Below are 72,089 nucleotides of genomic sequence, written 5' to 3'. Positions count from 1 at the left end.
AACCCTAATTCTCAACAATGAAAGTCTCTGAGAAAAATGAAGGCTGTCCTCCAAAATGAACAGAGTTGACTAAACACCTGGTTTACCAGAAATGGAACATTACAAGCTTTACGGAGGTTGATTATCTGGAGGCCTGCTGTATTGGGCTTCAGATCATCGATCAGCTGCTCATGTTTGCTCACTCTTTGAGCCGTCCCCATCACTCTTTGTTTCCAACTCAACAGTGAGCATATTGCAGCAGAAAGCAACCTATGACACAAAGAGCTTTTTATATATAGCAGCTTAAAACATGTGGCTTATTGTCTGACTTTCAAATGTGCTTTTTATGTCAGTGTGAGGAATACTAGAGAATGTTGCCTGACAGACAGTGAGACTTCAGCTACGGGGCACAGAGAGGAGCTGATACAAGTTCTCATGTTTATCGTTTTAAACATGTATGTGTTCACAGCTTTAATTGGCAGAAATGTTGCAGCAACTGTGACCAAGACTTGGTAGTACTCAAGTCCTGGACTCGTGACTCAACTTGGACTTGTGCATTGATGGACTTGAACTAAGACTTGTGACTGTCCTGGTCGTATGTTTAAAAGTTCATTTAAAAAAAAAAAAGGGCAATAACGGCAACAACAAAAAAATGGCGGGCATATTGTGGTGATAGTATGAAATTAAAGACATCGTGACTGATAACTTTGTCCATATAACTGACACAACTTCACAAATAGGTTCACTTCAAAAATAGATGCATCTGATAGGAGCTCCAATCAACACTCATTCAAAGCAAGCATCAGCATCTCAGAGCAGTATGCTAAATAATATACATACATGGTGAAGGGCTTCCTACAATGAAGTTAGAAGAACACAGCGTTAATGCTAGGCTCTAACTCCAGAGTCTCAAAATCTGTCAAATCCATGTTTTCTGTATGATGGGAGGACGTTTGCCACACACACCGGAACTCACTCATATGATGCTTTTATGAATTTAATAAATAAAATAACCTGGCTTTCTAAGAGTTTGCAATGCTGTGATCAAAACTTCTTACAGACCTACCTAAATATCAACAATTATGCAAGACAAGATTTACAAAACAAAGATACAATTTGATTTTAAAAAAAAACTATATATTGCTTGTTTACACTATCTCAATAAATCGGAACATATAAATCTAAAACTAAGGTCTTGCCAATTGACAGCCCCGATATCAATTCTGAATAATAAAACAGCTCCATTAAATATTTTCCGTACTTCGGATCCACAGGTACCAGCTGCACCCTCATCTCCGTCCGCCAGGGGCCACCCAGCCCTGCGGGGCCCACAGAGCCTGCATACCCTCACACATTTCACACCAACGCGGTTCCAGGGCCGGTTCGGAGCTAGACCACCGGGAATATTGTCCGACCGGCCCACTTCGGTATCGGCCCACCGGGAATATTCCCGGTATTCCCAATGGCCAGTCCGCCTCTGGCTGCTTGTGTGACAATCAGACAGTGAATACTTTACAGCGGCAGCTGCCGTGTGAGCTAACCCGGAGCTAACGGGAGAATAAACTCCCGTGGAAGAGCAGCACTGCAGCGGTCGGTAAATGCTTCTGAAACACATTAATAAACAATGAACCACGGCACTCTGGAGAAAAGTATAAGGTTGGAGAAGTCGTTATTTAATCTGGCTTCGTGTGATTAAAAGCAACACGATCATCGACCCGACGCAGTCCCCCGTTGTTGTTGTTGTTGTAGTGAGCGCCGTAACACCGTTGGGGAGAAAATCAGCGACGTAAACGGTGACATCATGACGCAGCAGCGGCAGCACCAGTCGGGCTCTGGGCGGTGTGAACAAAACGGGGCTGAAGAGAAAAACCGGTTCCGAACCAGAAAAGTTCTAGCATGGAGCTAGAACGGGAATCGCGTTGATGTGAAAGCCTTATCAGGGGTTTGTTCTCCATGTCTCACCTACTGCGCTTAAAAATGACATGTTTGGGATTTGTTACAATGGAAGCTCATTGAAGATTGGCAAGTCAGGAGCTTCAATGTTATGTCAATATTTTACTGTGGTATTGAATTTCAATATTTTTAATGCAGTTATTGTATCAAGTAAACAGATGTTAATGTTCTGTTCCAAGACACAAAACACTTTGATATATAAAATATAATTATAGAATTAAAAAAATGAGTTAAATGTCATCATGCTGAACATTAGTCGGCATGTAGCGAGGTGACACAAGTTCTTTTTTTATAGCCTGACGTTTCACTTCTTGCAATTGATTTCACACTGCAAAAATCATAAAAGTTGTGTTTATTTGTGAAGATTGGCTTGCAAACAAACAAAAGTATATTATGTAAGTAACCTTTTGAGTATAATCAAAGATCCAATGGCTTTTTGTTGAGGGGACCAGTGTGATGCTAACTTCCGGGGTTGTCCTTCAAAAACACGTCACCCTGCAGCAATACAGCCTCGCCTTCAAACACAAACAGGAACTTGCTGTGAAAACCACTCCAGGGCCTTCCTCTTAATTATCAAGTGTTATCTCAGACATCAGTTATGGCGCATTTCCACTGCAGGGCCTCGCACGGCTTAGTACGGTATAGTTAGGTCTTGGTAGGCCAGTCTCACTTTATGCTGCGTTTCCAATACAGTTTAGTAGCTGGGGCAGTAACTATAGTAACGCAGTGTAGGCGGAGCCGTGATGTCATCTTCAATGCGAACCACAAAACCAACATCAGCCGTTAGCTGTTAGCACTCAGAGCTCACAGCTCCTCATATCTGTTCAGAAGCTAGACAAAAGTTAAACAAGTACAAACTACAGACTGTGTCATGGCGAATACAGTCGCTGCTTTATTTATGTCTGTATAGGCCAGTGGTATTCAACTAAAATTCAACGAGGTAAAGTTAAAGAAAATCTCCCCATGCAAAGGTCCGGAACATCAAAATGTCTAAGTTGCTTTATGAATTAGTGTGATATATATTGAAGTAGCTGTAGCTTTATCAACGTCTGCATGTAATCAACAACTGACTGCCAATCAAATAAAGAAAGTTGTTTAAATTCAGTGCGAGAATTGAGCTGGAGCTTGTCCTGCCAGGAGTTTAAATCTGGGCTGAAATGGTGTCAGGGCCATTCTCATACGCATATGCAGGTGCTCATTGGTTAGCCTCGGTTAGCCTGCACTGGAACTATATTTAGTTTTAATGTTGATTCTGGTGGACTGATCATATTGGGCTCTGAGACTGCTTATTTTTTGTGACCTCAGTTCTGACTTGAGGGAATGTTTGGTCAAACACTTTGTGTTTTGTCTGATAGTGGCGTTTTGGCACTTTTAATGAGCGCCACGGTCTCTGAACAAATGAGACACACTGGCTCTGTGCTCCCAGCGGGCAGGATGAAAATGAAGAGTCCACTCAGGGTTAAAAGCTCTGTTCTCACTGTCCACTTTCCTCTTCTTGGAGAGCGCCATGTGTCATTATTTGTCTCTCCCTGCCGTTAACACGCCTGTTCACTCTCCTCTCCGCTTCTCTCCCTGTATCGCTAATTATTCTCTTCACTCACTTTCCTCTCCGCTTCTCTCTGCCGCTCTCTCGTCTCTTCTTCTGTGTTTCTCTCCCTGTATCGCTCTCTCCTTCTGTGTTTCTCTCCCTGTATCACTCACTCGTCTCTTCTTCTGTGTTTCTCTCCCTGTATCGCTCTCTCCTCTCTTCTTCTGTGTTTCTCTCCCTGTATCACTCACTCGTCTCTTCTTCTGTGTTTCTCTCCCTGTATCACTCACTCGTCTCTTCTTCTGTGTTTCTCTCCCTGTATCACTCACTCGTCTCTTCTTCTGTGTTTCTCTCCCTGTATCGCTCTCTCCTCTCTTCTTCTGTGTTTCTCTCCCTGTATCTCTCTCTCATCTCTTCTTCTGTGTTTCTCTCCCTGTATCTCTCTCTCCTCTCTTCTTCTGTGTTTCTCTCCCTGTATCACTCACTCGTCTCTTTCGCCCCCTGTCGGCGGCGGTTAAAATAGAATAGCCTCGTCAAAATTGAAATCCCCTATTAATGTATTGATTATAGGTCCGGGTCCGTATAGGTCGTTGTCTGGGTCCGGATCCGGACCGCAGTCCGCCTGTTGCCGACCCCTGGTATAGGCCGTTGTTGTGAGTGTGGACAGTCAGAGCATATACTGCGTTAGCTTAGCTGATCTCCATTCAGAAAACAAGCATTTTAAAAGGTTTTTCGCCTGCCGTCTGTCTGCAGACTTGTCAAAGCATTAATTCATGGTTTTTACTAACCGGTATCAGTATGTTGTTACTTCGGCATCATTTAGAAACGTGTATTACAATTAAATCACGGTCAAATATGTTCATTTTGTTGTAGTTATAGCCCCCTTGCCAGCGATTCTCTCTGACCATTCAGCAGTCGAGAGTGTTCACTAGTTTAGCATATTCAGCCCGGTTGTTGGCCCGATAAGAACCTTGATTTTGGAGGGCCAGAAAAAAGTTGAAAAAGTAGCCCTGAGCCGGAACTACCCCTAGTGGAAAAGCAAAAAAAAACGGGCCGGGTTTGGCACGGCGCGTGCTACGCGCTGCAGTGGAAATGCGCCATAATATGCTCTCAGGGCAGACGGGGGCCGGGACCTACAGATCACCACTAATTGGCTCTCTGCTGGAGAACAGAAACGAAGACGTCAGTTGTCAGAGAGCGGAATGTCACAGAGGGGAAATCAGCTTTTTATAGTCATCTCATTCTCAACATGCCACTTCCCAACCTCACGCCTTCAGATTCAACAAGGATTCCAATTATTAGGATGAAAAACTGTGATTCATAATACAAGCACTAAAAAATGTGTCACAGTATAGCATAGTCAAACTGTTTGACGAGTGGAAGTCTTTGTTATTTTATGTGAGTTACGCCTAAGGTTCAAGGACAATTTTACCTGAACATGGATTGGAGTCTGCCCCAACAGCTAGAGATGTCCCGATCCGATCACGTGATCGGGGATCGGAGCCGATCACGTGATTTTCAAAAGATCGGAATCGGGAGAAAAAAAAAATCGGGGATCGGGATTTTTTTTATAAAATATTTTTATTATTTAATGTTACAAAACTAAAATGACCATGTTCACGTCTTAAAGTCATCCTGAGGCTTTAGTTTTGGTTTAAAATGACACAACATCATGTATGTGTTGCTTCTTTTGGGCTTGTTTTCAGACCTGGTTGCTTATTTCTCTCAAATCTGGCAACAGAGTGGGCGCAGTGTCTAATAGTAGCAGTAAGCTAACGAGAGGCTACGTTCAGCTGGTGACTCGGGACAGAGAAAATGTCAGGAGTTTGGAAGTATTATAACATTGAAAGCGAAGGCAGTGTAACAGCCAGATGCAATGTTTGCAAGAAGGAGGTTCCGCGTGGTGGAAAGAATAGAGCTACGTTCAACACGACCAATCTAATACGCCACCTGAGAAACAAACAGCAACACGACGAGTACACAGCGGCCACTCAGGGAACGGCACTGAAACAACCGACACTTTCAGAGACTTTTAAAAGGAAAGAGAAACTGCCCCAGAACAGTGAAAAGGCCAAAACAATAACAGCCAAGATAGCTGAATTCATCGCGTTGGATGACCAGCCGTTATCCGTTACCTTTTTTTCTCTTAATGCATTGCATAAAGATCGGGAAAAATCGGTATCGGCAGATTGTCAAAATCAAATGATCGGAATCGGATCGGGAGCAAAAAAAGACATCCCTACCAACAACACTGTAGGGCTGTACCCGAATATCCGAATATCCAAATATTCGTTCGTTGGAGTACTATACACAAAAATTGGGTTATATACATTAACAAATAACTAGAAAACAACAATACTGTAGAATAACAAAATGAATGCCGTGAATAAAACCGAAATACACGTGTTGAAGCGGTTCGCTGCTGATTACTATGCACCCCTTTCCTAGTAAAAATAAAATAGTACTGCCATCATATTCAATTTCAATAGAGGTTTATATAAACTTTAGAAGGTTTTCATGGTGATACAATTGTACATTATTTTTGGAGATGGCCAGGTAAATTGTCTGACTTCGCTAAATAACTGAATGGAACAAGAGCTCAAAGAAAACGGTTTTACAGACACATTCAGAAGTTTCTGGTTCACGCTGACATCTGCTTGCCATGTCAGAGGGTCAAGGCTGAAACTTCTCAGGGGGTATAGTCTACGTTCTGAACAATGTCTGTTATTTCTGTCCTTTTTGTACAGAAGAGGTGCGAATGACATGGTTTACTGAATACACAGTGTCACTCATCACACAGCTGTCACAGGTTAATGTACAATTGTCGCTGTAAGTCTGCTGTTTTGTTCCATAGTCATCCTCCGAACAGTGGTGAATGATATGACATCATAACCAAATCAACTACCCATCAGATTCAGTCCTTTGCTCCTGTCCACAGACCTAGATATAAGACTTCATATCAACAAATGGACTTTCCTTCAATAAAAGAGAAGCCACTTCACTAAAGCCGGGAGCATCTGACCTGAATTCAACCCTGGCTGTGAAGGACAAAGACAAACTGTCCTCCTGACAGGCTCAGCCCAGGTTGGACCGCAGCATGAACCGGATCCACAGCCTGTTCAGTGAGGTTAAGAAACAGCAACCATGTAGAGAAATTGATGTTATCATGACTGAACACAAACGTTCTAGAAAACAGTGCAACACTTACAAATATCATTACAAGCACGTGACACTTGATCAAAGGTTAGGTAAACATGACAGAACCTGGCCAAGCACAGAGTCCACTTCAGAATGTGACCATGTGGGTTCTAAATTCAGGAGTGGGTTTTGAGGTTTCTCACTCAAACATGACACCACTCACTGCTGTTCATTAAGAGTGATAAGCACTGAGGGGGAACAGAGTGATGCTGTTATTGCACCGGTCATTATTCCTCACTAAACAGCAACAGAGAGATGTGAAGTGCAGATTAGAGCTAAGGTTACAGCATGTATGATCCGGATCGACAGGCAGGGCTCGTGTAAACAGTGTTACTGATCATCTGAAAGCCAAAACATCAGATTTACACCGATGACAACATGGTGCTCCACAACAAATAAAACACAGTTATTGACAACACAACATACTATATGTTTACACCTCGATGTCAGCAGACAGTGTTGTGAAATGAAGAACTGAAAGGCAGCGGGAAAGAAATAGGGAGAAGTTCATCTCCACAGCCAGCAGCTCGTCGAGCTAGAAACTAGCTTAGCTTTGCAAAGCAACAGTGTCACTAGACTGTCGCTAATGCTAGCACAACTATCGACAGCTTTCAGTCCAACCTACTTTAATGAACCAACCAGTGACCCGGGCCTTCTATCCCCTCTGTAGTGCTAGTGTGTTGCCCAGTCGACAAGATAGCACAAACCCTCTCCCGTAAACACTGGATAACTGGGACCTGTAATAACAGCTAGCTGCCGAGGCTACGACAGCTATCTTCTCATTCCGCAGATATACAGTGTCAGAAATACGAAACCTGTCAGTGGTTTCGGACTCACCGGTATTCTTTCTCAACAGACATCAATCCGAATAAAGGAACGAGGGATAGCGAGCTTCAATGTTTAGAGTCAAAAAGTGAACTTCAGCACATCGCTGCTCAGTACGCCATCTTGGATCTGCTGGATACTTGGACTCAACCAAATGTGGCATACAGGGGGAGGATTCCAAATGCAACCCCCCAAAGTGATGTATCTAAAGTTTGTTTTAACATACCAAGATCAGAAGAAAGACATGATCCTCTCTGTCATCCGGGAGCGATTGGAGGATTTTCAGTGGTAATATTGACATCCTTCTTCTCTTACCGCATATTACTGATGGATAACCCCTGGAGCCAGTGTCCACAGTGCAGTGTTCCCAACGTACAGATGTGCTCTGCGTGATGTGTCCCTGAACATGTGAACATGTGTACCTGCCTCTGTTCAGAGCTTTCTGTGAGAGCAGCTCATGTCTGAATGCATCAAATAAATGTTCAAAATCAATGTTTGAATTTAATATAGGTACATAATTGTTTCGGTACCACTTTACAAGAAGACTACCCTTATAAAGCATTCATAAAGGTTTATAATTAGGTTATGAATTAGGTTGTAAACACTTTATTAATCATTAACAACCATTTATAACATAGTTTTCATTCATTAACACAGGCTCACTATTTGGCAAGATGACTAAGCCTTATATTGGCTACTTAGCGAGAATCAACTCAGTGAACAACATGATACCAAGGATGCTGGCTGATGAAGAAGACGAAGTAAGCTAAGTAGCCAATATAAGGCTTACAGATACATGTGGGCTCATTATTTGGCAAGCAACCGGTCACAGTTGCCCTGTTTATCTCATGTCTTATCTTAAAAGCGTATTAATGATTTATAAAGTGTTCACAACCTAATTAATTACAAACTATTCGTAGACCCTTTATAAGGGTAGTCTTATTGTAAAGTGGTACCATTGTTTCTTAGTCAATATTAAAAAATAGATTGTGTTCAACAATTGTAATTTATGTATATTTTCTAGAAATCAGTTGGTTTGATTGAATACATTTTAAGATCTTCAAATATATTTATAATAAAGAATACAAGGAATTCCCAATGACTATTTTCAAAGTGAATTTGCTTCAAAGCGTTGCAGGACTGTGTGTGTCCTAGCACTGACCTGAGGGTGCTGAAGGCTTCTTGGTTGATGGTTTGTACTTGAGGACTGACTGAGGACAGATGTAGCCTACTGTCCCTCTATGTCAGGGACGTGTTATCTTCTGGTGATCCCGAGTTTTCAGCTTTCTACCCTATATATACAGTCTATGGTTCTACCTGACACATTCTCCATTTTTGCAACCCCCCCCCCCCCCGTCTCTCTCTCTCTCCTTCTCCTCATTGACTGAGGCTGGGTCCTCTCCCCTGACCATGTACATGTCTGCTCTCCATATTAGTCTATACTTAGTCTTTTGGGACCAAAGGTCTACATATTTCACCAACCCATAAGGACCCACCGTGACACGGGTGTCACATTAACTTTACATGTTCTGGAAAGTTCCTTATACAGCTTTAGCCTTAATTTTATCTCATGAAGTCCCTAAGTGACACACCAGTCTGGTGGGTCATGGTCATCCAGATTTTGTGTTCCCATAACAACATGTCCAAGATGTCCATGTGCCAGACTAACACGTGACCGAACTAGCTACATTTCAAAAGCTTTTTTGTTGTTGCTAAAGGTAAAATTCAAGCCTTTTAAGAATTAAAATGCATAACATGTGCTTTATTACATTTAACCTGTTGTGGAAACATTTCTTGATCAAATTGAAATGAAACAAATGAGACAAAAATCGCTGTGACACTGATGTCACATCGGGACTTTAACCCTAAACTTTCAAAGTAAACCCAAAGTGACATATGCACAATTAGAAATATGATTATGATCTGCTCAGTTAATTTAGCTGATTCAATTATATTGAGTTATGTTCTTATTCTTCAATTCAAAGAATGTTCAAACTAATTTAAGCCAATAAATCATCCTCATTAATGAAGTTATATATAGCCTAAGAGTTATTTTACCATTAAAGCCCAATGTGACATATGTCACATTTCAGATCTTTGACACTAGGGGGGGTTACTTGTGAGAAATGTGTTCTAGGTGGTCTATTTAGTCTAAATGATGTTCCCCTTAATTTTCCCAAAAGTAGAAATGGGTCCGGGTTCTTATGGGTTATTAAATTGAATGCCAATATCATGGAATGCACTCAGAGGTGGGAGAAGTACTTAGATCTTGTACTTGTTCTTAATATAGTTCGCCATCTGTGTACTTTTTTTTTTTAGATGTTTTGTTTTACAGTTTATGTATGTACCATGACATCAAGTCAAATTCCTCGTACGTGTGTACCTGGCAGTAAACCCGTTAATCAAGTAAAAGTAGAAAAGTATGAGCATCAAAATATAGTGAAAGTAGCGACAGTAAAAGTATTCATTGTGCAGATTGGTCCATTTCAGAATAATATATATGATATGTTTTATAATGATTGATCATGAAAGTGTTCTCAAAGCTGGTAAAGGTGCAGCTAGTTTGAATGACTTTGTATACTGCAGGGTAGCTGGTGGATTTACTCCAGGTGGAACTAAAGTCTGATTCAACACTTGGTTATATTTCACATCATTCATCCACATCTGTGAAGTAACTAAAAGGTATTAAATACATGTAGTGGAGTAAAAGTACACCAGCATTTACTTCTGAATTGTATTGAGTATAAGGTAGCATACATTTGAAATACTCAAGTAAAGTACAAGCATTTTAATATTGTGTTTAAGTACAGTGCTTGAGTAAATGTACTTCGTTACTTCCCACCGCTGAGAGATTGGGAGTAACTTGGATCATGATCATCTGCTGACAGGCTGATCCTCATTTCATTGCGGTAATGATTTATTCTTGGTTCTAATCACCAAGCTGACAGGAGAAAACTGAATGATGGAGAAGCTTTAAAAAAAACCTTCATGTTGTGCCAAATGTATGCCACAATTTACATGTATCTTTAGTCCTGCTGGCCTGTGCAATGTTATCAAGATAAACACGACAGCTGTATTGTGCTGAACTCACATGTCTGTCATGGGAAGCATTTGCAGTGGATTTGCGTGAGGCTTAGACTGCTGTGGTTCTTTACTTTAATGAACTGTAAGCACAGAAAGTCAAAGTTAATTTGGTAAGTAGCTAACTGTGTCTGTAGAGCCCACCATACTGAGGCGTGTGAAGACCTGGCTGTCCCTCCCTGGGCATGGACACTGATGTAGAGCACACAATCCAACTGCCTCCTACAAGCACAATACATTCTCGGTGTGTATTAAAGCAGGAACATGGCGTCCATGACCTGCATCGATCCAAATTTGCTTCAGACAATTTCAGACCAATTTATGGTGGGAGGCTGTGGCTCAGTGAGTAGTGTGCTGGACTTCGAATCAGGGGGTAGCAAGTTCGAGTCCCACTGCAGTCGTTGTGTCCCTGTGGGGATTGTCCACAGTACTGAATGTATGTAAGTCGCTTTGGATAAAAGCGTCTATCTAATGTAATGGTGCCTGATCCTGGCTCTAGCACCCATCAGGCCCTGCAGTGGGACCCATGGGAGAGCTGTTGTCAAAGTGGGATTAGTATGTTTTACAGAGACCGGATCTGTGATGGGCTGTGGTTATTATTCTACAGTGGCTTTGTGCAAGCATCAGGTGAGTGGAAAAAAATACACCTGTAAACCAATACTCTGATTTGTAAAATATAAATGGATGTTCAGAAATAACCCATATATTGCATACAGAAGGTACATCTACTTAGTTCTGCTCGAGCATTTGTGAAAAAAGTAATTGCAGGAACAATCAGCAGGACACACCTGACCTAACATGACCCTATGGCTGGTGCTGTACTGAAAACATCATGGATAGAAAGGTAGATCACTAAATAAGTGACCTACATGGCTGCTGGGGGACAGGAGGACAGTGAGGTCCAGACTGACGAGGACCCTCCTGTGGCAGCTGCTGGTTCTACAGGCAACCTGAGGACCACAATGACCTTTGGACCTCTGTAAGAAAATCAACGAGAACTCCAACTGAATCCGACACATCAGTCACAGCACGTTAGTGTTTTTGAATTATCTTTATTAAGTAAACTCTACACTTTTAGTATTGCTTTTTTATTTTAATTAATTATTTTCACTCTAAATTAGAACCTTTTTGCAATCAGCACATATAGAACTTTTCAATCAAGCTACACTTTTTGAGGAATACAAAAATATCACAGTACATTTTCTACTAAGTCACCTTCACCTGTGAGGTCCAGAGCCAATCAGAGAGCGGCTTCAGAAGCACAGCAGCTGCCTGGACAGAGATGCAGCACCATGTCTGTGAGCTCATCATGAAGAAAGGGGTACGGATCTGTGGGCGAGCACTCACTCTCTTGCATTGCACATCAACCATGGCTGTGTCTCACTGCAGGGGCCACTGTCTCTGCAGGCGTGATCGTCCCGTGTGTGAGAAGTTTTACCTGTGCTGAATACATTTGGTAGAAGTCCATCAAATGAGACACAGCCACTGTTGTGTGTGACAGCCCCAGGTGCTTCACACTGGAAACATACAATCCAAATACCAAGATCTGTACTCTAATAAAACCAACACATTGTCTTTGAAGACACACAGCAGAAATAGGACACTTGTTGCAGTGCTAAACTCAATCCTGTTTGAGAGAAGGTTTACTGACGTGTCTGTACGAGTTGGTTTCACAAGAAGGGAACCTTGGACACGAGGACAAACTGTTAAGACTAACTAATGTAATGGAGCAGTGAAAAGCTGCTCCCCATGAAGCTTCAATGCAAAGCACCTGAGATATGTTGCACTTGAACTGCTCAGTGGATGCTGGGAAGAAGGGCTGGGTACGGACCTTCAATACTCGGAGTTCTCACTGATGTATGTTCCATTAGGATGAAAAACGGCAGGCATCCAATGCGTGTTTACTTCTCATGTTAATCATATTTTTTATCAATTGCTTAATCCTAAAGGTTTACTATTGTTGCAGTTGTTGTGTTAAGTCAGTGAGTGAATTTAACAAATGTGGCTTATTCTGTTAAATGCCAAGAAATTCTTATGAGAAATCAGATTTATATTAAGCAAAAAGGTATTGTAAAAGTCAAATGAGTCATTAGCCTTAAGGAGATTAAAAGTGATACCCAGCCCTCCTGACAAGAGACATGCTGGATGTTGTGGGCCCTGCTTGGCCCTCAGATGTGAGGCAGCCTCTGGTTGAGGTCTGGAGCTGGTTCTCGTCACTCCTCAGACGGGCTGAAATTTAAATATGGATTCAACACAACAAAAACAGCACCTTAACATTCTGTCATTCTCTTCCTGTTCCTCTCTGAATACATGTCATATTCTATATAAAGTATCAAAAAGATTAAACTAAATACAGAAAAATCCTCACCCAAACTCACAATATAATTTCTCATATTAAACTTTTTCTTGCAAATCCTTCTTTTCGCCCACACTGCAGAGATGCAGATCCATAGTGAGGAGCTGTATGTGTTGAGGCCACAGCACCAACCACTGTGGACAGGAATGTTGCAGCATAAAAATGAGCCTCCCTACAGGACACTCCAAAGAGAGGAGGGTGAGAGGCCTCCGTCAATGTCTTCAGTTAAGGGGAAATGGAAGAGTCGAGTAAGATGAAGAAAGGAAGGAGTACACTTTAATTCCACAGTTACACAAACATGAACCATGATGAAACGGGGGTGAGGAGTCAGTCAGGAGCAGAGGAGAGCAGGAGGGTGAGTCGACACCTCCTCTGAGCTCCGAGCACACATAAAAAAGGAAGTGTCTGAGGGTGGGGCGCGGGAGCTGATTGTACTGCCTGTGTGCAGAGCCAGTCTGAGTCCACGTCCAGAGAGAAGGAACCACAGAGCGGGGAGCGCGCTCGGTGCAGTGGCAGTAGCTGTGCTGGAGGCTGAGGGGGCCCAGGACCCTCTCTCAGGGGGAGAAGGTGGCCATCTCCAGGGAGATGCGTTGCCACAGCTCCTTGGTCTGCTTGCCTCTCTTCAGGTTCTGCAGCACATCGTTGAACTGCATCATGCCTACAGGCGTCAGGCAGAACGCACTACGAGCGCTGCGGATGATGTTCACAAAGTCATCGTAGTCTGCAGGCGTCAGGTGGATGAGCCGGTGGTGGATGTACTGCAGAGAGAGGCAGGGACAGGTTCTCATTCGTTCTAATGAGAGCATACATGTATAAAGAGAACTGGACACAGCATCGAGGCGGGACACAGCCCTGACCAGCATCTCGTCTTCTTAAATCCACATATTATCTACAATCAGTGTTACAAACTTTAAATGATGACATGTATGCAACATTTACTTTTTCATGTCTTTTATACGTTAATGTGTCCCCTCTGTGGAAAGAGACTCAGAACGTTTGAGGAAAAAAGATGATCCACCTATATTAAAACCTGTCTGAATGAACTGACACTGACACTCATCAGATTTTGTTTTTCTGGGTTATGCAACCATCAGCCACTCACCAACCAACATAAGCAGCATTGTGTGCACAGAGGGGGAATGGCAGCTCATTAGCATTTCAAACTACAAACACAGAATCAGCCCTTTTGAAACAGGGCTGAAACAGAGGGGTTTATGGGATGCTGCAATGATCTGTTTGGTGTTTCAGCCAATCAGAGACATGTTCTGTATATATCTGAGACCTGTGATATACTGTTGGAAAAGAGCATAATAGGGGACCACCATCATGAAGTTAATACTCCAGTTGAATATGAGTTACAGGGAGGATCCCTCAGTCACTGCTAATAGATCTAGGGCTGTCCTAACAGTTTTTGTTTTTAGGGCTGACAATGTCAACGCGTTAACTTTGCGATTTATCTGGAAACCTTAATGCATTACCGCAGTGAAAAGGCAAAGAAAGTGAAAGCACTGACTAGAGACCACTGGACATTAGAAGCATCACTACACGCTGTAACAGAGGCGCAATACTGAAGCATGTGCTAGACGCCTTCTGCTCGCAATATGATGCAGGGGTTCATACACTTTTTCACCACTTCTCAATTACCTTGATCTAATTTTCCATGACCAAAAAAAAATGACCACTGAAAATGGTTTATTTTAACATGGAACAGGAAAATAAGGTCTGCATATGAAACATGTTGTGCCTATCTAAAACAAATCAAATAGTAGGCTTACTAGCTTCTACACGCTAAAGCAACTGTAGTCAGGGATGCAAACTCATCAGGTATGAAAAAGGTGACAAGGATCCGATATATCCAAAATATATAAAAGCATTTATTTTAATTGTGCAGTCAGTTTATAATTTTGGCAGCACTGTTGAGCATTTTGAAAATGTATTTACATGCCTCTGTGCAAGGCTTAGTCTTTCTATCTGTATAGCCACTGGTGTAAAGTAACTCAGTTCATAAACTCAACAAGTACTACACTGAACAAAAATATAAACGCAACACTTTTGTTTTTGCTCCCATTTTTCATGAGATGAACTCAAAGATCTAAAACATTTTCTATATACACAAAATAACCATTTCTCTCAAATATTGTTCACAAATCTGAAAAAATCTGTGATAGTGAGCACTTCTCCTTTGCCGAGATAATCCATCCCACCTCACAGGTGTGGCATATCAAGATGCTGATTAGACAGCATGATTATTAGGGCTGTCCCGAATACCATTTTTCGGGCTCCGGATATTCGGTAGTAATCAGCAGCGAATATTCGGTGCGGAGAGATTATTATTATTATTTAAATAATTTTTTTTTTTTTCATAACACGCTCCGAGACACCTGACAACACGCTGTTAAGCAGAAGCGCAGAAAGAGCATACTATTACGATGTATATTTATTTATTGTCTCAGTACTCGCATACATTCAAACTAAATGTGTCCTCTGCATTTAACCCAGTGCAGCGCCCGGGGACCAAATCTGGTTCCAAATTCCGTCTATAACGTTTTACAACCTGAAGATACAAAACACATATTTCTGTTATAACAACAATACTTTTAATAACATAGCCGTAACAGTAGGCCTAACAGTGTAACACTTGTTACCGATACAGTAAACAGTATTTAAATAAATGAAGAACGAAAAATAAATGAACGAACTGTATGCCAATAATTGCCTTAGCCCCAGATGTTCCCACACTGCTCCTATTATTTTCACTATTCGGATCAAATTGAAAAACTAATACAAAAAACAATTCGGTTGCTTGCTTGCAACTATTTTCCAAGCAAAGTAAGTTACTGTTTAAACGGCGGATAAAGCAGCTTCATCATGGCAACTTGACAACAGCTAAGCTAAGCTAGGCTAGTACTTACAGCATCCAGGTGACTTTTCAGAGTTGTTGTGCCACCGGCCAGTTTCTTGTCGCATATTTGGCACACTGCCTTCTTCTTACCGTCGTCCAATTTAAAATGGTCCCACACAGCTGAAGTCTTCGGCATTTTGTGTTCAGGTGTGTGAAACGAGGTGAAGCGAGGTGAAGCGTGCCGTTTGCGTTCGTGACTGTGAGTGAACGCGATGTCAGGAGCACAGGCTGAGATTGTATATATTTCCGCATTTTAACAGTGCAATTCAAAAGTATAAATATAGTATAAGAATATGGCAATTCGCCTTTATTGATGACATTTAGGCAAAACAAATTATTTTTTTGAAAAAAACAAAAAAAAACGAATATCCGAATAATGAATTTGAAACTCGAATAGTTAGCCAACGAACGAATGTTCCAGATACTGACTGGTTTTCGGACCCCTCCAGAACCCCCCAATAAAGCAAAAATGCACGTTTCAGAGTGGCCTTTTATTGTGGCCAGCCTAACGGCCCGTACACACAGCAGCTTTTTGCGATTTGTCCACCGCTTCCAGCCCATTATTGACTTTGAATGGGGATGACGTCACTTTCCCTCGCTTGTCGCCGAACTGTATTGTGGGGGGGCGAGGTGAAGATTTCCAGGATTTTCAGGATTTCAAAGTTGAGCAATGTTCAACTTTTGAAGCTGAGCTGGAAGCGTCAGCCAATCAAATCCCGTTTATGCAAATCTGACAGTTCAAGCGCTAGCCAATCAAACCGCGTGCAAGCTGGGAGAGCCAGACCGCAGTTCATTCTATATTCCTAACAAAAATGGAGGAGAAGTTAGTTATTGCGGTAGCAAATCACCCGGTTCTTTATGACCAGTCCCTATTTACTTACCGGGATACAAACCGGAGGAACCAGGCATGGAGGGAGGTGGCAGAGGCAGTGGGTGAAACTGGTAGGTTTTCGCTTGTTTGGGGAGTTTATATCCAGTTTACTTCGTTGCTAGTTTACTTCGTTGCTAGCAAGCATAGACAGTATCATTAGCCAGCATGGAATGTAGCATAAAATAGCACCATAGACATTCATCTCATAAATGTTCAAAATGTTAAAAGAAATAGTGGAGAAGAACCGGGGTTTTTTGCTTTGTATGTCGGGGGCGGGAGATTCATGTGATTGGTTGTTGGTCGCGAAATCCCCAAGCTTTCAGACACGCCCAGCTCCAAGATTTTCAAGATTTTTGAAAAGCTGCTGTGTGGACGTACCGTGAGGCACACCTGTGCAATAATCATGCTGTCTAATCAGCATCTTGATATGCCACACCTGTGAGGTGGGATGGATTATCTCGGCAAAGGAGAAGTGCTCACTATTACAGATTTTTTCAGATTTGTGAACAATATTTGAGAGAAATGGTTATTTTGTGTATATAGAAAATGTGTTAGATCTTTGAGTTCATCTCATGAAAAATGGGAACAAAAACAAAAGTGTTGCATTTATATTTTTGTTCAGTGTATAAGTGGGTACAATTTTGAGATACTTGTACTTTATTTAAGTATTTCAATGTTTTGCTACTTTGTACTTTTACTCCTCGACAATTCAGAGGTAAAAGGTGTAGCCTACTTCTACTCCACTACAGTTCAGAGGTACATGGTGTACTTTTACTCCCCTACATGTATTTAATCCCTTTAGTTACTTCACAGATATGGATGAATGTGAAATATAATCAAGTGTTGAATCAGACTTTAGTTCCACCTGGAGTAAATCCACCAGCTACCCTGCAGTATACAAAGTCATTCAAACTAGCTGCACCTTTACCAGCTTTGAGAACACTTTCATGATCAATCATTATAAAACATATCATATATATTATTCTGAAATGGACCAATCTGCACAACAACTACTTTTACTGTCGCTACTTTCACTATATTTTGATGAGAATACTTTTATACTTTTACTTGAGGAACATTTTGAATGCAGGACTTTTACTGAAACAGAGTATTCCTACACTCTGGTACTTCTACTTTGACTCAAATACAAGATCTGAGTACTTCTACATTTATTAAGTACAAGATCTGAGTACTTTTACTAAAGTACAAGATCTGAGTACTTCTACTTTTACTCTAGCACAATATCTATACTTATACCACCTCTGTTTATAGCCTATGAAAAAAACTATTAGAATACGAAGGCTAAAGCTAACGTTAGCAGATAGTGACAATGTATGCTAGCTAGCTAGCTCAACGATTGCTTAAATAATATTGCGACAGAAAAAATAATATTGCGACAGAAAAACGTTTCAGTTCACATCACGCTCTGCCGCTCTGCTCTGAACACCAGCGGCTCAGTCTGTGCCACAGTGACTCCGCACAGTTAACGAACAGATAGATAATGTAGCTGACCCTCATCCCGGAGCAGCAGAGTTCAGCCGACAGGCAGGAAGACTCGAGCACACAGCTCGCGCTTCATATATTAAAAAATAACACCATGCGCGTCATGATGGCACATAACAGCTCGCGACCGCAGATTATTTCGGCGATTAGATAAAAAGTAAATTATATTTGACGCAACTTTAGTTACATTTCCAATACTTTGGGAAAAATATTGTTTTCCATAACTTTTCCAGGGCCTGGAATTTGCATTTTGAATTTCCATGACTTTTCCAGGTTTTCAATGACCGTACGAACCCTGACGATGGCTCTGCAACAAGTACCAAGAGCACAGGTGTAGCTCACATTATACAGAGAGGAATCACAGCAGCCCTCTGTGACAGCAGTGCTGTCCATGCTTAAGCATTGTGTCGGGAAATTGTGGGATATGTTCCCCTAAATTAGAAGTTAATACTAGTACTTTAAACTTGTGATTATTCATTATTACTCACAGAATATTATTGTGATAAACACAATTCTCAAACGTGTGAACTGATTCAACTTGTGAATACATGAAATACAATGAAAGTGTGTCTCTTGATGTCTTCTGTCACACACACCAGTAATCCAGGACACATGGGAGGAGTAGGTTCTGGACAGCCAGTTTGGTGAAACAAAGTTGTGGAGGCCAAGAGCATACAGGCCAATCTCAAAGGCACACAGGTGCAGGTTTCTGTGGGGCCCCTGGTGGCCCCCGCTGGCTGACGGGATTACTCACAGAATATTATTGTGATAAACACAATTCATTTTTTTAAATTGACATCATTAATTATTTTATTTTGAATTCAAAGCCTCTATTGAGGCATTTTCAATTTAAGTTTGAATGTCAGAATTTTTAAGGCAGAAATTAAATCTTCAAAATGATTCCTCAGATTACATGGGTTTGTTGTTTTCTAGACATCTTTTTAAGTGAGATGCTGAAACAGAATATTTGATTAGGATAAAAACATTTGGTGTATTGTTTTTTCAATGTTTGCTGATGCGTGTACCTGCAGGTAGGCCTGTTGGCAGCGCTGCACCAGCTGGTGGAAGGCGGGTGTTCGGAGGTGTGCGTGGATGTGGGCGGGGTTGAGTCTCTGCAGAGCCTCCATGATGATTTCCTGCAGGACGAACGGACTGAGGACTCCTTTTGCTGCTCCCACACAGAACTGGTACACATAGTTGACTCCTGACAGGACGACAGGAAGACAGAAGACAGACAGAGAAGCATTAAAGTGATACTGTTTTAACAATGTGTGTATGGGCACAGCACTGTGTCCCGTCTACAGTGGTGTGTAAACATTGGTTTATTGTGACTGGTAGGCATTACAGCTCTTCTTAACTTCATACTGCAGCAGTTCGTAGTTTGTCTGCGAGGCAGACGGAGATGTTCCAATAGTCTTACTTGTGTGTGCTACCGAGCGGACAACTAACACAAAACATTCCCCATCAACCTGTCCCTCCCTTATGGCGCGTTTCCACTGCAGGCCTCGCTCGGTTTGGTTAGGCCTCATTAGGCCCGGCTCACTTTAATGCTGCGCTTCCATTACAGTTTAGGAACTGGGGCAGTTACTATAGTAACGCAGTGTAGGCGGAGCCGTGACGTCATCTTCAATGAGCGCTCCAGAAAAACAACACAGCCATTAGCTCTTAGCACTCAGAGCTCACAGCTCTTCATATCTGTTCAGAAACTAGACAAAAGTTAAACAAGTACAAACCACAGACTGCCTGTGTCATGGCGAATACAGTCGCTGCTTTATTTATGTCTGTATAGGCCGTTGTTGTGAGTGTGGACGGTCGGAGCATATATAACGTTAGCTTAACCAAGCTCCATTCAGAAAACAAGCATTTTAAAAGGGTTTTTCGCCTTTTTTTTTTTTTTTTCTGTCTGCAGACTTGTCAAAGCATTAATTCATGGTTTTTACTAACCTGTATCAGTATGTTGTTACTTCGGCATCATTTTGAAACGTGTATTACAATTAAATCACGGTCAAATATGTTCATCTTGTTGTAGTTGTAGCCCCCTTGCCAGCAATTCTCTCTCTAGTTTAGCATACTCAGCCCGACTCAGCCTGGTTGTTCCTGGCCCTAGAACCACGATTTTATGGGGCCAGAAAAACTGTGAATTAGGATCCGCTAGCCGGTACTAGGCCAAGTGGAAACGCAACCAAAAACGGGCCCCGCACGGCTTGGCACGCTTAAAGCGAGCTACCCGCTGCAGTGGAAACACGCCATTTGTGTCCAATAATGCAGTGATTTTCAACCACTGTGCAGCAGCATTGTTGAGCGTCTGTGCCTGCACTGTCAGGGCAGTATTCAATAACTCTCCTATGCCAGTGGGTGGCAGTAGGTAGCGCAGTTATTACCTTGTACATTTAAGACAGTAGAGTTAAGTGATGCGGTGACGAACAGTGATGGGTAAATATAAAACAAAAGACTGGGTCCTTGACAAAATTCTAGCGGAGATGAAGAGCCTAGTGTGAGTGGTGGCCATAGGAAAGAAAACAAGGTGAGCTCAAGGCAGTACACTGAAAACTATCTTTTGTTTGGATTTACTTTCACCATGTCTCTAACCACACCATCTCCGTCGGCGCCGAGATTCCAAGATGGCGCCGGGTTGTTTGGCAGGCCGTCCAAGCATCTCTGTTTTAGTACTAGTGTTTGTTCTGTGTCTGTTTTGCTCAGTGACAAGGACCATTGACTCTCTGTTAGTATACAACCGACACGAGATGCTTAAGATCAAGGAAAATGTGGACTTTTTTGCGAAGTTTGGCCAGGGTGGACACCCCCCCCCCCCCCCCCCCCCCCCTTCTATCGGATGTACCTGCACACCTACTGCGGGCCGGGCCCTCGTTACCCCGAAGACGCAGACGCCGAGGCACACGCAGTGGCCGGCTGGTTAGGGTGAAAGAGTGGCTAGCGTGGTCTCCTGAGCTGGCTCAGCACCCTTGTCCCCCGGAATATGGACCTTGTTTTCGCCGCCTGGCCTCCCGACGCCCCCTTGCCATGGTCGGCACCTGGCTGGTACCTGTCGCTGACCCGACTCAAGATCTGCATATCCTGCGCCCCCAGTGGTCTCGCCTCTCCCCCCCTGATGGAGTGAACCACCGCAACCTTCGGTCGCTGGGTCTTGAAACTCACGCGACTGTTGCCCCGGTTCCAACTAAAGGCTCGCTGATAAATGCGAGATCGATCGCAAACAAAACTTTCATCATCCAGGCAGGGCTCGCAATTAACGATGTCCCGAGGACCATAAAAATTCCTACTGAGACACACATCTATTTTGTCTGGGACTATTTCGGGACAGTGAAAAAAAAATTAAAAGTAAACTTCAAAATGGGTGTTATTTGCAAAGTCATTGGGCTGTCAAATCATAGAATGCATTCTACGTCATCCACTCTGCTGCTGACTGCTGCTAGACTCGCGCCAATGCAACGGTCACGACAGTTAAAAAAAGTAGAAAGAAATGCTGAGGTGGTTGAATAAACAGCCCCTGATGCAAGCCCCAATTCTGCCGACTCCCGAAACGAAAACATCCCAAGTCCTGGTCATGATGCATCGTCTTCCACTGTGGTAAGTTAGTTGTCTTAAGTGTCAATGTTAGCTAGCACTAACTAACGCTAGCAACTGAAGTGTGCCTTACAATGCATACAAATGTCCTAAAATGCGGTGTCATGTTCTTTTGAAGTTTGTGAAAATGATGTGAAATACAGTTGATCAGAATAAGAGGTGTAGCCGATCATTTTTGTATTTTCTTTGTCAGCCAGTCAGTGACCAGGCTAGAATCTTTAGCTGCAAAAACATAAGGCATTTAGCTAATCATTTAGCTTTTCATCTTTTTTTAGTGTTTTAGTTTTTTTTGGTCAAGAACGTCAGTCAGATTGGGTGACGATTAGAAAGGGGGTCGCAAGGTAATTTTAGTTTGTCATGTTAAGAGAGAGTAATGTTCCAGTTGTTTTTGTGTGCCTGGGGGGGGGGGGGGGGGGGGGGGGGAGGGTGAATGAGTGAGAGCAAGATGATTGACATTCATGAATGAAGATACATTTATATTCCTATAGTACTACTGACTTGTGAGGATAACTTGTAATTAGAACTGAAAACAGATACATTTATTAAACTGTATTATGGAACTTCTGTTTTTTTATTATCATTCATACCACTTTTATTGCCAGATGGAGGGTTCCGATCATAAAACACAGAGACCATACAGCCATATTGAATTGAAAAATACAAATCAGAATTCTTCAATGTTGACATGACAATGATAAATTAGTCTGGATATTGAAAAACAATAGAAAAACATGTCTTAAAACAACTCTCCTCCCTTCTACTCTAGGAGAGGCAACAGATCAGACTAATATTCATATGTTTAAAAGAATAAGTATTTTAAACTTACATGGTGGACCAGAGTCTATGGTGTGATGATTAAGTGACAAAAAAGTATCAAATTATATGTATTCTGCATAATTGGGGGGGGCGACGATACAAATTAAAATTTGGGACACTGCTGGTTATATCCGGGACAATACAAAGTAGAATTCGGGACAGTTGTGGGACACTGAGGAAAAAAGTTAATTTCGAGCCCTGCATCCAGGACTTCTTCACGTCACATGCTGTGGATGTGCTTTTTATTACGGAAACCTGGATGTCTGCGGGTGAGTCTGCTGCTTTTACAGAGCTATTGCCTCCGGACTGCAGTTTCATTAATTCTCCACGGACCACGGGTCGTGGAGGAGGTATAGCCATATACCTCGCGTGAGGCTCAGGTTTGGGAAGGCCAAATACCTTTTTTTACCTGACGCTGCCCGCCTCCGGCGTCTATAGAAAAGAGATCAACTCAGTGTGCGGAGTTTAAATCTCTCAAGTCATATATAAAAATAAAATAAAATAAAGGAAATACAGTTTAAACTGCCGTATGCAGAGAAGACGCCGACGTGTCGCACTTATCATTCATATTACATCATCAATCAGATCATCGATCATATAATATCATAATATATCATATGTTTCCTTATCTGAGTCAGCTTCTCCAGCCCTATCTGGCCGTGCAACACTTACTGTGTCACATAGCAGAAGTATTATTTTAAGCAATACATTATGTTGACGAAACACTCGAGTCAAATGTAATTAAAGTCAGATCCACTCGTGTCTTAGACGGGGCAGTGATATCATAAAACTATACGCTTTCAAACACTCGGTAGGCTTAGTTATTTTTTAACCAGTTGTTCTGTATTCTCCTTGCAGGTGTAACTCTGTGGCTTGTTTCCTGGATTATATGTTTAAGTCATGGATGTTTAAAGCTCATATTTGTCTAATATTAGTTTACTTTTCATTAATGAAGTATGACACTGCGCTGTCAGTACACTTGTCCCTGTTTGTGATTGGTCAAATGTAGCTAACCCCGCCCCTTTCACATGAACTCGCTCTCAGCTGGTGAGAGAAAACCTGGCTTGATTTACCGAGTTGATAACCAGCGTCGTGGGACCACTTAGCGAGATCTCGTTTGTTAGTTTGTTGTTGTTAGTTAGTTTGTAACTCAAACATATCCAGGGTCTGTTGAACTGGCTTCGTAGTACAGGGCACAGGTGGCTAGCAGCGCTAATGTCAAAGACACAGACATTATACATTATATTTGTATTTTACCAGGATGCAGTGACACAAATATTTGGGAAGGCTTAGCCTTCCCTAGCCTACAGCACCCGCCGCCCCTGGGTATAGCGACTGTCTTTAGGAGCAGTTTATACTGCAAACCCACGCCGTCTATCTCATTCTCCTCCTTTGAACTGAGCCTGTTTGAGCTGGGACGGATTAATCCTGTACTGTGTGCGGTGGTCTACCGACCGCCCAAGTACAACAAATACTTTATAAAGGAGTTCTCTGAACTATTGGCCGGTATCGTGACAAACTATGACAGTGTTTTAATTGTCGGGGATTTTAATGTGCATGTCTGTTGTATCTCTAAACCACTAGCTAAAGACTTTCTTGATGTTTTATATGCTTTTGACTTCATACAACATGTCTCTGGCCCCACGCAAGAGCATGGGCACACATTAGACCTAGTCTTATCCCATGGTCTGCCCATTTCAAATGTCAATGTGTGTGAGGCAGCTTTATCGGATCACCTGCCTGTGCTATTTGATTTTATTCTGCCCTGTCATAGTCTTAAATCATGCGTTCCTGTCCGTCACGGTCGTATGATGAAACCTTCCACTGCTACTAGTTTCTCCCCTGCCTTTGTTAAATTAACACAGTCTGATACTATGTCCGCTGACTCCATGGACACTGAGCTATTAACCTCAGCCTTTCTCTCTTCCTGCACTGGAGCTCTTGACATTGTTGCTCCCCTGAAACTCATGCGCCCCAAAGTTAAATCTGAACCCTGGCTCAATGACGTCACTCGTGCTGCCAGGCGTGAGTGACGTATCAGAGCACTGTAAAAGCTGAAAAGATGAGTTACTTTTCTGATATAATTTCTAGTAATTTAAACAAACCTAGTGTTCTTTTTAAAACCATTGATGCTATGTTAAACTCTCCTTTATCCACTTGTATTGATGCTTCAACTGAGATGTGTGAAAAATTCCTCTGCTATTTTATAGACAAGATCTCCACTATTAGAGCCAGTATCTCACCACCCTCTTTTGACCCCTTCCATTGACTTCACATGCACTGCTGTCTTCCAGCAGTTTGGACCTGTGTCGTTGTCATCTCTCAGTGACATTGTTGCTAAATTAAAACCCTCATCTTGTCCCACAGACCCAGTCCCTCCTCGACTTTTTAAAGAGGTATGGGACACTATTGGATCTAATGTCCATAACATTATAAATAGCAGCCTAGAGTCCGGTTCTGTGCCAGTTTATTTCAAACAAGCGGTTGTGGCACCCCTGATAAAGAAAACTAATCTGGACACTTCTGTCTTCTCAAATTACAGACCCATCTCGAAGCTTCCTTTTATTTCAAAAATATTGGAGAAAACCCTACTCTTACAGCTGCAGTCTTTTATACATGCACACAATATTTTCGATATTTTTCAATCCGGTTTTAAAGCGCTCACAGTACTGAGTCTGCCCTTCTAAGAGTATTCAATGACCTCCTGGTCACTACAGACTCTGGTGACTGTGCCATCCTTATGCTCTTAGACCTCACAGCTGCTTTTGATACGATTGACCACTCCATCCTTATCTATCGTCTAGAGCACTGTGTGGGTATCAGGGGCACTGCCTTAGAGTGGTTCAGGTCCTATCTGTCCAAGAGATCTTTCTCTGTTACGCTTGGTGACTTTACATCCTCTTCTGCCCCCTTATCCTGTGGAGTTCCCCAAGGTTCTATTTTGGGGCCTATTTTATTTTCCTTATACCTTCTCCCCCTTGGACTGATTTTTAGAAAATATGGCGTCTCCTACCACCTTTATGCGGATGACTCCCAATTATATCTACCCCTAAGAAAAAACACCAGCTCTCTGATGCCCCTGGTTGACTGTCTTAATGACATAAAGGCCAGGATGGCTAAACTTTTAATATAAATGAGAGCAAAACGGAGGTAATTGTGTTTGGACCAAATGGTGATGTTTCCATTGACCTGGGTTCCCCTCCCAAAATCCATGGTCACAAATCTGGGTGTCAAAATCGACAGTGCTTTTAAATTAGATAAACAGATAAACTCTGTGGTTAAATCCAGTTTTTATCACTTGAGGCTCCTGTCCAAAATTAAACCGGTTTTATCCTTTTTAAACTTTGAGCGTGTAATTCATGCCTTTGTTTCAACTCGTTTAGATTATTGTAATGCACTTTATGCCGGCCTAAATAAGATTTGGCTGGCCTGCCTGCAGCTTGTACAAAACGCTGCGGCGCGGCTGCTTACAGGAACCCGCAAGTTTGACCACATCACACCAGTTCTGGCTTCCCTCCACTGGCTTCCTGTCCATTTTAGAGTCCATTTTAAGATGTTATTGTTTGTTTTTAAATCTTTTAATGGGCTGGCCCCAGAGTACATCTCCGACATCTTACAGTTGTACACCCCCTCAAGGGCTTTGAGGTCGGCTGATCAGCTGCTGCTTGTAGTCCCAAAAACAAAGAAAAAGACCAGGGGAGACCGAGCGTTCTCATCGGTAGCCCCCAGGCTCTGGAACGACCTGCCCCCTCATGTCAAATTGTCGCCCACTCTTGAAGCTTTTAAGTCCTGCCTAAAGGCCCACCTCTTTTCCCTCGCTTACCAGTCAGTCTGAGCTATGTCATACCTATTTGTATGCTTTTACTGTCTATCCATAGCCTTTATGTGCCTTGTATTTATTCTTATGTGTGCTTTTTATCTATTCGTGTAATATTATATTTTATTATAATGTTATGTTCATTGTGAAGCACTTTGGCAAACCCTCTGTTTTTAAACTGTGCTATATAAATAATATGGATTGGATTGGATTGGATCTCCGTTGTGCTTGGTGTGGGGAAAAGCTGTCCCACAGTGCCATGGTCCCAAGCAAGCTTAAACATCATCTCAAAAACACTGTCACTTCAGAACCAGAACAGTATTCAAAACAAACTGAGAAACAGGTAACTGTTATAAGAAAAAAAGTCATCATATCGGTGTATTAGGGTACAATGTGTCATTTTCTAAGTTTTGTGGTTGTTGGTGTGTCGCGGGAATTTTTTTATGTAATAGGTTGAAAAATACTGCTATACTGCACGTGCAGGCTCACCTAGCCTGGCAGCCAGTCCCAGCAGCCATTTGACGTCCTCAGTGTAAGGCGGGCTCCTGGAGAAGTTGTTGGGGTGGTCATTGTGAGCCCTCCTGCCCAGCATCTCCAGCGCCAGCATGCCTTCACACAAAAGAACAGTGGGGATCACATGTGTGCAGTCAACCTGTTGGACTACTGGCAGTTTGGTTAGATCAATACGAGTCCTCACCAACTCTGTAGGCAGAGTGCAGGTAGTGCAGGCCCTGTTGGCTAACTGGCTGGCTGTGCTGCTCGTCCTCTACTGGGAAAGCAGTGCCCATCATTGATCCGGGCTGGGAGGACAGGGATGTCCCCTGGATGGCCTGGATGGTGGGGCCCGCGTGGACGCTGCCCACTGTGAAACATGACAGGGACCCCGATTGTTACAAATTAATACAGCTCATGTATCAAGAGGCTTTACCTCCATGCAATGAGGTAAACAGAAACCCAGATGGAACACACTGACCTGCTACAGTTGTGAGGGGCAGCCCGCTCTCAGGGTGGTACGGGTGGACGGCGATCTGAGTCATGGACGGTACCGGGACCCCGGGGAAGGTCACAGCCGTGGCTGCCATAGGGGGCTGGGGTCCAGTGGCCACTGAGAACGGGTACTGGGCTCCGATAAAGGCTGGGTGGATTCCCTAAGGGGGTACACACACACAAACACATATTTATACTGTATAGGTACATGTGAACACCTGCACTCATACCACTTCCAAGAAAAATGCAAGAAATGTGAGAAATTTAAAAACAGCAACAGACGTAAATTGTCTGTTTCAGAATAGAATGCACACAAGCTCTATGGACCATCTTCTATTGTTATGAAATTGTTTGAGTTTTGAATATCAATTCACCTGCCGCTCATTTTCTATAAAAGGTCAGAGATCAGTTTGAATCAGAAGGTACAGACCTCTCAGACATTGCACTGACCAATCAATGCTAACAGCTAACATACACAATAGCTGAGGCTTTTTGCTTGAAAATGACTTCATGATGACCGTTAATGATCCGACTGATTTATTGACTTATCACTCAAGATCTAATGCATGTGAGGTAAGAAACTCAGCAGCCATTAGCACAACTCTCTTTCTCCACCTCAACTAAGCAGAGGTGGAAAGCAGTGGAGTACAAATACTTTGTTACTGTAGGCCTACTTAAGTACATTTTTCTGGTATCAGTACTTTACTCCACTACTTATTTTTCTGACGACTTTTTACTTCTTACATTTTTAACCCAAATACCTGTACTTTCTACTTCTTACATGTTGAACCCAAATACCTGTACTTTCTACTTCTTACATGTTGAACTCAAATACCTGTACTTTCTACTTCTCACATGTTGAACTCAAATACCTGTACTTTCTACTTCTCACATGTTGAACTCAAATACCTGTACTTTCTACTTCTCACATGTTGAACTCAAATACCTGTACTTTCTACTTCTTACATGTTGAACCCAAATACCTGTACTTTCTACTTCTTACATGTTGAACACAAATACCTGTACTTTCTACTTCTTACATGTTGAACACAAATACCTGTACTTTCTACTTCTTACATGTTGAACTCAAATACCTGTACTTTCTACTTCTTACATGTTGAACACAAATACCTGTACTTTCTACTTCTTACATGTTGAACACAAATACCTGTACTTTCTACTTCTTACATGTTCAACACAAATACCTGTACTTTCTACTTCTTACATGTTGAACCCAAATACCTGTACTTTCTACTTCTTACATGTTGAACCCAAATACCTGTACTTTCTACTTCTTACATGTTGAACACAAATACCTGTACTTTCTACTTCTTACATGTTGAACCCAAATACCTGTACTTTCTACTTCTTACATGTTGAACACAAATACCTGTACTTTCTACTTCTTACATGTTGAACACAAATACCTGTACTTTCTACTTCTTACATGTTGAACTCAAATACCTGTACTTTCTACTTCTTACATGTTGAACTCAAGTACCTGTACTTTCTACTTCTTACATGTTGAACTCAAATACCTGTACTTTCTACTTCTTACATGTTGAACCCAAATACCTGTACTTTCTACTTCTTACATGTTGAACTCAAATACCTGTACTTTCTACTTCTTACATGTTGAACACAAATACCTGTACTTTCTACTTCTTACATGTTGAACCCAAATACCTGTACTTTCTACTTCTTACATGTTGAACACAAATACCGGTACTTTCTACTTCTTACATGTTGAACCCAAATACCTGTACTTTCTACTTCTTACATGTTGAAAACAAATACCTGTACTTTCTACTTCTTACATGTTGAACACAAATACCTGTACTTTCTACTTCTTACATGTTGAACCCAAGTACCTGTACTTTCTACTTCTTACATGTTGAACTCAAATACCTGTACTTTCTACTTCTTACATGTTGAACCCAAGTACCTGTACTTTCTACTTCTTACATGTTGAACCCAAATACCTGTACTTTCTACTTCTTACATGTTGAACACAAATACCGGTACTTTCTACTTCTTACATGTTGAACACAAATACCTGTACTTTCTACTTCTTACATGTTGAACTCAAATACCTGTACTTTCTACTTCTTACATGTTGAACACAAATACCTGTACTTTCTACTTCTTACATGTTGAACACAAATACCTGTACTTTCTACTTCTCACATGTTGAACACAAATACCTGTACTTTCTACCTCTTACATGTTGAACTCAAATACCTGTACTTTCTACTTCTTACATGTTGAACACAAATACCTGTACTTTCTACTTCTTACATGTTGAACACAAATACCTGTACTTTCTACCTCTTACATGTTGAACCCAAATACCTGTACTTTCTACTTCTTACATGTTGAACTCAAATACCTGTACTTTCTACTTCTTACATGTTGAACTCAAATACCTGTACTTTCTACTTCTTACATGTTGAACTCAAATACCTGTACTTTCTACTTCTTACATGTTGAACTCAAATACCTGTACTTTCTACTTCTTACATGTTGAACACAAATACCTGTACTTTCTACTTCTTACATGTTGAACTCAAATACCTGTACTTTCTACTTCTTACATGTTGAACTCAAGTACCTGTACTTTCTACTTCTTACATGTTGAACTCAAATACCTGTACTTTCTACTTCTTACATGTTGAACACAAATACCTGTACTTTCTACTTCTTACATGTTGAACACAAATACCTGTACTTTCTACTTCTCACATGTTGAACACAAATACCTGTACTTTCTACTTCTTACATGTTGAACTCAAATACCTGTACTTTCTACTTCTTACATGTTGAACTCAAGTACCTGTACTTTCTACTTCTTACATGTTGAACTCAAATACCTGTACTTTCTACTTCTCACATGTTGAACTCAAATACCTGTACTTTCTACTTCTTACATGTTGAACTCAAATACCTGTACTTTCTACTTCTTACATGTTGAACTCAAATACCTGAACTTTCTACTTCTTACATGTTGAACTCAAATACCTGTACTTTCTACTTCTTACATGTTGAACTCAAATACCTGTACTTTCTACTTCTTACATGTTGAACTCAAATACCTGTACTTTCTACTTCTTACATGTTGAACTCAAATACCTGTACTTTCTACTTCTTACATGTTGAACACAAATACCTGTACTTTCTACTTCTTCCATGTTGAACTCAAATACCTGTACTTTCTACTTCTTACATGTTGAACTCAAATACCTGTACTTTCTACTTCTTACATGTTGAACACAAATACCTGTACTTTCTACTTCTTACATGTTGAACACAAATACCTGTACTTTCTACTTCTTACATGTTGAACTCAAATACCTGTACTTTCTACTTCTTACATGTTGAACACAAATACCTGTACTTTCTACTTCTTACATGTTGAACTCAAATACCTGTACTTTCTACTTCTTACATGTTGAACTCAAATACCTGTACTTTCTACTTCTTACATGTTGAACACAAATACCTGTACTTTCTACTTCTTACATGTTGAACACAAATACCTGTACTTTCTACTTCTCTCATTTTCCAAACAGCTGGTTCCTTTAGTCTGAATGTGTGTTTGATGCGTGATCATTATTCTTTAGAGTCATTGCGTGCCTATTGATTTGAACACGATCCGTGTATCCATCATTTCCTGGTCTTCTCTAAAGAAGAGGGACCAATGGAAACGTTGTCATGTTGCCGTTGTTCAGCATGGAAACATTCATTAGCTAACAATGACATTATTGTTCTATTAATATAAAGGGAGGTCAGGTACTCTTTAAAACAGCTGCTAGTTATGGGTACTTTTTACTAAAAGGTCTCCCATTATGCTATTTTTAGGCATATATTATAAGTCTCAGATATATATATATAAATATATAAAAACATGTATATGATGTGTTTTGCTCAAAATACCAAACACGAGTATCTGTACTTCTACTTGAGTAAAGGATGTGTGTACTTTTGCCATCTCTGCAGCTAAGTGGCTCGACCAAAAATCGTTTATAAATGTGCTATATAAATACAACTTGATTTGATTTGAAGTATTGAAGATTTTTGGAATATTTGTTTTATTTTTCAAATTTCTATAGTTTTAAAAGTGAATATAAATTGCCAATGTGGAAATATACTAAAACAGAAGCTAGTAGTTGATGAAAAAAAATGAGCTGATCAGCAAAAAACTAACAAATCAATCAATTGTAAGTATATCAAAAGAAAACCGTGAGCAGATTAATGCTTTAAATATTTTCATTTAACGTGTGAGCTGTTTTGACCTGTGGATATGCAGCTCCGGCGATAGGGAAGACGGTGGGCCGGGGGACGTGCTGCAGAGGGTGTCCCAGGTACTGGGGGGTGCAGACGGTGGGGAGATGGGCCTGAATGGTGGTGTAGGGGTGGAGCCCCTGGCTGTGGGGGTGAGCCATGGCCTGCCCCGGCATGATGTGGGACTGATAGATGGTGGAGCCCACAGATATGACGGGGACCACGGCTGCTGCAGTGACGGAGGCGGTGATCGTTGCCACGCCAGCAGACTCCATGCCTGCTCTGGTGTCAATCACCACACAGCTGGACTCCTGGGGCCTCCTGCCCGAGCCCCCGTTGGCCCCGCAGCGCCCTGACGTCTCCCGATGCTGGCCTGAGCCCCCACCCACTGACTGCTCATACAGCCAGTACCACTGGTGGGCTACCTCAAACAGGACCTCAGGGTACACCCCCCCACCCTTGGCTGCTTCCTCCACTGCCATGCAGGCCTTCTCCAGCATCACATTGTCCTGGAGAAAGAAGGGAAGACATAATAAGAGCCAAGCTAAATACCTTTTTAGACTTCAGGTGATTTAAGGGAAACAAGCATCCATCTATGGAAACACTACCCAGCTGTCAGTTAGAATCTGTTGTTTCATTTTATTACATTTTGAAATTAGAAGATGCACATACTATGTTGCTGGATTAACTCAAGATGATCATCAGACCAATCATCTCCATGTTCTTCACAGAAGTCATTCAATTGTGTTGCTCGACACTTCCTTTGTTGGCTTTTCTAAACTGTATATTATTCTGCTACCGCTATTAAAACTGCAATACTGGATTCATTTCCCAAAACACCTGGCATCCTGCTACACTATGAAGGCTCATAAATATATATATTAGGGCCGGGACTCGATTAAAAAAATTAATCTAATTAATTAGAGGCTTTGTAATTAATTAATCGAAATTAATCGCATTTTTAATCACATATACATATTTGACCTAAGAACAGTGAGAAGCAATTTTTTTCACATGGATTTTAGTATACCATTAGGCGCATTCACACCGCAGTACTTTTCCCACAAAGGTTCATGAGAACTTAGTTCATGAGAACTCTTTGAACCTGGGGGAGGATAAGGCAAATGAAGCCGCTGACGTCACTTCTTCTTCTTCTGCTTTGGGTTTACTGGCAGGCCGCAAACCACTTCACGGCGTATACTGCCGCCCAAAGTCCCCGGCCGGAAGTCCCCGGAGTTGGGGACTGGCTTCAGTAGAAGCTGCTGGGAGTCCCAGCAGCCTTCCGAGTAAATCGCCAGAACGCCGACACCTCCTCATCTCCACCGCTCCCATGTTTTATTTTGTGTTGCCATAAGTTAGTCTCTCTGCGTTTCTGCGCTGGGCTAATGCTAATAATGCTAATGCGAGGATAATAAAATGGCGGCTTCACAAAACTTTTTGGGAGTTTTACGGGGCGTGGTTTGCAATCCGCCCAGCCAATCAGAAATATAGCTCTTTCCTCACAAGAGAACCGCACGAAAGTCCCTGCTCTCTAGCAGGGACTTTCGTGGGGGTAAAAAGGTTCTCATTAACTAATTTTAGTACCGGCTCTTTTTGGTGTGAACGCGATAAAATAGGCTAACGTCCACGCTAGCTGCTATATGTTTTGCATTGAGGTGATACTTGAGGCTTGATGTGCTGCGGTGATATGCGAATTCCTTTTTGCATAATTTGCACACAACCGTGCTCTTATCGACGCTTCCATCCGTCCGTTTTTTAAAACAACATTTCCCACTGTTGTTCACTGTGGTTTGTTGTTGTCTGAAGTCATGAACGTTAGTTGGTGCTCCAGTATAATCGGTACGCCTGAAACTCATCCAGTGAGAAACGTTCCGCGGTGCAAAAATAAGTGCGATTAAAATGCGTTAATTTTTTTAACGCGTTAATTTTTGTGTAATTAATCTTAATTAACGCGTTAAAGTCCCGGCCCTAATATATATATATGTATATATATGTGTATAAGCAGAGCCTTGGTGTACCTGCTCTTTGCACTGCACCAGGGCTCTCTGGATCTCATTAGGGTTGAGAGCGTGAGCGTGAGGCAGGCAGCTCAGGGCCAGCTCCGCTGCCGCCCGCACCATGTTGGGGTCCCTGGCCCGCGACGCACGGTCGGCAAGTGATGCTACCTCTGGGGGGGTGAGGTGTCCGTCCCAACACTCCACCAAAATGTTGAGGGCTGCGCTGCCGATCTCCATTGCCTGGCCTGAGAGAAGAGGAGAGGTTACAGTGTGCTGGCAGGGAAGGAAGGAAGGAAGATGGTAAGGTAGGAAGGTAGAAAGTAAGGGAGATAGTAAGGAAGGAAGTAAGGAAGGAAGTAAGGAAGGTAGGAAGTCAGAAAGTAAGGGAGGAAGTAAGGGAGGTAGGAAACTTGTGAACTGATTCAACTTGTGAATACATGAAATACAATGAAAGTGGGTCTCTTGATGTCTTCTGTCACACACACCAGTAATCCAGGACACATGGGAGGAGTAGGTTCTGGACAGCCAGTTTGGTGAAACAAAGTTGTGGAGGCCAAGAGCATACAGGCCAATCTCAAAGGCACACAGGTGCAGGTTTCTGTGGGGCCCCTGGTGGCCCCCGCTGGCTGACGGCTGGGTGAAAATGGAGGTGGAGGAGTTTCCTCCAGCTTTGATTAGCACTGTCTTGGCTAGCTCAAAATAAAAATGTGCTGCTGCCTCTGACGGCTGGTTGGGCACGTGGGGGGCGTGACATTCTGGACGCCGCCCTTTGTACCTGAACACAGGGAAATATACACATGTGAATTAGATTAATCTCAGTGGCTCAGAATAAACACACACACATCTAGTGAAAATCTGATTTGTTTTCAGGAAACCTGCCCAACAAAGCAGGCAAGCCTGTCCTACTCCATCTTAGCTTCACCTCACCTCTCAACAGCATCTCTACTGTCCTCTCAGTCGTCATGTGGACTGTAGGCTCTCTGTGTTGTTTATTATGTTATCTGTCATTTTTCATATTTTGCTCTTGCTTTGAATGTCTGATAAATAACTGGAAATAAACTTTAACAACAAACTGAAAGCATATCGCAGCAGACAACAATATGAACGGTGTTAAAACTATTTTATATCACTTGGCAGATTTCCTACTGTACATGCAAACCGAGGTCATAAGAGAGTTCATTGCTCATTATCACTTCGATAATGTGTATATTTTATGTGTGTGTCCTAAAGGCTTTCATTGTGAACTGATCTCTGCTTGATATCTGAGGTGTGTCTTCTAAAGCTGTGAACATGTCATTTCTCTTTATGATAGCATTAGCTCTCAATTAGCATTCTGCCACAGATTACTCAGATCATCAGTTTGGCCATTTAGCTGAAGCCAGACTTTAAGCAGTGACCGTCACTTTTATTGTGGTGGATTTAAGCTGCAGCCACACGAGGACGATAACGGTCGTATCCGCTACAGTTCTCTATCAGATAGGCAGTTCGGCCACACGAGGCCGACAGGGAAACGCAGATAACGATAACGGGTCCCAAGGTGGGTAGATCTGCGGACGAAACGCTATGGGGGGCCAAACGGCTCCGTGTCTACGCCTATACGATCATTTCCTGATAACGATGACGCAATAGCCCCAGTGTTTCGAGCCAGGTCCCGGTATCTCGCAGGACAGTGCACCCAGCAGGAGCTTCCAGCTAGATTTTGATCGATATGGACATAAACGCGAGTGAAGTCTAATCGGACAGGAGAGGAGACACGCAGCTCGGCATGACAACCTGCAGCTCCGCCGCTGTGATGGAGCGATGAGCGGAGCAAAACACACACTTCAAGTTAAATCATCACACCTTAATGACCTCTCAAACTACCTAAACTAGTTATAAATATGTTTATTTTGACTGTCGGGTCACTCACTCATTACTGGATCAGCCAGCTGCATGAGACCACGGATACTGATGGGCTGTCAGGAGAGGGGGAGGAAAAGAGAGGCTCCGTCCTCCGTGTATTATTATATAGAGTCGTTATTCATTTGTTTTAAAGCTCAATAAATAACAAAGAAGAACTTAGACCTGCACTTTTCTAATTTTGTCCGGAAGATTTAAACTTTAACGGACATGTTGACCGGCGAAATCCCACCTCTGCTGCTAAATCCAGCGTGGAGAATAAACAGAAGGGCAACCATGCATGCATACGTACTACAGCGTCTCCAGCGGTTCGAGCAAAAGGATTCACACTTGTGTTTTTCAATGCACACACAAATGTGTTCCGTTTTATATACATGTAAATAAAATCCAAATACAGAAAAAAGCTTTACATATGTATTTTTGATCCTCACATATTTTTTTTCCGTTTAAAACCTCTGCACCTGCAAACACAAACAGCTTTCTGTGCACGGATCGCTGTGCGTTCGTGTGTGGGTTTTTTGAGACTCCCCTGACGGTCAGCCGATTCGTACTTGAGAGCTGGATCTGATCGATATGGACATAAACGCGTTACAGGCTTGGCCTGTCACTTTAAGAGTAGCAGCCGCAAGGGGTTGTGGGTTTTTGGAGTGTGTGTGTGTAAAATGTGATGGCCAAGGCGAAGTGCGGAGTTATGAAGAGAGAGACGAAAGTATAGAGAAAGTGGTCAGAACGGGGAAAAGTAACTAGTCTATGCAATACAGTGTCAATGTAACTGGTTAGTCTGAAGAACGTGAATAAACGGAGGTCCTTCCTACGGCACCCGAACGCCCCGTTTCCATCCTTTTTCCCCTCGAAATGTCTGGGCAGCTGGTTACCGGCTGACAACGAGCCAAGTCAGAAATGTTGTGGAAATAATTATCATAAGACGCCAATTAGTAACATACAGGACAAACCTTGATGTCTGTTTACCTTCTTTAAGGACACAGGCGGCTTAGCCAATAATGTTATTGTTCCCATTCTGTGACCGGTCAATACTGGGATACAGATGGTCTGTGTTGTGGGTACACTGGGACACTTCCTTCTCTGTATTTGTGGACTCCAAGGTAAAATCTTCGAGGTCATAAGTGTCCGAGGCAAGTAGCTCTGTGTTCCCACACTGTTTAGGCTATCTCCTCAAATATGTTGTTTACTCTCTGCGAAACCAGTTAGATGGGCTGGCAAGAGAGAGGCTCTCCAGAATTGACGTGGCAACTCTACCGTGAAGTCAGAACCTCTGACTCTTGGACTTGTGATGTGAATCCTCCGGCCGTTAACTCCAAATAAACCATCATGTGTTTGACATCAAAGCTACTGCTCTTCCCGTGTCTCCTTCCTGAGTCGGTGACTCCCACTGCATAGCTACACAGAAGTTTCCTCTACAAGAAACCACCGGTGTGTAACCGAAACTACGGTTTCGGTGCCGAGATACCGTTAGTAAAAAGGTAACAAACGCGAGTGAAGTATAACCGGACGCAAGAGAGAGATCAGATCAGCTGCTGAGTCTGACGGAGACACGCAGCTTTGCATGATCACCTGATGCTCCGCCCTCTGTTTAGCGAGCTGACCGGACAGCGCAAAATGCGTACATGAAGCGCTACGTCATGAACGCAAGAAATCTACCCTCGTGGGGGCGCGCTCATGTGATTGGCTTAGAATGGAGGAGACATCTGATTGGCTATAGATAGAAAAAATGACAAGTACGAATCGGCTGACCGTCAGGGGAGTCTCAAAAAACCCACACACGAATGCACAGCGATCCGTGCACAGAAAGCGGTTTGTGTTTGCAGGTTCAGAGGTTTTAAAACGGAAAACAAATATGTGAGGATCAAAAATACATATGTAAAGCTTTTTTCTGTATTTGGATTTTATTTACATGTATATGAAACGGAACACATTTGTGTGTGCATTGAAAAACACAAGTGTGGATCCGGAAATACAAGTGTGTGAATCCTTCTGTGTGCATGTGTGTATTATGAGACTGTTCTGAGCCCATACTCGTGTGGCTGCAGCCTTAGAGTTGTACTTTAAGGGTTACGTTATGACTGCAGAGTTTTGTGTGGCCGAAATGTAATTACACATAGGGGCTACGGCAGCTATAGATGTACCACCTGGACACCACAAGAGCTGTGACTGCTGAGCTCAGACAGTTTCAGATGCTGGAGGAGATAGTTGAGAGTGAAGAAAACATTATGGAAGTTAAAGAAGGCTCAGTATATTTTCCGTTTCATTAACACATATCTAGAAAATACATTTTTACCGCAAGCCTGCGAGGCCGGCACTCTATCACAGTGAATGAAAGAAGTAATGAGACAAGGAGAAATAGAAGTTACCTGGATGTGACTCCAGTTCTATAAGTAGGTTCATAGCCCACCATCGCTCTGTATCACAAAGTCAATGAAAGAATGTAAGCACAGTTACTGTGGGGAATAGGATTTAAAACAGGATATGGCCTGATACAAGTCATCAGTCTATTGTTGTAGTGTGGACATCAAATGGTCAAATGAGGAGAATAGTTGTCTACAGCGGACTGTTGTTGACCCCTGGTGTAAGTACAAACTTTTGCCTCCGTAATAAACACCTGCTGCTGTCAGTCACAGTAGACGTTAATCTGTTGATGGGACTTCAGGTAACTCAGCTATTGTGTGAGTGAGTTCATGAGAAAGAAGTGTGTTTACCTGCTGGTGTCCGTGCTCTTGGCCCTGGCCCCGCCCCCTGCCCTCCGAGAGCCGCTGGAGGAGGAGGAGCCCAGTGAATCAGATGATGAGCTGCTGATGCTGTCACTGTCCTGGCCCCGCCCCCAAGATGTTGCTGCCCAGCCGCCCCGGAGCGGCCGGCGGCTGAGGGTGGGGGAGCTGTCAGAGGTGGTCTCTGGAGCGCTGCTGTCGATGCTCGCCATGCCTGTCCAACAAACAGCTCTGTTACTGGAGCCATTTCACAAAGAGCACAAATACGACTAGAACTAACTTTCACTTTTTCATTTGGCGGACTACCATGTTATTTAGGTGCATCCATTAAGTTACACCTGTATCATGTAATGCAATTCAACAGCTCTGACAAAGATTCAATCTTTAAAAACACACACACACACACACACACACACACTACCCGTGTGTTTCTTCTTCTGGCGCACAGGCGAGCCCCAGCAGCGCTGGCTGTATCCGCAGCGGGCCCCCAGAGCCAGCCGACTGGGCACCGTGGCCTCCGCCTTAATAGGCGCCATCTCATTCTGGTGCTCAGCTGATGAAGCAGGCCCATCTGACAGGGTGAGGAAAGAGTACGATGTTACCACAGCGTCATCACCACTGCTAAACCAACATTGAAATCAGAGTCAAAGGGGAATAAGCATTTGATTTTACAGTTTTAGAGCCTCCACAGTGTTCTATGAGAGGAGGGGTTCTCACCATGCTCCCGGGGCTCAGCAGTGCACTCTCCGGCTGTGTTGTTCTGCACTGGGTTCAGATCAGCCTGCTGCGCCACTTCCCCAGATCCCGTGGCAGCAGAGGAGGAGGCTGCCACAGTGGCAGCAGAGGAAGAGGAGGGTCCATGTTTGGAGACGCCCCCTGCTGCCCCGCTCACCCCACTATGGTTGGCAGCAGAGTGTTTGGAAGGGCTGCGCTGGCTGCCAGCTGCTGGCTTGCTGGAGTAGAATGAGCTCAGAGTCTGGGGCTTATGGGTCTGACTCTCCCTGTCCAACAACTTATCCAGTATCTGAGGATGGGGGAGAGAAAGACACATCGTAAACTCCCATAGCTTAATTTCTTAGTAATTGTGTTAAAGGTCCCATGTCATGGTCATTTCTACTGATCATAATGCCATTGTTGAGGTATACTAAAATAGATTTATATTGTGCTTCGAAATCGCATTGGTTTCTCATACAGCATCTCTGTATAGTATGTGTGTTCACTCTGTCCTAAACGGCTTGTTGGAGCTCCTTTTTTCATGAGTGTATTATCGGCAGGAAAGAAAGCTCCATCTTGGCGCTGCTTATACTTTGAGGCTTCAACCTCAGAACCCCTTAAACTTCAATCTGAGCTGTTCCTCTTCATTAAGGTATTTTGTTTTTCCAAAGTTTTGGATCCTTTTGAGGGTGTGAAAGACGACCCCCACAAGGTGACATGCAAACTCCGCAGGAAAAAGTTGCCTTCCACATCCATGCTGTCGGAGCGTAGCTTCCCGAATGCCGGCATTGTTGTAAAACACAGAGCTTAATTATCCCAGACACACATGTGTTCCTTTATCATAATCTGAGGAAAACAGCGACAGTGAGTCAGGCAGTAGCCTAGTCTTATATAAATATACAGTTGAGGCCTAAATTATTAGCCCCCCAGGAGTTATGGAACATTTTCCTAAAATTCTTCCCAAGGTTTCCAGCATTGATAAAACTTGATATAATCAAACATTCACCAGTGCTATTTAGTAGCTTTTGGTACATTTTGGAAAATAAAATAAGTTTTTAGGCTTGCTTTATATCTAATATAGTGACAAATGGGTTGGTCAAAAAATATTAGCCCCCATGTGAATTTTTGCTTTCAAACCACACCTAATCAATCAATCAGCTTTCAAACCACACCTAATCGGCTTTCAAACCACACCTGAGCATTCAATCAGCATAAAAGGACTCCAAGAAACAGGCACTTGAATACCTTATTGAGAGGGACTATACTACTACTCCTACTCACCATGCCAAAGACAAAGGAAATCAGTATTGAGCTCAGAAAGAAGATAGTGGAGGCTCATAATAAGGGGGAAGGCTATACTGCTATTTCCAAGCGCTTCACAGTGTCTAGAACTGCTGTACTTTGCATCATTGCGAAGTACAAGGAGACAAATCATGTAAGAAACAAACCTAGGTGTGGTCGAAAGCGCAAGATTTCAAGAACTCTGGAGAGGCAAATAGTCAGAGATGTCAGCAAGAATCCCCGGACATCTGCCAAGATGATTGTTGCTGACCTGGCCTCTTCTGGAGTTGATGTTTCAAGGAACACAGTTGTGAGGGCTCTTCATCGTGGTGGGCTTCAGGGCCATCGTCCCAGAAGAACCCCTTTACTCAAAGGGTGGCACATCAGCCAGACTGAGGTTTGCCCGTGAACCTTTGAAAGGTAAAGATGAGTTTTGCAAGTCTGTGCTTTGGTCTGATGAGACTAAACTGGAACTGTTTGGGCAGATGGATGTTGCTTATGTTTGTCGAAGAAAGGGAGAGGCCTTCAACCCTAAGAACACATCATGCTGTGGGGCTGTTTTGCAGCCTCAGGCACAGGGAGCCTTGTTCGGGTGCAAGGCATCATGAAACATTTAAATTATGTTGACATTTTGAGGGATAACATGAAAAAAATCTGCTCTTAGTCATCGCTTAGGTCGTCGCTGGGTCTTCCAACAAGACAATGATCCAAAGCACACATCAAAATTGGTCCAACAGTTCCTAAAGGACACCAAAACCAAGGTGCTGGAGTGGCCCGCACAAAGCCCAGATCTTAATCCTATTGAGAATCGGTGGCAGGTGCTCAAATTGAATGTCCATGCTCGGAAACCACGCAATTTGGACCAGCTGGAGCAATTTGCAATGGAAGAATGGGCCTAAATCCCTCAAGAGACCTGTGCCAACCTAGTAAAGAACTACTCTAATGCCCCTTTCACACCAACGCGTTTTCAGCTCCGGCTCGGAGCTGGAGCCTGAAAAGTACCGTTTTTTCCTGTTCACATCGCAGAGGCGCCGCCTCTTAGCTCCGGAATCCGGTTCACTTCCAGCTCCAAAAAATTGTCGGTCTAGAGGCAAGAGCTTCGGAGCTAAAAGGCGGCGTCGCTTACGTCTCTCTTACGTCGAGGCGGGGGCAGGGGCAGATTCGTCGTTGAAGTAGATGCTGAAGACCACAAAGAAGTCTTGCATTTCGCATGTGATGTTTGTAAAGTTCCAAGTAAAGTCGTCCCTTGTAAAGTCGTCCGAAGCCTTCCATTTCGTTTCGTAAGAGGATAACCAAAGCGAACAGCGCTTCAATACAATCGGCCATTGTTGTTGTTGTCGATGTGAGGGATATCCGCGCGGTTTGGATTTTATGAAGCAGGCACGTAAATGGTGACGTCATGACGCAGCAATCAATCAATCAATGTTTATTTATATAGCCCAATATCACAAATGTTACATTTGTCTCAGTGGACTTTACAGTTTGTACAAAATATCAGTATGACAATACGACACCCTCTGTCCTTAGACCCTCACATCGTACAAGGAAAAACTTCCGAAGAAAACCCACAGTTTAAAGGGAAAAATGGGAGAAACCTCAGGGAGAGCAACAGAGGAGGGATCCCTCTCCCAGGACGGACAGACGTGCAATAGATGCCGTGTGTAAATTGAAAAGATAATACATTTGCAACATAGGTAGTCCAAATGTTTGGAAATGCATGTGTGTATAATAGGAAGATGAATCCACGAGGATATCCATCCAGGACCTATGATCCAGGACCACAGCCACGACTCAAGATCCAGGGCTCGCGATCCAGGACAGAGGAGTGCAGGATCATCCATGACTCCGGATCCCGGCAGCGGCAGCTCTGGGCGGTGTGAACAGAGCGGGAGCAGAAAAGGGAAACCGGAGCTGAACCAGAAAAGCTCCCGCTCGGAGCTAGAAAGGGAAAAGCGCTGGTGTGAAAGTCGCATAAGAGCTTGTTGTCAGTTGTGGCTCAGAAAGGGTACACTATTGACTATTAATGGCCTGGGGGCTATTATTTTTGACCAACCCATTTGTCACTATATTTGATATAAAGCAAGCCTAAAAACTTATTTTATTTTCCAAAATGTACCAAAAGCTACTAAATAGCACTGGTGAAAGTTTGATTATATCAAGTTTTATCAATGCTGGAAACATTGGGAAGAATTTTAGGAAAATGTTCCATAACTCCTGGGGGGCTAATAATTTATGCCTCAACTGTATATAAATAGTAATTCTGACCTCAGAAAACAAGATGTGAGGAGGTATTTTTACCAACGTGCAAAAGAGTGTGTCCGTTTGCTGTGTATCATCCATTGGTTTGTTATATTTATAAACATTTTAAATATAAATACTGTTTATTTTCACTTCGTTCTTTTTAAAACTAAATGTTGAGTGAGTCCTCGCTGCTCTTTCCGACACATAAAGAATGATCACTGACGCTTCAGTTTTTGCCGGCGCTGTGCCTCACGTTGTGTAAAATGTAATTTATATTAAAATCTTTAATAGGTAGCACAATGTACTGAATAACGTCCCTCTAGCTCAGGGGTGGGCAAACTTTTTGGCTCGGGGACCACTATGAGTTTTAAAATTTGACAGACGGGCCGGGTCAGTAGCAGATCGGTGAAAAAATATTTAGCTGTCCACTCCTCATTATACACTCGGCACTCATTGTCGACTTTTCTTTTCTTTGTTCCACTCATTGTTACAGATGCAGGTTCAAAGGTGAATTATTGCGTCATCGTTTGCGTTATCGTTTGCGTCATGACGTAAGCGTTTACGTGCCTTCTTATGACCCACACACATCGCTGATTTTCTCCGCTCACAACAACATCAACAGAGGACTGCGTCGGGTAGTTTTTAATCATACGAAGCCAGATTAAATTAAAGAACTACTTCTCCAACCTTATACTTTTCTCCAGAGTGCCATGGTTCATTGTTTATTAATGTGGTTTAGCTGCATTACCGCCCGCTGCAGTGCTGCTCGTCTACCGGAGTTTAGTCTCCCGTTAACTCACGGCAGCGGCCGCTGTAAAGTCTTCATTGTGCGACTGTCACACAAGCAGCTGATAAATATCCCCCATCCCCATCAGTGAATGTGCTTTAGTCTGAATTGACGCTGTTTGGCATCAAAACGCAGTTATGAAAGTGTATCTGGCATTCTACATTAGCATAGCAACCAAAGCTAATCAGTCTATCTTGACTACTTGTTGCTATCATATTGTGGCATAAGCCGTTTTCATCACCCATATTTTACCGGCGTATTTTTGGTTATGATTTTACTTGTGATGGCCACATGTAGCCCATGTAATGATTCATCCGATAGCTGCAATAATACAAAACAACAGGAAAACGTCTGCCTCTTCACAATGGTCAATAACAGTGAACGGATGGTTATTAAAGTAAGGTCAAATAAACAGAATCACACTAAGCCTGGTTAGTGTTGCCTGACTTTATATAAGTGTTTTTTATAAGTGTGTGGTCGCGTTCTAGTCACTTAGCTCAGCGCTACTGCTTGTTACAACTTGTATTCGCTGTACTCGCCATGAACTGTTATTGCTCAGGTTAATCTCGACCCCCTCCAATGTAAGCGTGATGTATTTGGTTCTTGGATCTTGCCGGGTTGCCGAGTGGGGCCAGCTGAGAGAATAGACTAGACTCCAGCAAAGGTCAATTGTGTCTAGAGTGCGCCATCTAGTGGGATCAACTGAAATGCCGGGTATTGCAGGAAAAAGACTAAATGAATGCGGTCTTTACTATAATTTGGACAATTTTGTACCAATATTCGGCGGGCCGGATTAAAAAGCCCAACGGGCCGTATATGGCCCGCGGGCCTTAGTTTGCCCATGCCTGCTCTAGCTCTTGAACTGAAAACATTTTGTGAAAAATAATTCATAAAAAATATAAATAATCATAATATATCATCAAATATGTGATACATGTAAGGTTTTATGCAAGTATAAACATATGCCAAAACACTTTAATCACCAAAAACATGTGTGTAATGCCTAGTTTAATTGTTGGCCATGAGGGTTGTGCAATAGGTCGTCATTGTCAGTATGTTGTCTGTGTGTACCTGAGTGCAAACTGTGTACATACGTTTGTGTTAACACATTTCCTTATGGGGGACTATTTGGTATATCATATATGTGAAAGTAGTAAAAACTGGAACCCTATTTCAAAAGCCAGTTGAATTCTTTACCCTGGCTTACTCTGTTACCATGTCAAACCTAACACTAATCTAAATTCAAACGGTTGGAGGGTAATGAGGAGATTCGGTGACTACCTTCTTGAGCTTGCTCTGGTCGTCCTTGTAGGTGATCATTAGAGCCAAAGCCAGGTCACCTTTTACCCGCCGAGTTCCTTCACACAGCAGAGGATGCTCCGCCTCGCTCACTGTGGTCTTCATACCTTTAGACACACAGAGGAGAGATCAGAGCAGGAAGTGAGGGGGTGTACAGTGGACAGTGTGGACAAATGTACAAATAGGGGATTAGAGAAGTGGTGAGGAGAGAAAAAAGCAAAATTGAGAAGCAGAGCGAGACAGAAGTGAAGGAACACATTTACCAAGTGCAGCGACAGCAGCCTCAAAGCCAAGCTCCTCATCTCCAGGCATCTCGTTGTTACGGTTACGGCTTGGTGGACGGGAACCCGTTGGGGACACAACTGCACAAACAATATGGAGAAAAGTGAAAGGGATGTTAATTCTTGAAGTTCCCATTGAAAAAACGATACCACACAATAATACTTAATTGCAGGAAGTAACCTAACAAGTAGTATTGCAGGACTGTAGAACACAGGTGTGAACAACGCCACGAAGACCTAAGGCGCCAGATGTTCTGATATATTCCATGTGGTCTTTCCATGAAAGCAGATGGCAATACACCCAAGTAAAAACATCTTCATTTTGTCAGGGAAAGAAAATATAAAACATGATATTTATATCATGCAACTTCCTCACTTTGATCTTGCCACTGGACAATGAAACATTGTCTTTTTCAATTGGTTGAAAACAGTCTTGACAGCATATACTACTTACCTAAGTAGAGTTCAACATTTTCAATCTTGATGAGAAACAGTTGGTGCTTACCTGGGGTACACAGCACATCGAAGATGAAGCTGGCCAGCATGAGCGGCAGCACCGGCCTGTAGTCACAGAAGTTTCCGTCTCGTAGCTGCTCGCCCCTCTCTCTGATGGCCGACATCTCCACCAGGCCCAGAGGAATCTTCTTCAACAGAGACACCACCTCCGACTCCTGGTAGGCCAGCTTCACCTGGTCAACACACAGGTATCAACCACACCATACAAGTAAGACATACATGGAGTTAATACAGGAGAAAGGAAGCCATCCCAAAATGATAAATCTCGCTTTATTTACATTTAAAACATTTGGGAGTCATGCTCAAGTCAAACATACATACCAGAAGACAGAGGAAAAATAAAAGCCGATGTTTAGAGAGATTGTCCGGCCACTGAGACCTCCAAATGGGGTTTAAAACAGGGCCTTTTGTCCCTACAATCTGTACGTGCCACTATATATTTTCTTTCATGTTGACTGAGCTTTTCAGACCATTTGGCCCAGTGGCAGCTCTTCAGTATTCTGACAGATAACTCTTCATTCTACCAGCTGCTAGCTCTGAGTCCTTCATTTCAGAAGAAGGTCAGGTACCGATGGCCATTTAAAAAGTTGCACCTGACAATTGACGACGACCTGGTATCACCTTGAAAAGTATGTATTACTATTGAGTCCGAACAAATGCATCAGCGTAAAGCAAGACTTACTAATTAAAAAGTGGCATAAAATTAGGGCCAAAACGATGATTCAATATATCAATGAGCCAATCGTAAAAGTATTATTTTGACAATCTATTGTTTTTCTGCTTCTCCAAGCTGAATCAGTGAGAGAAACATTATCTAGTTCCATCTTGTCAAATGTTCAATGTGTTGTGTTATTTAAAACACCTCATGAATAAGTCAACAGGTCTCATGATTAGGGTCAATCAAAGTCTCTATGACATTACGGTAGAAACCCCTCAACCAGTCCCCCTGCAGTAGCCAGCAGGCCCTAAATGCTAGTGGATAAACAGCATTTACACAGGATTGGCCTTTATTGAATATACTTAGATAATAATGCATTCAAACCTTAATCTTTTAAAGCGTAAGTATTTGATAACATATACAAATAACAATACAAGTTATTCTACAATCATTGAATGAATAGTTTGAGTGTTTATATATGCGAGAGTGACAGACCTCCAGAGCTTTGGTGGAGGCCGGGGGTCTCTGCAGCTCCAGAGAGAACATGCCGGTGCAGAAGGCCAGGTTGTGGAGCTCCAGCCGCTCACTGAGGACGGTGAGGAGGAAGGCGGCCTTGGACAGCGTGTTGGTGGCTACCTGCGTCTGGCGGCTGGTCGACACCTTGCTCTTCTTACCCTGAATCCAACAACCAGGCAAATAATGAGGACATGGAACTACATTTGATGTCTGATATGCCTGTGCAATTCAGAAAATATGCTAAATGACAGACTCTGGAAGCTTATCCCAACTAATTCACCCTCGCATGTCTGTGGTCTGCAGAGGTCTTCAAGTGTCTGTCTTTAAAAGCACTTGGAGCAACACTGGTTAAGCAAACATCACACGTCAGAGATTGAATACGCTGAATTGCTGTGGACTTCGACAAAAAGTTGACATGTTTTTGGGTTGTAATGTTTCGGAATAATACGTGAACTCTCAATTCCATATGTATTAATGATATATAATGAAAAATGTTATATTTGTATTGTCTGGAAGCCCGTTCTTACGCTTCCTATAGCTTATTGGGGTGTCCCATTTCACATGTTTCCATTATGGCTCATGATTGTACCTGTATTTTTATTTAACTTGTGAATAACTGATGATGATGATGATGATGATGATATGCAGATTAAAATATGAATTTCTTTGTTTTAGTGAACATTTCATATGTTTTGCTCTTGTGCACAGTATAAAACGATGCTAATTTAAAGCAGATACAAATCTTGTGCCTTTCCTTTATAAAGAAAGGCTCAATATCCCCACTACTATTTAAGATGCTGACTGATGAGATTGGAAGATTGAGACTGTAGACAGAAGCCGGAGACAGACTGGATCTACCTTAGTCTGTGGCTGCTCCACCTTCAGGTCCGGAGGGTTGGCTAACAGGTCTCTGGCCAGCTCCACGGCCAGTCTGCACGCCTCATTACTGTAGCCGTGAGCATAGAGGGCCTCCGCACAGGCAAACAGCACCTGCACACACACACACACACAGTGTTATTGTCCAGTGGTATTCAGTCAGTCAGGTTTAAAGACAATGTAGTAACAGGAGATCAGTCACAGTTTTCGTTAACAAAATGAATTTACACTGCAGTGAAGACAGACATGTAGACCTAAGGGCAAGCAACATGGAATCAGTTCTAATGTGACTCATACAAAAACACTGTTGGAAGAGTGAATGCTTTGTTCTCTCTGCAAGTGTTTTGGGTTGGTAACTTAAAAAGGCCCAAACTCAATTTCAATGGGGGCAGTGACTGAGGGAAACAGAATTTAATGGCCATTTCTACTGATCATAATTCCATTGTTGAGGTCTACTAGAATAGATTTATATTGTGTTCCAAACTCACATTGGTTTCTCATACAGCATCTCTGTATAGTATGTGTATTCACTCGCTGTCCTTAACGGCTTGTCTCTGCCCCCCCGCCCCCCCCCCCCCCCCCCTTAATGTCTATGGATGAGGTTCTGGTGTATTTGCCTTCCTGTAACGCCTTGACTGTGAACACTCCTCCTGCCTTACCTCCATGCGATCCTCCTGCTCCAGCGGCTTCATCCCTGCGAAGATATCAGGCTCCTCCTCCTGGTGGCCCTCAGCCAGCTGTCTGTCTGCTCCCTCCTCTGAGGCAGCACTCAGGTAGTATGCCTGGTAGTCGTCCTCACCCACAGGTTCTCCTCCTGCAGCTCCACCTGCTGCCTGGTTAGCTGCCCCCCCACTCCCTGCTGCTGCTCCAGCGGGCCCCGCCTCTCTGCGGCCCCGTGCAGGCTTGGAGTTCTGAGTGGAGCCTGATGTCGCCGTTGCGATTGAAGTGGAAGGCTGGTTACTGCCAGCGGAGTCTACATCTTCCTCTTTGTTCTGAACCGGCTCGACCTCCTGCTCTGCGTCCTTTTCTGCAGAGCTGGGCATGTCCATCACAACCACCACCGTCTCTTTGGGGGGGAAGCAGGGGGGAGTCGGCTCTGCAGCAGGGAGTGCAGCCGAGGCATGGCTCACACGCTTTGTTTCAAATATCTTGCTCCCCCCGTTGCTGTTGCTGTACTTACGCGAGTCTCGGAGCAGTGGGCTCAGGGAGGGAAGCATCTCAGGTGGAGGGGGGAGAAACTCAAAGGTGTTGCTCGCCTCTGCCCCCAGTGCCAGACTGCAGCCATCATCCAGGCTGAGCTCGGCCAGGTCCGGCTCCAGGGAGCTGTCCTCACTGCTGGTTCTCCGCTTGGCACTGGCATGCTTACCACCTCCTACCCCACTCCCTCCCACAGGACCCCCTACAGAGGCCCCCTTCCCACCTCCCTGGGTCAGTTTCAGCTTCCCTCCAGAGGAGGAACCCGGCCCCTTGTACATGCACTTCCCTCCTCCATCTTCCAGGGACAGAGAGACACCACCTCCCAGACGAACCAGCACACCCCCCCCTCCGCTCACTGACAGCCCCTTCCTCTTGGTCAGTAAGGTCTCCTTGGGTCGTACTGCCACCTCCTGTTGGGACGAGTGACCTCTGCCTTTAAAATCCCCCCCTGCTCCGCCTTCAGTTCTGCCCCCCCGCTCCGCCTTCAGGGTTTCTCCCCCCGATCCTGCAGCAGCTTTGACCCCTCTCTGGTGCAGCACTGCCCTGGACCAGCAGAAGGTGGCGCTCTTCTTATCAGCGCTGCAGTAGGTGATGCTCTCTAACGGGTAGGCCACCTCCCAGTTGAAGTAGCAGGATTCCACAGCAGGCTTGAAGCCCTGGAACAGTTTATCCAGAGACTTGCGGTGTTGTCCCCTCTTCACGATCTCTATGACCTTCAGGTGCCACTGCTTCAGTTGCCCGGCCAGCTCCAGACGCCTGGAACAGAGCATAACAGTCTCTATGTGATGTTCACTCCATCTTAAATGTGTTGTCCAATGCAATCATTAAGTGGTGAATGCACTGAAAATATATTTATAGCCATTCATTTGCACATTCTGACCTGCAGGGGCTCATGGTGGGGTCAAGTACCGCCAGCCTCCATAGCACCACCATCTCATCACACATGCTGGCACAGGCGTGAGCCGCCACCTCCGATTGGCCGTTGCTGCGCCCGGTGTGGCCACTGGCACTGCTGTGGGACGCCGAGGTCCGAACACTGTACCACCAGCTGATGATCTGAAACACAGCCAGAGGTCAGAGGTCTGGATTATTGCCACGTTGAATTTACATAAATAAATGTCATCGTTGTTGTCCATAATGTAACAAAGACCTCATGCATACTCAATGTTACCCCTCTAGAGGAATCGTTTCTTTTTCTTTGATGTCAAGCCCCTATCATTGTAAATGCTCATGTGCGTGTTTTTTATCCTTCAGCAGCTGCAGTTGGTGTCATGGTCAGGATGTACCTGTTCGTAGGTGAGGCACTGCTCAGTGAGAATCTCCAACAGGGGGGCAGCATTGCTGTCTCGTCTCTTGAACATCTCCCTGACGATGGACAGAAGGTTCCAGATGCCTTCTGGCTCTCTGCCCCTCAGAGGTCGCAGGAGACACGCCCATTCAGCAGCGGCCGGCGGCTCCGTGGACGACAGGTACATAGAGTTTACATCACTATGGATCACAAACAAACACCACGGATTTTAAAACGAAGTAAAACTGAAGAACAGATAAAGTAAGAATACTATTGCACAAACAATGCAGATGAAAATGAAGAAATCCTGTTTCCGCCAGGCAGAGTATAGCTAGCTACACGTGTGTGAAAGGGATTAGTGATGTGTTTAATGTTTATAATATTCCTAAAGCCTTTAGGAAATGGATGAGGGAAGATAATGTTAGATGAGTAGTGTGTACCTGAAGACGACAGGTGAGGGCCCACAGAACTTGTGCAGAGTCTTTTTGATGTTGTCGCTGAGGGTGGACTCATCCAAATACCAGGTGCTCTGGTCAGATGCGGAAGGGCCAGCTGTCGGGTCTACACACACACACACACACACACACACACACACACACACACACACACACACACACACAATTTAGGAAGTCAGAAAAAAAACGGTCTTACTTAATTTAGTCCAGTTCATTTTACTTTACGAACATTTCTATTCCATTTTCACATTGCTGCAAGTTATTGAACTGTAGAGCTATTGGGGTTTTAAAAGAAAACCTCCTCTTTGCTCGAGTTACAGCAACATTTTGTTGATGAAAAACAGCTCTGAGATAAGTTACTATCCAAACACTCCTCTCTATGGACTTCCTCTCCACATAAGTAACATCGCTGCCATCTAGCTGCAGATAATTGGATCATTTTGGCTGAAAGCGGTTCACTTTCTGAGCTTGAATGAAATGATGAAATGATCCCCTCTGGTGTGTGCTTGTCACACTGAGTGCTCTGTACCTGGAGCTCCACACACGGTGTTGATGGCAGTAGACTGAGAGGACAGCAGCTCATCCAGCAGCCGCTGAGCTGTGGGGAGAATCTGGATAAACAAAACTGAATGAATACCAAGTCTGCTTTTTCAAATCTATGATGTATACATCACAGATATCATACTTTCAATATGCTCAATAGTTTGGATTATAAAGTCAACAGCTTCAGAACATGGACAGTACCTGCTGAGGCAGCTCACTGATGAGGTACTGAGCAAACTTCTGCAGCTGGTCCCTCTGCAGCCGGGACAGAGACTCAGAGACAGGAGCCCTCAGACACACTGCTGATGCCTACACACACACACACACACACACATTAATTCCTTGAATCCCTATCTGAGGATGCTGCTGCCAGATGCATCCCGTAGTCAATTAATCATTTGATTGGTTTTACTGGGATAAAATGACTGATCACTTGATTTAATGGAAATGTGATACAGTCAAATGTATTTTGTTCGTGTGGACATAAACTCACATTATGGATCCTGAAGAGGCAAAGGGCCACCACATGGGCGCACCATTTGGCCCCAGCGCCACAGGTGCAGCTGCAGGAAGTGATGCGGCAGCGATCGAACATGACCGCCACATTGTAGGCGCCTTTGGACTGCCCCGACTGGTTGGACACCACTGTAGCACTGAGATGGAAGCCTAGGGCAGACGGATCAACACAGAATTAGAGTAGACGACAGAAAAGGGCTGAACAAAGAAACACAAACGTATATCTATTACCTTTATTTGATATTATTATTATATTACTCTCGCCGTACATTACATCATTACAAGCCACACACACACGGTCGGTCAGTCAAATTTAATAGACAATAAAGTATTCTGAATCTGAATCTACAACAGGTATGAAAGCTGAAAACACCCACCGATCTGCAGGGGATCTTTGACAGCTCGGATCCTGTAGAGCTGCTCTCCACGCTGGAATTCATCCGGACTCCCGTTAGCCAGGCAGGAATACAACCTGTAGCAGGAGGAAAGAGACATAATATTAACTTCTCTAGGTGGTGTGCAATAGGGTTGTGGTTAGGAGTGGAGGGTTCTTTTCATCACAGCACAGTAAATGAGTTTTAAACAAATCATTCAAAACGCTTCAGTTACTGAGTAAAACTTATTCATTGTTCTTCAAATATCAATAGTTGCCAGGATTGTCAAAAAGCATATCCCCAATGAGAGGCAAAGAAAGGAACCCGGGATCAGTGCTCTCACCTGATGTCCTCTTCATTCTCGGGGAAGCTCCAGTAGGCGATGCGGAGCTGTAGCTGCTCTGGGACGGGGGGGTAGACCTTTTCCACCACCTCAAATGGGATGTGGAACGCTACCTGCTTCGCTGACAACTCCACCAGAGGAATCACCTGACCATCTGAGGAAGAGAGGAGAGGAAGATCAGCTCCATCAGCCTCGGGGAACAAAGACTGCAGCTAGTGCTTCACTCACTAGTATCACTGTCTTAAAGCTGCAGGGTGAGTGCCTGATGAATACCTGACAGAAGGGTATAAAGATTCACTTCACAGGCCCAACTGTGGCAGTCTGTTCAATGTGTTGAATGGGATTACAGTAAACTGACACAGCTGCACCTAAATCTTCATCACTGCAAACAAGACGTTAATCTTAATTAATTAAAATAACAAATAACAAAAACAACAATACAAAAATAATAATAATGGTCTCATTTTACAAATGGTCAAAATATCCTCAAGATTTCAGTCAAAGAAACACAGATTGCTGTTAATGCAAACTAGAGGTTTTCATGGGTCCAAACCGTGACCTCAGCTAGGTCCATATTATTTTCAGAATGGGTTTTGGCAAGGTCCCTTTGTATTTAGTGAAGTTAGTGTGTTATGCCTAATATCCAAGAAGATCCAAGTCCATAATCATCACCACCTGCAGCATCTACTGTGCACAACATGATAACAAAGAAAAAGACAGTTTGAGGTAGAACAGGGTTGCTGTTCAGGTCCACCTCGTTTTGGATCAAGTCTGATTATTCTCTGTGTCTGGATCCAGTCTGAAAGTTCTTGGGTTTGCTTTCAATCTGGTTTCAATATGTATTTGTGCGTATTATGTGTGTGTGTGTGTGTGTGTGTGTGAGCGTGCGTGTGAGCGTGTGTGTGTGTGAGCGTGTGTGTGTGAGCGTGTGTGTGAGAGAGCGTGTGTGTGTGTGTGTTTTTCTTGGGTCTCAGATTACAGACCGTGGTGCTCTGGTGATCTCCATCCTCAGAGACCTTCATTACAGCAACATATCAACCCAAACAGAGAGAGCCATTAACATGTTGGCCACATTACAGTATTGGTATATGGTGAGAAACTGGGACTATCTGACTGTCAAGAGCTAAAACCTGTGGAGAAGGGGGTTGCTGGGTAGCAACAGAGCCCATCTTGCTAGCCTATGACTGGCTGCTGCAGGTGAATGACAGTAAGCTGTCCACCAATCAGCTGCAAGCACAGAGGGAAGCCACTGACAGCTGTTCCTGTGTAGCTGCTGGCAGAGAGCTGAAGACTCACTCACTCTTTACACTGGCTCACCAGTTGAATCTTGGACAGATAACAGTGACATTTAAGGTGATCGGGTGATAACAGAGCTGCCAACTCCAGTAGGTAGAAGTTCATGGATTTGAGTTAACTTAACAGTTTAAAGCTCAAGTTTTTGTTGTTTTGTTTTTAAGTCCAACAAACTGTTGTTTTAAAATATCTAAAGACCATTTTTTTATTACCCGATTATACATTCATTTGAACCAGACACATATAAAAAACCTGCCACATTATCTTAAATGTGAATCCACACTCTGCATGGAATTAACAAATTGTGCTTGGTTGCGGACAAAAGGTAAAAAGCTGTAATGCTGCTACTGTCGTCTTCACAAACTGCTCCAGAAAAGTGCCAGCATTTTCATTTAGCAGCACTACCAATTTCCACCACCTGTTGGGTTTTGGTGATGGAGGTGTGAAATATAACTTTAAGTCAAACCTCTTGCTTCTGCGCCAAGTCTCATTGTATTTTGATCAGAGCAACCCACACCGCTACTCTCCCTCTATGTAAAGGTAATGAGTGAAAACAGATGCTGTCATTTGACTGCTAATATTTCGGATTCTTAGGTTTCGCCAATCATTAAGAAGACTGTGCATTGTTTTAGCTACAATGAGCCGTATGTTGGTCAAGCAAACAACTACATAATGTAATTGGAGATGAATGATTACCGTCAACATATTTGTTCTAATAAAAACTCCATTGAGGATTGATGTCCTGTCAGTCTGGAGGTGGACGAGTGACAGGCTAACACTTCAACACCTTTATATTTCATGCAGCAGCTACGTGTACTGCTTTGGCTTTTAACTAGGGCTGTCAGTCGATTAAAATAGTTAATCGCGATTAATCGCACATTTTTGATCTGTTCTAAATGTACCTTAGAGGGATATTTTTCAAGTTTGTAATACTCTTATCAACATATGAGTGGACAAATATGCTTTATGCTAATGTTTATTATCATTTGAACAATGACAAATATTCTCATGAATATTAAACACAACAACCTCTGAACATTACAAATATTCGCCTCAATTCAACCTGGAACCTCTCTCATTCAATACAATGTGTGTGTGTGTGTGTGTGTGTGTGTGTGTGTGTGTGTGTGTGTGTGTGTGTGATGGATCGTTGGAGCGATGTGCAACTCAAGGCATATGCTCGAACGGGAGCTGCCTGGACGCTGCAATCATGTTGCGCACTATCCGTGCTGAGTGTGCTGACTTTTCGTACAATGTCCCACTGTCTGGCTTCCTGCATAAAGTCAAGTGCTCAGTCGGCGCAGTTGTGGCGAAATGTCGCTCCTCTGTTTTCATTTAAACAGATCCATATATCCGTTAACGCAGCTAGCTAGCACCAGATGCTAACAACAACAATGCACGTAAGGTCTCTCTCTCGCTCGCTCGGGCCACACATACACACACCCTCCCGGTCCTCCCAATAGCCAGTCGGTGCCTGCCGGTGAGCGTGGAAGTGTGGTCTGCCACAAGCGGGCAGCAGGAGCGGGGCTGTCAGCATCAGCTTGTAGATGGTATTTTAAACTCGATGCTCTGAAACTACGGGGCGGCCGAGGAACAAAAATACACATGCGTTAATCGCGTTAAAATAATTAGTGGCGTTATTATTTTGTTTGCGTTAACGCGTTATTAACGCGTTAACTTGACAGCCCTAGTTTTAACATAACAACAGTCTACTTTGACAGTTGACGTTAGCCACATTAGCATCATCATCTTGCTGTGATGAAGTATTCCCACAGATGTACACTTATTGACTGACGGGTACCATTGACTTAGAATTCCATCCTCTCGGTGGACCGCCTGAGAACACAGATATGTTACCGCCCTTTTTTCGAACTGATAAAGAAGAGAAAATCGTAACTTTGAATCTAATTCTTATCATATGGTATCATTCCAATTGGCTCCTAACCACTAACTTGGCTGAAATTAGCTTCTTATTACAGATGTATCAGAATCTGCAGAAATGTTGTTCTATGTGTCAGAAAAGTAAAGTGTAAAGTGTTTCTTAACCCTTTCTCCAGTCAGCCATTCATGTAACTTTCCTTCAATATGCCATGCATATAACCTGATGAAGACCCACAGCATGGCCACACTATTCACATTCCCCTCCCCCAAGAGCTCTTACAGCTGCTCTGCAGATGTTCAGGAGGCTCTGCACACACCTGGCACTGCTATGTTGTACCTGTAATGCACCCTATGCATTACAGGAATTAAAAACATTGCTTGTGGCTTGACTATTTATCTTATTATCTTTTATTCTTCTATATTGCTGAGGAATTGAAACTTCAGTTCCATTCGGCATCACATTTAAAGGTGGGGTATGTAATTTATTTCAGAAACACTTGTTATCTTCCATGGAATGCTCTCAACGTCCCGATAGCAATGAATATCTGAAGTGCTTTGACAACAAATCCATACAAACAGTCATCAGTGGAAGCCGTGGCGCTGTAACAAGCACGACCAATCATCTGAGCCGGCTAAAGTAACTGGATGGCCTACCTGCCTGTCAGCCTTCCATCTGGGCACAAACTTATCTCGTGCCCTCATTGGTCATGTGCGCGTTCGTGTGTGTTGGAGGAGGGGCTCTGTGAGGAAGTGGCAGATATTTTCAAATTCTAGCGCACTCAAGCTGGTGTCTCCAAAATGACCCACCCCACCTTTAAGTAGGCTGTCCAGATAAAGCCCCTTATGGCTTATTTTTACTTTGTCATATTGGGCTGTATAAATAATAAAGAGTTGACCTAACTGACTATTTTCTTATTTTCTCCAAGTGGTCCAACACCTCCCTCTTTGCCAGACCTCTCTGCTCCTCCGTGGGTCTGCAGATATCAAGGCCTGCTGAGCTTCCGTAGGATACAAAGCAGTAGTATTTCATGATGAAGAGGTTTTATTAGTCTACTGCTTCAGTTCAGTGTTTCCTCTGTCTCAACTGTGCTGCTAGCATGATGCCACTCATACACAGCAGACAGAGTGGAGGCAACAGCAGGAACAAATGTGCATTCATTCAAAATCTAAAACCTTCCTGCTTGGCGGTGCCGAGCTGTCGGTGTGTTTGTTTGTAACCACTGTGAAACAATCACAAAATAACGATGTATTCTTCCAATTCACTGCCTTCCTCTCGCTAAAGCTATACATTTTGTTCATTCAAACTCTAGTTCCACCACTATTGCTCCGTTGCTCCCTCTCCGAGTTGACTCCAGTTCCTAGAACCAGGAAAACTAGTAGTACACAGTAATGGTGAAACACTGCTGTTAAGGTGACTGAGAGCAAGAACTGTGTCTAGTTTGTGGAGTAGTCCGACTTCCCCGGCCCCGCACATGTGCTTCCTCAGGCAGGTAACGCTGGTGGCAGCCAATGGGCATCACAGTCCTGCTTGGCTAACCAACATTGCTTCAGGTTCCCTTCAGCAGAAATGAGTATTGTGCCAAGGCACATTATGACAATCACATTGCTTGTTCAGACGTCATCTTGTAAAATGACATTTTAAGCGAGGAGCTTTTTAATACAATCGATATTAGATCTCTTATGATTTCACTTCCTAACACTAGCTCCGAGCAACTAATAGTGCATAATTAAAACTACTATTGTCAAGAAATGTTTTCATTAAAGCATATATTTAAATAAAATAACATTTATTTGTAATCCTTTTTAATTATGTATTTTTAATGCAAATAACCACAATAGAAATGAGAGGATAACATTTGTTTGTTTTATCTTTACAAAGACTTATGGAGGGGTGATTTTATTTCTCAAGGTGGTTAAGGGGAGGTTGGTGAAAAAGTGAATCTGTAATTGATGTATATACCATACCAAGAACAATTGGTATCAGCGGATGGCTCATTGACCATGTTCAATCGGTTTCAGCCTAACAAACATGATCAGCTCTACTTTTACTCGAAACTCATCAAGGCCCAAGCCAAGTCATCTTGCTTGGGACCTGCTAACTAAAGGATGAAATTAAAGGGGGTTGGGCCATGACGTTAGCAACACTTAAGCACAGGCTCACTTAAGGTGGACTGACCTTAAATGTGCTATTCTCATTAAGAGACACGGCACTCATCAGAGTTTTTGCTCTGCAATTAAACTAAGTTTGTGCTGCTACTTTTCAACCTGATCTCAAACATGTGGCCATCTTCAATCTGAAAGAAATGTACAGTACATCCATATCTGTCACAGAGCAACTGACGTATAAATCCTTGGTGCACACAGCAACATGTGTTCAATTTCCTGTCCCGCTTGTGGTTTTAAATATTGCAGTGAGTTTAAATCTGTGGAGCCACAGGCAACAGATGTTCACTGTAGTTCGGATAAACCTCAAGCCCTCCAACATAACCCTTTCATACTCCAGCCCCCATTATGCAGCCCCCGGTGAGGAGGAGGGTCATGATGGAGTGTCAGCTGACTCGCAATTACCCGCTCATATAGACTCCCCCCCGCACAGGGTGGGCTACTGTGTCTGACTGAATTAAGTAATATAAACAGTTTGAAAAGAACAGGCCTATGCAAGGCATGTAGCATGTTTCCCAGCCATACAGAATAAGAAGCAGGGAGTACATTTCGAAGTGCATGTGACATGACACTCTGGGACTTTATACCACACGCATTCATAACAACGGCTGTAAATCTATGATCATTTATAGAGCATTATATCCTTGATACTTTGTTTTGCCTTCTTCAGCACTTAGGTTCTATAAATGCTCAGTAGTGCATAAACAATTTGAGCTTAGTAGAAAACGGTCAGTTCTAGATGCACCTTCCAGGATCAACCCACCATTCTCTCTGGAAGCCTGTAGGAAACACTGATTGTGATGCGTCTACATCTGACAAGACAAGGTGTCATAGTTGCTCACTTGGTGACTTTTTTCACTTCCATTTGGTTCATTTCTAAATCTTCCACACTAGTTGACACCACAACGCAGTATACACATGTAATTCCTGCTTTTTCTCTCTTTAGTTGATTTTTCTTCTACACAGAAACACTGATCTGTCCAACAGATCGTCAACGTTAAGATGATTGTGTTACCGTTATACCACAGTTATCGTGGACATTGATTTGATCAGTATCATATTGTGACTCTGTGATGCCAGCCCTACCTTAGTGGTGATCTACCTGTAGCCAGGGGGTTCCACATTCCCGGACATTTCCATAACACAAAAGCAAATGATTCAAATACAAGGAAAATGGCTGTTTGAGATTGTGACTGGAGTATTGGTTTGTTGGCCTACTGAAACCTAAAAACTGCCCCTCATGCTTTTGCTTGAATGCAAATTAATTCAGTTACTAATATATACATTTAGCTTTGTACTAACAAAGCCAACTGGTTCGGGTAGCTCCAGTGTTTGCAATATTACCACAATAACCAGTAAGCCTCTATTGTATCATTCCAACTTATCTGTCTTTTAGAGTTATAACATTATAAGTAGATGTCACATATTTTTTCCGACAGGTTATACATGCTATGTAAGTTAAACTTATGTTAACTGACTTCAGTTCTGCAGTCACTAAGAACATTCACGCAATATCGAAGTGTTCCAAATAATTACGAATGTGTGTCCACCAACCTCTGATCTTGACAGTGGGGGAGTTGGGTCCAGCGGACTGCTTCCTCCAGCCCCTCCAGTTCTGACAGAGGCTCTCGGCCTCTGAGATGAAGGAGCACAGAGAGTCTTCTTCGAACCGGTCCGAGTCTTCGAAGGAGAACCTCTCCCCATCCTCCCACTCGGCAAACATCAGTTCCATTACATCCACTTGTTAACGGCCCGGAGTCCAGGGGACTGCGACCTGAGGCCACGGCCTTTCTTCAGAGCAGGAATGAAGGGGAAACCCGGCGGACTGTGTCCAACAGTCGGGGAGAATCAGAGTCTGAAGACTGGGGGAGGGGAGGCCACTAGCAACCAAAACACAGCTGAGAGGCTTACCGCTGGGCCGCACAGCTACATAATACAACTGGCCATGCAGTGATCTCCTCTGAATAGTCTGTAGGAAAATATGCACAAACAACTACGATTAAAAAGTATCTTTAAGTCAATTATCCTTTGTTAAGATGTGTTTTTTTTACTTATTTGAGGCAAACAACTAGTTTAGATGTATCGCGGCTCGGTCCATGCTGCCAGGCTGAGCTGTGGCTCCAGCCTGAGGGAACTGAGGCCCTCTGTTCACTGACACAGCCAAGTGTTTTTACTCTCACAAAGAAAACAAGAGTAACGTTTTACTATGCAAAACTACAAATGTCCACCCACTAACGGTATGCAGGCATGAAGGCGGGTACAACGAATAGCTGGCTAGGAATGGCAATGTGATTAAATCTTCCAAAAGTTATTTTCCATCATCCTCGTCCTACTCTGTCTATCCACCAGACTCCCCGGGTCTCTAGATGTACTGTTGTAGCATTAACAGTTACGCCAGTCCTTAACGTGCTTACTCTTATTTCAAAGATACATATGTTTTACTAATCCATGTGAAAAACACACGTAGCATTAGTAACATCGTTGTTCTACACGTACTTTGCGAGTTTAGTGTTATTATGCTGAGCTGCAAATAACATTTCACCGTTAGCTGACAGGCTAATTATGCTAATAGCGGCATCGTCTGATAACACAAAAGGCTGTCATCGACTGCGAACAACTATATTGAGGGTATATGTTTTCTGACCCGACGTCCAGTGTGTTTAGAGCGGTTCACCTTCGCCCTGCTCCCGTAAACTGCCTTATATTAGCTAAGCCTTGTGTATTAGCACCAGTCCAGAGAGCTAGCCCCCTATCGGCTAACCTGAGCTAGCTTGAGTAGCTGTTTGTTTACATGTACTAGTGATGATAACGCTTTACACCTTTCGAACTCCTATCGTAGACGCTTATTTGTATTGCATATCTTCTAGACGTTTGCATTTTCATAGGCAACAAACGGCTCATTTCTCGGCATTAACCCTCCCCTCCTAGCTCGATGTTGTTCTGTCTTTGTATTAGTATGGGAGCCTCCTCTCTGACGTTTGAAGCTGACAGCGATATATTCCTCCTTCAGCTTGCTGCTCAAGTCCTGATGAGTCCTTCACATCTCCTCCAGCCCGACGGACACCGGCTGTCCTAGCGTCTAGTCAAACGTCTCTGCCTCCAAATGACACCGGGATCCCCAGATGATTTCCCGTATTCCTGTCGTCCAGGATCTATTACTCTGCCGGGGGAAGATCGCTCACCTCTCGTGCAGCTCCTCCTCCACCAGCTGATCACAGCTTCCGGCTGCCAGCTCTGCACAGGCACTAGGGTTGCGGTCATAAATCCAAAAATCAGCTCCTAACGTCTAACCCTATCCTATAGAGAACCGCAGTGACGCGTCGTAAAACCCGGAAGTAAACTTCTTCCGGTTCCTTCGTGAAAAACCAATGCAAATTCTCCATAGGATTTTGGAAAATAGCTCGAAATAAGGTCTGTGGTTGACACACATTTAAGAGAGGGATCACGTTTTGTTCAGCCGGATAATTTCCACATGTCTACCCTACTTTTATAATTTGTAATCATAAATCTAGTCGCCAAAAGTGAAATGCTAACGTTATGCTATAAACCATGGGTCGGCAACAGGCGGCCCGCGGGCCATTGTTGGCCCGCCAGCAATAATATTTGGCCCGTAATTTTGAGAATCAAAAATAAAATATTATTTTGATTTTTTTTTTGATTTTTTTTTTTACAATATAGGACCGACACATCAGGGTTTCCGTTAGCCGCCGATCGATCGGCCGCCGGTCATTATCGGCCGCCGGTCATTATCGGCCGATATTCACTCTTAATAGTTTGATCGGTGCTCTCCATAAAGGCCGATCAGGAGAGCTGGATCTGATCGATATGGACATAAACGCGAGTGAAGTGTAACCGGACCCGAGAGAGAGATCAGATCAGCTGCTGAGTCTGATGGAGACACGCAGCTCTGCATGATCACCTGAAGCCCCGCCCACTGTTTAGCGAGTTGCATGAGAAACTGACGGGCTGTCAGGAGAGAGAGGGAGGGAGAGGGGAAAAGAGAGCATCTGTTTCTCCCGTGTTATTATTCAAAGTTAATGTAAACTTTTGAATAATGTACTTCATCTACTAGTAGTTTGTTTGAATGTAATAATTATGTTGTTTGTTGTTTGTGGAATCATTTATTGAAAAATGAATCTAAATTTGTTGATCTGTAACGATTATAAACTGAAGCAATATAAAAATGAGCCCCATTAACTGAGTTTTAAACATCAGCATATCCGGTCCTAGTCCGGTGATTACCTGCAAACGGAAACTCTGCTACACAATTCTTATTATTATTATTTAAACATGACCGGTAAGTTTCAAATTTGTCCTGTAAAATAAATTCTGTCCCGACATATCCGCTTACATTCATAATGTCAGCGGAGGGAGGGGAAGCGGCGCTGTGGAAGAGCAGAGTGGCGAGGGAGAGCTGTCATCTTCCCTTTACAAGCTTCAAACATGTATTTATCGTGTGATTTTGGAAATAAAAATGTCATATTCTGAAAGCCAAGACTTTGTTTATTTAAAATCAAACAAAACACCCGATCCCCGAAAAACTATTTTTTTACGCAAATCCACGTTTATTTTGAAATGAGCCGTTGAGACTTCCGACTGATTTCGATAGAGCGGGTCACATATGGCAAATGTGTGGTTGGGGGGAACCAGGTCAATTAAAGTACTTATTTAACTATTAAATACATTGAGTTTGAGTAAAATACTTGGTTACTGATTAATTTAGGTTATAATATATTAAATTGCAAAGCAAAACTGCTGTAATTGATTTATTTTGTCCTTTGGTATTTTTTAAAGATTTTCAACCTGAAAGAATCCTAATGTGTCCTTGAAAAGTTGAAATAAAGAAAAGGAACAAGGATTCCAGTTGTCCCTCAAGCCTCTCAAATGTGGGCAAACACTCAAATAAATGCCAAAAACCCAGAGAACTTGACAATACTTATCAGAATAAAATGTTAAATAACACTGCTACCTAGTTAATAACTCTACTTTACTCAGTGGAGGCTCGTCCATTGAGGAAAGGGAGGACCATCCTCCCTACAATTTCAGAGAAAAATAAATTTTGAAGAGAACAATAAATACACCTCAATTTAAAAGATAAGTCTGTTAAAATACAGATAATAGCCCTGGCTTTGGGACTGAAATGGGGCTAGAGAGGACGAGCCTGGGCGGGTCTAGCCAGAGGCTCTGGATTGGGCGCCTATATCATCAGTGAACCAATCAGCGGATCTGACTGCGCATCAGAGTGTTGATGGGGAGGTTTATCAGCGATATCAGAGTTTTTTCTGAACCGGGGAACAGGGGCGCTGCGCCCTCTTACCAAAATCAATTCCTTGAATTAGGCTTTGATTATGTTCTGGCCCGCCATCTTGCGGCTCAGCAAAAAATTGGCCCACGGCCAAACTTACTTGCCTACCCCTGCTATAAACGAACTACAAGCCAGTACAGCAGCATGGTCGCACGACTTCAACGTCACGCCAATTTAAGATCGTTTCAACTGACTGAAACTGCACTTTGAACACTTTAAATATATTAACATTTTCAACTGTATACCCCGTTTATCTAGGCCCTTTTTGTTTTGTTTTATGTATACATGTCACACTGTGGGAAACGATATTTCGATATTTCTGGATGTATAACACATGTAGCATTTTTTACAATAAAGCTGACTTTGACTTCCGCGTGCTTGCATATTTTAACAAAGCTTTTCATTTTAGCCACACTGAATTTAACTAGAAGTCATGGCTGTGTCAATTACCAGTCTGATATCGTTTTACAAAGATGACAAGAGTGGAGAGAACCACTACAAGTCAGGACACGTAAAACAGTGCAGCCTAGATGAAGGTGTGCTTACCGGTGTTGTCAGGGCTAGCATGAGGGACAAGGTTTATAGAGTGTCGGTGAGTAGTGATAGCAAGAATACCGTTAACCTAGAGTTAATTTATTCACATTAATTCCCATCAACAAATCCATTTTATGTGTCACATGAAATCTTTATTAGGCAATGCAAGTTTATTTATATAGCACTTTTCAACACAAGGCAATTCAAAGTGCTTTACAAAAAATGAAAGACATTAAGAAAATGGAATTTAAAATTAGTCATTAAAAGAAAAGCTAATAAAATAAACATTAAAAGAAAAAATACATGGATAAAAGTTACAGTGCAGTCTAAGATATGAATAGTTCAATTAAAAGCAGCGACAAAAGAAAAGTCTTCAGCCTGGATTATAAAAGTAGTCAGAGTTGCAGCGGACCTGCAGGTTTCTGGGAGTTGTTCCAGATATTTGGAGCCATAATAACTGAACGCTGCCTTTACCATGTTTAGTTCTGACTCTGGGGACAGGAAAGCTGACCAGTCCCTGAAGACCTGAGAGATCTGGATGGTTCATAATTTAGCAGGAGGTCAGAAAGTATCCTGGGCCTAAACCATTCAGTGCTTTATAAACCAGCAGCAGTTATTTTGAAATCTATTCTTTGACACACAGGAGGAAGCCAGTGTAAAGACTTCAGAACAGGAGTGATGTGATCCACTTTCTTAGTGTTAGTGAGGACTCGAGCAGCGGCGTTCTGAATCAGCTGCAGCTTTCTAATAGATTTTTTAGTGAGACCTGTGAAGACCCATTGCAGTAGTCCAGTCTGAAGATAAAAGCATGGACAAGTTTTTCCAATCCTGCTGTGACAATAGTCTTTTAATCCTAGATATGTTCTTTAGGTGATAGTAGGCTGATTTAGTAACTGTTTTAATGTGACTGTTGAAACTCAGGGTCAGAGTCCATGACTACACCTAGATTTCTGGCTTTATCTGTTGTTTTTGAACATTGCAGACTGAAGCTCAGCGCTAACTTTTATACGTTCTGACTTGGCTCCCAAACCATTACCTCAGTTTTATCTTTGTTTAATTGGAGAAAGTTCTGACACATCCAGTCATTGATTTGTTCAATGCACTTACTCAGTGTTTGAATTGGAGCATAGTCTCCTGGTGAAATGGCTACGTAAATGTGCTGTGTCATCTGCATAGCTATGGTAACTTATTTTGTTGTTTTTCATTATCTGAGCCAGTGGTAGCATGTAGATGTTAAGAGAAGAGGCCCCAAGATTACAAATATTACACACCAGAAAACACAGAAATATCCATGAAATAAACATACAGTAGGCTATAAACAATTAAAGGGATAATTGGGAAGGCATTACAAATGTAAATATATTTTAAATAATAAAACAATCCCACCACCACAGGTATCCTACAGGAGAAGAGGGAATTCTCTCCACAAAATGTGAATGCCCACGTGGAGAATGGAAATGCAGTCATGCGGCTGCATTAGCCATCTTTGCCATCCACAATTTCAGCTGCACTGACACCCCCTGTCAGTGGAAGAAGCCAAAGGCAGCTAAACGTACACATTCAGTGGAGGAGCTATTTCCTCCAACCAATAACTCATTCAACCCGCTGACAAGAGAGCCCACCTCCGAAGATCGTGACTGGCTGAGGGACAGACTCGGGGGCAGGTTCTCAGGAATTTCTTGGCTTCTCTCCCCGAGCCAGAAGAGGAACACTTCAGCTTGGAAACCACTTACTGTTCCTGAAATGATCAAATCTGTTAGGCATCAGGGACCTGAGGCAATTGTGGCAAGCATGGCATTGTCTGAGGAGCAACAGAGGGCAATTCAGGTGGCTGCCACTGGTCAGCGAACCAACCCAAACTGGCATTTGTTCAGGAAAGGAAGGTTGACTGCCAGCAACTTTGGAGCTGTCCTGAGGTCAAAGCGTGTGACTGCTTCCCTTATGTGCCAGGGTGCTAGGGCAACAACAGGCCCTTTGATGGTGTTTTGTCTGTACAGTGGGGGACTATGAATGAATGTGAGGGCGTCAGGGCATTCACCACTGCAACCCCAGAATGCAGGTCCATGAGTCAGGTTGTTGGCTCTCCCAATCAGAAGTGTTGGGGGCATCTCCAGATGGTCTGGTAGGGTCTTCCGCTGTGCTGGAGGTAAAGTGTCCCTACGGAGCCAGGGAAATGACAATTAGTGAAGCATTGCAAATCAAAGGCTTCTGTGTCAGTAAGGAGGAGAAGAAAACATTCAGCCCTGCGTGAGGAACATCCTTACTGGCACCAAGTGCAAGGTCAGCTTCACCTCACTGCAAGAAAGAAGAAGAAATAAAAAAATTGTGAATCGTTTTTAATTTACATTTACTCGCCTTTGCAATGTTTGGTGGTTGTTTAGAGTGTTAGGCTTCCTGTCAGCTCGTCTGTTGGGAAGATATAAAATATTAGTTCATGGAAGTCACACCGTCACATATAAGAGCATTAAGAACATACAGTACATAGGCTAAACAAAACATCTAAGATATAACCTTGCACTTTGTCTCGTGAACATTTTCACTATTTGACATTTTTATAGATGAAAATTGAACTAAAGAAATACATGGTAGATTAATCCATATTGAAAATAGGTGTCAGCTGCTACACTAATTATAATAGTTATATTTCTTAATTAATTAAGATAAGATATTATACTGTATTGATCCCAATTTGGGAAATGTTTGTGTTGCAGCAGCATAACAAGAAAAACAAAATCTAAGTTATTATATATACAAAAGTATGTGAGGGATGGAATATTAAATTGATATAAATGTAAAATGTACATGTGATTTTACATCCAAGAGAAGGTATGGAGCAGAGAGTTCTCTGCCAGCCAGAGGTGATTTGTTATTAGTCAATATGTCAAACTGATTTCCCTGACTACAATCTTTAGACACATGGTGAAACGTTATGCTGCTTGTACTAATTAGACTTATCATATAAGCAACACAGGTTTAATAGGGGTATTCATTATCTTTACTTATGTTGCGGTCTTTTCAGCAGCGCCATCTTCTAAAACGGGCGATACAGTCACTACCCCATCTTTACATTCACCTGACATGGACACAAATGTAACGTCAGCTTACCTCATGGCACGAATCCAGACTCTCCTTTGGAAACCATTGGCCGGGAAACGATTTAGAACGAGCACGTTTCATGGCAAAGACCTGTACTGCAAACCCGGAGCAAAGCAACAAAACCATTGCGTAGCTAACTAGTAGCGCTAGCTTTAGCTAACGTTAGCTAACGAAACGAACTGCCGAGTAAAATTGGAAAAACACTGGTAATTAATTATTCTATAATTTGTAAAACTACGGTGTTAAAAACGACAATTTCAAAAATACAGATTCTAATGGTTCAGATATAGATATACAGATACTAAAGATAGGCAGGTACTTGCTTTCAAGCAGAAACACAGGGGAAAACAAACTTAGCGGGAGTGTTTACGTGTTAGGCGTAATTGACGTACAACGGCCTCGACAATTTCTGTAGTCCTATTCTTTCACACACAGTGACGTCACGAGCTACCCACAATGCAACGTGCGCCATATATTCTTTCACACACAGTGACGTCACGAGCTACCCACAATGCAACACGCGCCATATAAATATATATAAATGCGCCATTTTCCTGGAGGTGCTAATATCCTGGAAGTGCAAATATAAACAGCTAGCTAACTAGCCAGGCAGAGCGCAGTAGGTTTTTTTTTCTGAATTAACGACCGAAGAAATCGCTGCATAGTCTTCGGATTACATCTCTGGACTTGAGGGGTGTGCTTTAGGTCGTTACCAGCGTAAACTAGAGCTGTGTGGGTTGTTACAGACTGCCTGCAAATGTATGGAAAAACGACAGTGGCCTTTGTCGATTTTGGCTGCATCTACGTCTAATTTCTGGAAACACCAGGTGAATACCCCACTTGTCACAATAATATTATCATGCCATTGCATATATGTGGTATTTTAGAGTTGACTAGATATTGATTAAGGCAATAGACTATGATATTCAGTACAGGAAGCTTAGCAACACCTAGACGGTGTACGGCTTGCTTGCACCTCGCGTACAACGGCGCATACCCGTATGTGTGTGTGAAAGATACAGGGTTGGGTTGTAACGGAATACATGTAACGGCGTTACGTAATCAGAATACAAAAATCAAGTAAACTGTATTCAGCTCTTCGCGTTACATTTGAAAAACGAGTAATCTGGTTACAGTTACTTTCGTAAACCTGAAGTGAATACATTTTGGATTACTTATTGGAATTATTGGTGGAAAGATTTCCTCTCAACATTTAATATTCATTACTAATAGGTACAAGCCGAATTCTTCACAGCCCACAAAACCTATTACCGCCGCAGATGGACCAAAAAAGCGTTTGAAAAAAAATCGCGGGTCCGCTCGCTCAGTGAAAACAATAACAACGAAACATGGAGGAACAAAAGTCTGCGTTTAAATCGCGTGTGTGTAAAGGTGTGTGTGGTTAAAACACATCAGCCTGTGGTTGCTCTTTAGCCTTACTAATGATTATTTCTGAAGGTATACACAGTGAAGGCGGTGCGTGAAAGGCGGTGCGTGAAAGGCACTGCGCGGCACGCTCGTCTTCTCAGAGGCTAAGTTAACCCTCCCGCTACCTCCTGGTGCTGCAGAGATTTCATGAAGTGAAGGAGGTTTTCCTTCTATAAAACAGCTGTGGGCAGCAATACTGTGAGTGTCACGGACATGAATTCATAGATCAAGGCAGACTGGTGCACACACTCTCCTGTTTTGCCAATCCGGTGCTTAAACAAATATAGCTCTACACCCCTGGCCGAAATGTCCTTAAAATGAAGTCCGAGTTTGACATTTTAATTCTTGTCCTGCCAACACTGGCAGGACAGAAGGTGACATGCCCGTTAAGGCGTGTCCCCTCACTCCTCACATCCCAAGCTGCATCCCCAAAAAGTGTATTATGTTGTTACAATCGTTTCAGATGTTATGTTTCAGGTTGTGCTCTTGATACGCCATTAAAACAGTAAAAACACGTTCAGTTTCCTTTGCTTTTTGTGTCTCCTGTTCACCAAAACATACCATCTGTGATGGAAAAAGAAAGTAATCCAAAGTAATCTAAAAGTAATCTGATTACGTTACTTTTTTAAGACACGTAACTGTAACTATATTCAGGATTACTTTCAGAGCCATGTAATCAGTAATCAGTAACTGATTACATTTACAAAGTAACCCTCCCAACCCTGTATATATATAAATACGGCCATTTTCCTGGAGGTGCAAATATCCTGGAGGTGCAAATATAAACAGCTAGCTAACGTAGCCAGGCAGAGCGCACTAGGTTTTTTTTCTGAATTAACGACCGAAGAAAATCGCTGCATGTCTTCGGATTACATCTCTGGACTTGAGGGGTGTGCTTAGGTCGTTACCAGCGTAAACTAGAGCTGTGTGGGTTGTTAGCCAGACTGCCTGCAGATGTATGGAAAAACGACCCTTTAAAGTGGCCTTCGGTCGATTTTGGCAGCATCTACGTCTATCTTCTGGAAACACCAGGTGAATACCCCACTTGTCACAATAATATTATCATGCCATTGCATATATGTGGTATTTTAGAGTTGACTAGATATTGATTAAGGCAATAGACTATGATATTCTGCTTGCACCTCGTGTGAAATGGCGGATACCGGAAGTGTGTCGCCCTTGGCCCAATACCCGTATGTGTGTGTGAAAGAATTCAGCCACTCGGTAACAACCATCGTTTTTCAGACACGTAAACTCTTCAAAATCACCAGTGGGGTCACTGCTGATGTATTTAATGTCTTAGAACAAAACGTGATTTATCTCTTAAATTTGTGTCAACCACAGACCTTATTTCGAGCTATTTTCCAAAACCCTATGGAGAAAATGCATTGCTTTTTGACGAAGGAACCGGAAGTGCTAAAAATGCTAACTTACTTCCGGGTTTTACGACGCGCCACTGCGGTTCTCTATTCCTTGACCTCTGAGTGAAACGTCACAGGGTTAAGGGATAGTGGATAGGAGAATTCAAAAGGACTTAGGAGAAGAGACTGCGGTGCTTTAGAGATCCGAATGCACTTTCACTATCCTGACGTGTTTATGATGCGCCAGCGGACGTCCATGAATGTGCGTCTGCTGCTGTGGGGAAACTATGGAAACTACAGTTTTTCTATACAGCGGACTACAACATGGATGTTTAATAAGAACGAGGGACTACTGTAAACTCATCTAGAGACTCTGCACCGTGCTCTGATGCTGTTGCTTTATGCTTTATGAACGGGGACAACAGAGAAACATATTCTTCATGACCAAAGTTGGAATTGAAATAAACAAGGAAAGTGAAACTTATGCTCGTCACCCCTCTCCCTCCGGTCCACATTAATACAAATGATCCCAATACGTATGATTGTATGAAACTATGAAAATATCTTAAATCAATACAATTATTATTATAACGTTAGTCCTTAACATCTATCACTGTGTATATCACCATTCAAACAATCTTTTAAGTTGAACAACCCCACACAGCTCAGTGAAATGTTGACTTTATTTGATCATTTCAGTAAAAGCTAACGTTCATATTTCTCTTTTTGATTATAATACTGATGAACGTTCAAAACAAAGCAACTTTGGCAACTTACCACATACTGTTTTAAGATGCTTAATAAGCACCGTAACTTTCATGATATCATTTCTCGGTCATAATCGTTTGTTTCCGTGAACGGCCCGACTGTTGTGTGACGGCAAATGCTGCGGCTGCAATGCATTGTGGGGCAGCATTTTCTCCTCTCCTTTCGGTTAGGGAGGTCCAGTGGTTCCTAAGCTAAAGGAGGTTATAAAGGAAGTTTGAAACCTCCTTTCCTATCATTCTAGAGAATTGGAACGGCACTTATCATGGCTGCCAGTGACGTACTTCCGGGTCATTTCACTTGGTTAGGAAGGTTCCTAAGCTAAATGGACTATTCGACTGCAGCCCGACTGCACTTTCACTATCCAACGTGTTTATGATGCGACAGCTGACGTCATAAATGTGCGTCTGCTGCTGTGGGAAAACTATGGAAACTACAGTTTTCTATACAACGGACTACAACATGGATGTCTAATAAGAACGAGGGTAAATTAATTTAGGGACTCTGCAAAATACAAATGTATTTATTATAAACGTTAGTCCTTACAATCTATCATTGTCATTGTCAGAATAAGTGAGAAATGAATAGCTGTCTAACAGAAGATTAAATCCATTTCTCACTTATTCTGACAATGTACTTAACCCCAAATAAAAGAACCCAATAAAAGAGTTGTTAAATAATAGGGAAGTCACGTTGTAATAACAATAACTCATCTCTCTCGAGTTTTCTTTTTGTGCTTTGCCAAAAGCCACTGTATCAAGTGTCCTATTAGAGTTGCCGTATGTAGTTGTCCAATATGGCGGACCATCTCGCACATGCGCACTGCAGATCGGGCATAGCTGCAGATCGGGTAGTCGACAGATATAACAAACAACAAATAGCGCCTGGGTTCCATTTTCACTCTCTCTCGTCGATCGAAAAGATGTATCGTAACAGTCCTTGCAAATGTACATTTCCATGTGATGCTCACAATAGGTAAATGAACAATGAACAGTGGTAGACAGTAACAAAGTACATTTACTTAAGTACTGTACTGCTCCACTCCCATTCAGGCAAATGGTGTAGGCCCAGGGGCTTCCCAAACTTTGTCATGCCAAGGACCCCAATATAACATTATCCTCTGGCGGGGACCCCCCCCTGTTGGCATTTTTATTATTACATTATGATGGAAATATGACAAATTAATCATACAGCTTAATACATTTTCTTAATATATATTTGTATTAATAATTAATAATCAGTTATTCTTCTAAAAAAAAAAGTGTATTTATCTTTTATTGGTCATTCATTACATTCATTGTGTCTTATGTTATAAACATTCTTAACACAATATTAAACAGTAATATCAACAGTAAACATATTTTTAAGTGATTTTCTGTCTTTATAATATTATATAATTTTGAACAGTAATATGAACAATTCATGTATTTTTTAGCATTTTGAAAGCTATTTATGCCTTTTTAATATTATATATCAATATTCAACAGTAATATTAACACCCACACAACGAGACCAGTCAAGTCCATTTGAGACTATGTACTCATCTAAAACTTGGAAAATGTCTCTTCATGTGGTCCTACCTTCCAGTGCTTTGCAAAATAATATTTCCTCAACAAAGTTGTCTTCTGAAATAAATCTGATGTATGCAAGCAATTCTGCGACATTTGCTACATCCGTGCTCTCATCCAGCTGCAGGAGCGGAAGTATTCACTTGCTCCAAAAGCTGAGCAGATACTCAGTTTCACTCTCAATAGCGGCAGCTCGATTCTGATTGGCTTGAAGGGCAGTCGTGTGATTTAAAAACAAAAAATATTAAAAGATTGGCATCAAAGGACACATAGATTGATAGATATACAGTTTATAATAACATCTAAAAAGAAGAAAAAAGAGAAAAAAGGTTCCCTCAAACTTTGCGTGACCCCCCTGGCGCCTGGCGGCCCCCCGGGGGGTCGGGGCCCCCACTTGAAAAACACTGGTGTAGGCTACTTTATACTGGCTACATTTATTTGATAACTTATAGTAACTTTGAAGATTCAGAATACTACAAATATAATCAAAAATGATTTATCATGTATTA

The 72,089-nt window shown here is 42.8% G+C and overlaps 2 protein-coding genes across 7 annotated transcripts in view; both read right to left on the bottom strand.

Moving 5' to 3' along the window:
* The window catches only part of ndst2a (N-deacetylase/N-sulfotransferase (heparan glucosaminyl) 2a), a 31,437-nt gene extending 23,646 nt beyond the window's left edge, over positions 1 to 7,791 (bottom strand). Inside the window, exon 1 of one of the 3 annotated variants that reach the window (XM_034239719.1) lies at positions 7,710 to 7,791. The gene's annotated coding sequence lies outside the window, so the exon portion shown is untranslated. Of the gene's footprint in view, positions 1 to 6,482; positions 7,207 to 7,495; positions 7,666 to 7,709 lie in introns of those variants that run through there. The other 2 variants (XM_034239716.1, XM_034239720.1) reach the window with 2 other exon arrangements.
* Positions 7,792 to 13,169: 5,378 nt separating this feature from the next.
* Positions 13,170 to 60,768, bottom strand: zswim8 (zinc finger, SWIM-type containing 8). Of its 4 annotated transcripts, none has more exons than XM_034239713.1 (27): positions 59,078 to 60,768; positions 52,187 to 52,340; positions 51,847 to 51,941; positions 51,447 to 51,619; positions 51,155 to 51,262; positions 50,940 to 51,021; positions 50,396 to 50,516; positions 49,954 to 50,155; positions 49,548 to 49,723; positions 48,130 to 49,423; positions 47,453 to 47,584; positions 46,574 to 46,753; positions 45,410 to 45,593; positions 44,887 to 44,985; positions 44,606 to 44,730; positions 39,019 to 39,325; positions 38,723 to 38,872; positions 38,293 to 38,515; positions 37,948 to 37,995; positions 34,165 to 34,454; positions 33,701 to 33,924; positions 31,694 to 32,191; positions 27,388 to 27,562; positions 27,112 to 27,276; positions 26,904 to 27,023; positions 19,222 to 19,400; positions 13,170 to 13,678 (listed from the first exon to the last, which is right to left on the bottom strand). In XM_034239713.1, exons 1-27 carry the CDS (start codon positions 59,253 to 59,255, stop codon positions 13,475 to 13,477), a joined length of 5,886 nt encoding a protein of 1,961 aa, XP_034095604.1. In that variant the 5' UTR covers positions 59,256 to 60,768; the 3' UTR covers positions 13,170 to 13,474. The 4 variants fall into 4 exon arrangements, with proteins under 4 accessions (XP_034095604.1, XP_034095603.1, XP_034095605.1 ...); XM_034239712.1 differs by having other exon boundaries at positions 44,887 to 44,994; positions 59,078 to 60,767; XM_034239714.1 differs by lacking the exon at positions 37,948 to 37,995 and having other exon boundaries at positions 44,887 to 44,994.
* Positions 60,769 to 72,089: the final 11,321 nt, after the last annotated feature.

The sequence above is a fragment of the Gymnodraco acuticeps genome, unplaced genomic scaffold (assembly GCF_902827175.1).
Source record: "Gymnodraco acuticeps unplaced genomic scaffold, fGymAcu1.1, whole genome shotgun sequence".
In the NCBI taxonomy this organism is placed as follows: Eukaryota; Metazoa; Chordata; class Actinopteri; order Perciformes; family Bathydraconidae; genus Gymnodraco; species Gymnodraco acuticeps.
This window is presented reverse-complemented; position numbering and strand designations above follow the sequence as displayed.

What these genes read in the sequence shown, in the direction of transcription:
- zswim8 (XM_034239712.1), bottom strand. Translation starts at nt 59,255, where the DNA reads ATGGAACTGATGTTTGCCGAGTGGGAGGATGGGGAGAGGTTCTCCTTC. An exon ending in AGTGCCTCACCTACGAACAG is followed by an intron (nt 49,724 to 49,953) that starts GTACATCCTGAC and finishes GCTGTGTTTCAG; the next exon opens with ATCATCAGCTGGTGGTACAG. An exon ending in GCCCCTCACAACTGTAGCAG is followed by an intron (nt 27,277 to 27,387) that starts GTCAGTGTGTTC and finishes CATGTTTCACAG; the next exon opens with TGGGCAGCGTCCACGCGGGC.